Source organism: Sminthopsis crassicaudata, chromosome 4, assembly GCF_048593235.1.
Source record: "Sminthopsis crassicaudata isolate SCR6 chromosome 4, ASM4859323v1, whole genome shotgun sequence".
NCBI classification, from domain to species: domain Eukaryota; kingdom Metazoa; phylum Chordata; class Mammalia; order Dasyuromorphia; family Dasyuridae; genus Sminthopsis; species Sminthopsis crassicaudata.
In genome coordinates, this window is record NC_133620.1 from 377,005,939 (window position 1) to 377,066,565 (window position 60,627).

The 60,627-nt window shown below is 33.7% G+C and overlaps 1 protein-coding gene across 3 annotated transcripts; it reads right to left on the reverse strand.

The window, feature by feature from the left end:
• Positions 1–13,282: 13,282 nt before the first annotated feature.
• On the reverse strand, positions 13,283–56,328 carry APCS (amyloid P component, serum). 3 transcript variants are annotated; one of them, XR_012481303.1, is made up of 2 exons: positions 56,262–56,308; positions 13,283–13,524 (listed from the first exon to the last, which is right to left on the reverse strand). XR_012481303.1 is itself a non-coding variant. In XM_074262271.1 (2 exons), exons 1-2 carry the CDS (start codon positions 56,302–56,304, stop codon positions 22,582–22,584), a joined length of 651 nt encoding a protein of 216 aa, XP_074118372.1. In that variant the 5' UTR covers positions 56,305–56,328; the 3' UTR covers positions 22,463–22,581. The 3 variants fall into 3 exon arrangements, 2 of the variants coding, with proteins under 2 accessions (XP_074118372.1, XP_074118371.1); XM_074262271.1 differs by lacking the exon at positions 13,283–13,524 and adding an exon at positions 22,463–23,189 and having other exon boundaries at positions 56,262–56,328; XM_074262270.1 differs by lacking the exons at positions 13,283–13,524; positions 56,262–56,308 and adding exons at positions 22,463–23,189; positions 23,589–23,652.
• Positions 56,329–60,627: the final 4,299 nt, after the last annotated feature.

Sequence of the window (60,627 nt, forward strand, 5' to 3'; positions counted from 1 at the left end):
AAGGTCACATTCTCAATCAATGAGCATGAGCCAGAGAGGAGAGGGGGGTGTTAATATTGCTTTAGGGAACCTATCTATATATTGCCCCTTTTGTCCCTGCTCAGGGCATATAGTAAGAGTGACTGTCTGCTTTTCATGAGAACCGAATATTTCTCCTTGCACCTTCAGAGATCTCTGAGATTTATTGGGTGAGTTGCTTAACAAACACCCAATATAATATCAATTTTTTGAGATACAGATAATTTAATTTGCTGTATTTGTATCTCTGGGTTTAAAGTCTGTCATATCAGCGGGTACTTTATAAATTCTTGTTTCTAAATTTTAAAGAAGTATCAAACAAGTAACAAGTAGTTAGGTAGCATGAGCAATGACTAGATGAACAATGATGCTTTTTGTGTTATAATAGTACTCTTGCAATATTACAGAAGTCATTCAGAAATAAATTGTTTAAAAAAGAAGTCCTCCAGACATTTGTTGAACCCCTATAAAGGATTATAGTAGCAATTAACAATAATAATTGTAGAGAGTTCTAAGGTTTATGAAGCATTCTACATATGCCAACTCATCTGATTTTCATATAAACTCTATGAGGTAGGTCTTATTATTACCCGATTTGTAGATGAGGTAATAGATGCACAGAGAGTGATTTACTCAGAAATACCTAGCTAGCAAGTGTCTAAGACAGTACTCAAACTTAAATCTTCCTAATGTTTTATCTAACATTCTGTCTGTTACAACCCTTAACTGCCTTTTAGTCACAGAAATAAAAGAAATCTCAGAAATCAACTAGTCTAATCCATGTCTGATCAAAAATCCTCTCTAAAAGATACCTGCTATCTTCTAAATCCAACATTTTCTTGAAAATCTCTGGTAGGAGGAAAAGCAGTACCTCCTAGGGAAACCCAACTAGTCCTACTTAATTTTTGCCTGCTGTGTCATATTGTGGACTTATGCAAAGTTTATAGTATACTTGAGTCCACACATCTTTTTTTTTTCAAATTAACTGCTCTTTACTCATAATTCCTCATCTTATATTTGTGAAGTTAAATTTTCAAATCCAATATGTTCTTTCTCCTGTTTTCAGTATCAGAATAAATATTACTTTCAGAGTACAGATTACCAAATGTTCATGAATCTTCTAAAAAATTTAGCGTAATCTACATACTTGACCCAATCTAATCACCAGCAAGTAATTGGAATGCCTACTGGAAGACTTACTACATGTCTATTTCCTTGATTCAAGCTTTTGCCCCATTCTCACAAATTTTCTCAACTGCCTTGGTTTAAAAAAGTGTGCCTGCTCCCTGCATGTGATTTCTACTAGGAAATGTTGTATATTGGGGAACAATATTGATAATCTAGTAAATTTAGTAATGATAATTTAGTAAATTTAATTCTTGGAAGCTTCTGATTGGAATTGCTTCTCATTATAAAGGCTATAGAATGAGGTGCTTTATTATAGATAGCTATTTCCATATATAGACAATTAAACAGTTTAAGAGTCATGTCAAGACAATTATGTATTGAAAATAAACAAAATCATAGTTAGATCAGAGTGATGGTAGATAACAAACAGTAAAGCACAGGGCCATTCTCACAAAATGTGTCCAACTAAGCCAAATGAAGAGCCTTTCATTATTCCATTTATATTTGCAATCATTCACAGCAGGATATGAGAAGTCAATAAGTACAATTTGAAGATAAAATTCACATATATTTCTATCAAATGGGTAATGCAAAGTATCATACCTTAGCAATGGTCAAATGTCAGAATTGGATTTTCTTTTTGGATGACAGCAAATCAAACTTTGTTTTACCTTTGCTTCCATAGTTCTCCCTCTTCCCCTAAACCTTCATTTTCCAGTTGGCAGATAGCAAATTAAGGAGAAGGGTACAGTGAATTGAAAGCAGCAATCCCCAGAAGTCACTAAAAGCTCAGTTCTTCCTATCAAATTATGTGGTCCTTAGTTCAATCATAATAGAAAAATGAACCTGAGGATGGACTGAGAGTTTGGGAAATAATGTTCTTTTCAAATAATAGAATCAGTAAAGTTTGACTTTAATAATAAAGGTAGTCCACAAAAAGCAATGCTGAAGGGATTTAGTTTCAAAAAAGTTAATTAGTTAGAAACTAAAAGTTTTAAATATAAATGCCATGCTATGCTTTAAAAAAATTACTTTCGGTAGGGGAAGCATGAGGAGAAATGTGGAATTTTGGTCCCTTTTGGGCCAAATCTTCAGTGTATCTCACTCACTATAACCTCTGTTAGAGGATTATGGCCCAATGAGGTTTTAGCAAGAGCTGAAGGCCTATATGATGAAAGACAATGAAATATAAAGGGAAAAGATTTCAAATGTAAAATAGTCATTTCCCACCATGGAAAAGGTTGGATCCTTGAATAGCTCAATTGCTGATGAAAATGCCAGCAAGATTTAATAAATTTACTTCAATTACAAAGTGCATTCCTACATTTGTGCCTAACCATTCACAGACTTGAGATTCCCGAGGAGTATAGGAAATAAAACTTAATAAATTGAAACTGATCATGCTAAGGAAGCAGAAAGAGGTTTATTGAAGACAGGGTCTTGTGAGCCAAGAATAGGAGAAGCAAAATTTCTCCTATTTCTTGCTAAGAAGTAGCAAATAAGAATAGAAATTAAATGGAAGGAAATTCTGTCTGTCCTAAATCTTTTCATTGATCTAGCTGAAGAGAATTCCATGGAATTTAAAATGAACACACTACTGTTCCAAATGCACACAGAACAATACTACCCAGCCAAGACAGTGCTTGAGGTATGAGTGGAGCTGCCCACAGAAGAGCAAACTTGGGGATTACAAAGGATCCACCAATCTAACAGAGACACCAGACCCTAAAAAGAACCCAGAGAAAAGTTGTCAATCCAGCAACAATTGCCCAATAGCCACATACCCTTCCATAGTTGACTGAGCCTACCCAAGTGGGGATCAAGATGATAGATCACATGCCATCTCTTACAACAAGAAAACAACTTACCCAATGTCTGTGCTACATTCAATTGTGAACTTTGTCTAGTGAATTCTTTGAAGAAACCTCTTCAAGTTCTAAGTTCATTCTTTTGAAAAAAGGGAAAATAGTAAAAATGTCTGGGAGAACATTTTTATACTTTGGTTCTTCCTATGAATTTCTTCAGTAAATATTCCTTCATAAAAGTTAAGTGATATTAATTGGTTAAATTGTTAATTAATTAAATTAAATTAAATTTTAAAATGTTAATTAAATTGAGGAGATACTTGTACTGGATATTTGGAAGAACACTCTAGAATGGGGGACCTGTGCCCTTTAGAAGAACCCTATAATCCCCCGCTGGAATTTGCCCCTAAACTTTAATGAGGAGAAAGCTTTCTTCTGGAACCCAACTTAACGGAGAAAAAAAAATGTTATAAAGGCCCATGGGAATTCATTGCTTAACCAATAACAATTTATTAAACATTTATTATGTTGGGAGCACTGGGCTAGGCATATAAAATCAAAAGCAAAATAATCCTTTTCAACAAGGAACTTACATTCTAACAAGATAGTCAAAACTGTCTGTCTGTGTCTCTCAAATACACACACACACACACACACACACACACACACCCCTTGAGGACAAGGACTATCTTTTGCTTTTTATACAAAAAAAATGATATCTATCCATTTATTAAGCTTTTAGTAGCATAACACTGTGCTAAGTATTGGGGAAATAAAGGAGCAAAAACAGTCCTTATACTCAAGGAATAGATAGGTAAATGGGTGGATGGATAGATGGATGGATTGATGGACAGCTATAGCTTTCTATATAAAGTCTAATGTTCATGAAATTCTATGAAAATGATTTTTTTAAATCATAAAAATATATCATAATAAATTATTGAAAGGCTATTAAGATATTAACAAAGTGTTAAAGGCCTAATGTACTCAGAAGGTTTTGATAAATTGGGAAGATTAACAGAAAAACTGCTTCCGTAGAGGTGGGTGAATGACAAAGACAGGAAAGAGAGACTGTGAAACTGAAGCTTAGAGAGGTTGAATAACTCTCTCCAAATTATAAATGGAGTAAGCATCAGATGTAGGATTTAAACCCAAGCCTATAACTATAGAACCATTTCATATTCCATCATACCAGACTACCACTACCAAGCTCAATACCAAAGAGCATAGTGAAAATGTAGTAAAAATAGAAGTAGTCATGTAAAGAAATACTAAGGAGATGAAATCCAGAAATGAGTTAGCACTAAAGTCTATATGAAAACAATATGAAAATGTGCAAAATATGGCTAATGAATAAAATAAACTCTTGTTTAAAAACTAAATTGTATTTCACAGCAGCAAGATTTTACAATGATCAATTAGGATGGACATGGCTCTCTTCAACAAAGAAATGATTCGAACCAGTTCCAATTGTTCAGTGATGAAGAGAGCCATCTACACCCAGAGAGAGGATTGTGGGAACTGAGTGTGGTTCACAACATAGTATTTTCATTCTTTTTGTTGTTGTTTGCTTGCATTTTATTTTGCTTCTCTCTCTCTCTCTCTCTCTCTCTCTCTCTCTCTCTCTCTCTCTCTCTCTCTCTTTTACTGGTTTGAATTGATTTTTCTTGTGCCACATGATTATTATATAAATATGTATGCATATATTGAATTTAACATATTTCCACCATGTTTAACATTTGTCATTTACTACTTGTCATTTAGGGGAGGGTATGGGGGAAGGGGGGTATATTGGAACACAAGGTTTTGCAAGGCTAATGTTGTCTACGCGTATGTTTTGAAAAATAAAAAAGCTTTAATAAAGAAAAAAATAAAATGAATTGTATTTTATTTTTCTGATTACATATATAGAGTTTTCTTTTGTTTTGGGTTGTTTTGTTTTTTTTTTTGTGACACAATTGGGATTAAGTTACTTGCTCAGAATCACAAGGCTAATTAGTGTTAAGTGTCTGATGTCAGATTTGAACTGTTTCTCCTGACTTCTGGACCAGTATTCTATCCACTGCATCAGCTAGTTGTCTTTTAAAGATCATTTTCCATAGTCATTTTTGTAAGATTTTGAATTCCAAATTTTTTCTCCCTCCCCTCCAAGGCAGCAAGGTTTCTGATATATACTATATGTGTTCAATCATTTTAAATATATATCCATATTAGTTATGTTCTGAAAGAAAAAGCAGAACAAAAGGAGAAAAGCACAAGAGAAAACAAACAAAAGGTGGAAAAAAGCATTCTTCAAACCACATTCAGTCTCCATAGTTCTTTCTCTGGATATTGATGGCATTTTCCATTCCAAGTCTTTTAGAATTATCTTGGATCACTATATTGCTGAAAAGAACTAAGTCTATCATTCTTGATCATGACACAATCCTACTTATACTGTGAACAATTTCTCCTGGTTTTACTCACTTCACAGCATCAGTTTATGTAAGTCTTTCCAAGCTTTTCCGAAATCAGCCTGGTCATTCTTATAGAACAATAATATTCCATCCCATTCATATATAATAAATTTTTTAGCCATTCTCCAATTAATGGGCATACATTCCATTTCCATATCCTTGCCACCACAAAAAAAGAGCTGCTACAGACATTTTTGCACATGTGGGTCCTTTTCCGTCTTTTATGATTTCTTTGGGATACAAACCCAGTAATATCACTGCTGGATCAAAGGATATTCACAGAACAATAGCTCTTTAGGCATAATACCAAATGATCTCCAGAAAAGATCAGTTTACAACTCTACCAATAATGCATTAGTGTGACAATTTTCTTACATTCCCTCCAAAATGTATCATTGTCTTTCCTGTTATCTTAGAAAATCTGATAGGCATTCAATGGTACCTCAGAGTTGTTTTAATTCCTATTTCTTTAATCATTAGTGATTTTGAGCATTTTTAATATGATTATAGATGGCTTAAATTTCTTCATCTGAAAATTGCATGTTCATATCTTTTGACCATTTATCAACTGGGAAGTAACTTTAAAATAAGCTTTCTAACACAAGGACAAAAAAGTAGAATCATAGGGCCATCTAGTTGGTGCAGTGAATAGAGTACTAGCCCTGAAGTTAGGAGGACCTGAGTTCAAATCAAGCCTTAGACACTTAATGCTTCCTAGCTTTGTGAACCTGGGCAAGTCACTTAATCCTAATTGCCTCAAAAAAAAAAAAAAAAAAAAAGTGGAATCACAAATGGAGTTGAAATGAAAAACAGGTATGCTAATATACTGTTAGTGGAGCTGTGAAATGGTACAGCCATTCTGTAAAATATTTTGGACCCATACATTAAAAAATCATTAAACTGGGCATAGCTTTTAGCCCATGGTGCAACTTTTAGGTCTATACTCAAAAGACAGCAAAGAAAGAAAAAAGGGACCCATATTTACAAAAAAAAATTTCTATTATCTTTGTAGGTGGCAAATTGCAAATTATGAGCAAGATTACAGTTTGTAATGTAAATATTTAAATAAATGACATATAATGAATAAGAAAATATTACCATTCCATAAGAAATTATAAAAGGGTTGATTTCAGGAAAAATCTAGAAAGATGTGTAAATCAATGCAGAGTTAAGTAAACAAAAGAGAGAGCAATATGTAATAGAATTAGAACAATATTATAAAGAAAAATATTTATGTGCAAAGGCCTATAAAATCATGCATACCTTTTGACCTAACAGCACACTACTAGGCAAGCATCACAAGAGAGATTTCATTATTTCCAGTAGGTTTTTGGATGATTTTTAAGTATATCATCATACCATCTACAAAGAGTGATGGTTTTATTTCCTCATTGCCTACTGCAATTCCTTTAATTTCTTTTTCTTTTCTTATGGATAAAGCCAACATTTCTAGTACAATGTTGAAAAATAGTGGTGATAATTGGCATCCTTGTTTCACTCCTGATCTTACTGGCAATGTGCCCAGCTTCTCTCCATTACAAGTAATGCTTGCTCTTGGCTTTAGATAGATATTGCTAATTATTTTAAGGAAAATTCCCTTTATCTCTATGCTCTCTAGTGCTTTTTTAATAGGAATGGATCTTGTATTTTGCCAAAAGCTTTTCCTGCATCTATTGAGATTATCATATGATTTCTATTGGTGTTGTTATTGAGATGGTCAATTATGGTAATAGTTTTCCTGATATTGAACTATCCCTGCATTGCTGGTATAAATTCCACTTGGTCATAGTGTATTATCCTGCTGATAAGTTGCTGTAAGCTCTTTGCTAATATTTTATTTAAATTTATTCATCAATTTTCATTATGGAAATTGATCTGTGTTAGTTTCTTACTAAGTACTAAGTCAGTATTTAACAATTCTCTAGTTCACACCTTTGGTTCCTGCCTTTAAGGGGAGTTTACCCCTTTGAACTTCTGAGGAGGAGTTTACATATGAAAAAGGAGTTTACACAACTTTTAAAAGGAGCAAGTTCATTAGTTGAAGTAATTTTCCCACAAGCCCTTGAGTTCTCCCATGCCCATTCTCTGGGAGGATAAGAAAAGATGACATTGAGCAAGGAGTTAGTTGATTGAGTCTGGGCCAGAGTTGGGATGGCAGCCTGGAGGAGGAGTCTGGACTGGGGAAGGACAAGACTTCCTGAGAGAACTTCAAGGAAGTTTGAGGAGATTCAGAGCCAGGATTCAGGAAGAAGAGGATTTGAGATTCTACCTTCTTTCTGGCTGGAGGCTCCAGAAGCCTCCCAAGAAATCTACACACAGAGGAAAAGATTATACATAAAAGAGATCTCCTCCCAGAGAAGGATTACAATTGAGAGACAACAGGACCTTTACAGATCTGTAATTTTCTTTCTCTGTTTCATCTCTTCCTGGTTTAGATATCAATGCCATATTTGTGTCACAGAAGGAATTTGGCAGGACTCTTTTATCTATTTTTTCCAAATAGTTTAGATATTATTAGAATTAATTGTTCTTTAAATGTTTGGTAGAATTCATTTGTGAATCTATCTGGCCTTAGAGATATTTTATCTTAGGGAGTTCATTAACGGAACATTGGGAAATGAATGTGGACTACTTGCATTTTTGTTTTTCTACCCAGGTTACTTTTACCCTCTGAATCTGATTTTTCTTGTGCAACAAGAGAAATGTACAGATCTGCACCCATATATTGTATCTAAGATATACTTTAACATGTTTAACATGTATGAGACTGCCTACCATCTAGGGAAAGTGGTGGAGGGAGGAAAGGGAAAAGTCGGAACAAAAGTGAGTGCAAGGGAGAATGTTCAAAAATTAACATATGTATGTATGTTCTATCAATAAAAAGCTATAAAAAAGAATAAATTATTTAATTTCCAATTGGTTTTTAGTCTATCTTTTCCTGGCCCTTAGTTGAATATAGTTTTTATTGCTTTGTGGTCTGAAAAGGAAGAATTTACTATTTCTATTTTTCTGCATTTGATTCTAAGGTTTTTATGCCCTAATACATGGTCAGTTTTGGTGTAGGTGTGATATACTGCCAAGAAAAAGGTATATTCTTATCTGTCTCTATTTAATTTTCTCCAGAGGTCTATCATATCTAGATTTTTCTAAGATCTTATGGACCTCCCTAGTTTCTTGTTTATTTTGTGGTTAGATTTGTCTGATTTTGAGAGTGTCAGGTTGAAGTCCCCCACTAATATAGTTTGCTATTTCTTCCTGTAACTGGCTTAATATCTTCTCTAAGATTCTCTAAGAATTTGTATGCTGTATCTTTAATATCTTATTGCTTCATTGTTTATGAACTTGAACTGGAGAGTGATTCCATTCTGTCAGACATTGTTCAGAGTCCTGGTTTTTTGTGGTTTTGAGGGAAACTGGGAGAGCTTGAACAACTTCATGGTTTCGCTGGTTTCATTCTATCATATTGACTGCACCCACAAAAGAGATTTTAAAAGGAAGAAAAAAAAACCTATATGTACAATAATATTTATAAATGGTCTTTTCTCAAGGCAAAGAAGTGAAAAATGAAGGAATTTCCATCAATTGGAGAATGGCTGAATAAATAGTGGTATAAAAATGATGGAATAATATTGTGCTATAAGAAATGAGGATAGAATGCTCTCAAAAAACCTGGACAGACTTCCATGATTTCAAGCAAAGCAAAATGTACTGTGTACAAAGTACACAATGGCAATATTGTAAGATGATCAACTGTGAATTTGCTGTTCTCAACAATACAATGATCCACACCCAGAGAAAGAACTGATTGCGTCTAAATATAGATTGAAGCATACATTTTTTACTTTATTTTTCTTTTGGTATTTTTGGGGGGAGGGGAAACCTCTGTTTTCTTTCACAACATGACTTTAATGGAAATGTTTTGCATAACTTTACATGTGTCTTCTCAATATAGGGAGGAAGAAAGAAGAGGAGAGATAATGTAGAACTCAAAAGTTTGAAAACAAACATAAAAATTGTTTTACATGTGACTGAGGAAAAATAAAATAATGAAATAAAAGAAAAAACTATGTTGATAGACTTAAGAACTCTGATCATTGCAATAATCAGCCACAATTTAAGAGCAGTGATAATGAAATATATTGCTTGATCTCTGGATACTGAAGCAATGAATTTAAGATGCAAAATAAGACATACCTTTTCAGACACTCATTGTGGAAATTTGTTTGTGATGCACATTTGTTCCAAAGCTTTTTTTTTTCTTTTCTTTTCTTTTTCTTTTTTCTTTTTTTTTTTCTTTTTGCATTGGGGTGGAGGATTGGAGTCAAGGGAACAAAATATAGATCATAGGAAAAAAAGAAAAAGAAAGACAGAAGAGGAGTGATTGAGGTATCTGTTTTTAAAAGTGTATCAAAGTTGAACAAGTTATGGCATATGATTCTTTGAAATACTATTGTATTATAAGAAATGACAAGCAGAATGCTTTTAGAAAAACCCAGGAAGACTTATGTAAACTGAGGCAAAATGAAGTAAGCAGAACTAATAGAATATTGTGTAGTAACAGCTATATCGTACAATGATCAACTGTGAATGATTTAGCTTTTCTCAGAAATATAATGATAAAGGATAATTCCAATGAATTTTTGATGAAGAATGCTATCCACCTTCAGAGAAAGAATTGCAGGAGTCCAAATACATGGGTTAAAGCATGCACTTTTTTACCTTTTTTTTTTTTTTTTTTGCTCTGTCTTTTCTTTCGCACCATGGACAATATGAAAATGTGTTTTGTATGACCTTTACATATATGATCTATACAAATGTGCTTGCCTTTTGGGAAAAAAAGAGAATAAAAACTGAAATGTTGAAATTTTATTTTTACATGTAACTGACAAAAATAAATAAAAATATTTTTAAATGTTGAAATTTGTTAAAAATGCCAAAAAGAAAATAGAAAGAAAGCAGTACATGTGTTAGAAATCTATACTTTCTTGTATCACTCTCTTTTTTCTATTCTACAATATATATGTGGAAATATTAGTTTCATTTGATGTCCATTAAGTTCAGAATAATTTTAAGTTCAGAAAAATCAATGAAAGGAGAGATAAAAATGTCATTGTTACAAAAATGTGTTATAGACCATCTGGACAGAAAGCAGATATAAATAAGGAGCTCAGTAGACAAATCTCAAGTTGGCATAGATGCAGAATACACAGATTAAGAAGGACTTGAGTTACTCAGACATCTGCTAGAATTCTCAGAAAAATGAAAAGTAGCTAGAAACTTCTTGACTAGCCTTAATGATAATATCATTCATCAAAACATAGAGGATCCTTTGGGGGAAATTCTATTCTTTCTATATTAGATTCATTAACAGGGAGGAGCTATTTGCCAGAGTGTAGATGGCCATAATCATTGAAAGTAACCAGTCTTATTCATCTGGAAGAGCAAAAGGTCAAGAATTGCAAGGGAATTAATGAAACAAAGTGCAAATGAAGGTGCCCTAGGTATGTCAGACCTAAAACTATATTATAAAGCAGTGATCATCAAAATTATTTGGTACTGGCTAAGAAATAGAGAAGTTGATCAGTGGAATAGGTAGGTTCATAAGATGAATTAGCAAATGACTATAGTAATCTAACTTTGACAAACCTAAGGACCCCAGCTTTTGGCATAAGAACTCACTATTTGACAGAAACTGCTGGGAAAATTGAAAATTAGTATGGCAGAAACTAGGCATTGACCCATACCTAACACCATATAGCAAGATAAGATTGAAATGGTTTCATGATTTAGACATAAATTTATTATATGTAAATTAGAACAACAAAGGGTAGTTTATCTATCAGATAAGTGGAGAAGGAAGGAATTTTGTGGCCAAAGAAGAACTTGAGTACATTACTGAATGCAAAATGGATAATTTTGATTATATTAAGTTGAAAGTGTTTGTACAAACAAAACCAATGCAGACAAAATTAGAGGGGAAGCAATAACTGGGGAAAAAATTTTATATTCAATGGTTCTGAAGAAGGCTTCACTTCTAGAATATATAGAGAATTGACTCAAATTTATAAGAATTCAAGCCATTTTCCAATTGATAAATGGTCAAAGGATATGAGCAGGCAATTTTCAGATGAAGATATTGAAATGATTTCTAGTCATATGAAAAGATACTCTAAATCAGTATTGATTAGAGAAATGAAAATTAAGACAACTCTGATGTACCATTACACACCTCTCAGATTGGTTAAAATGACAGGAAAAGATAATGACAAATGTTGGAGGGCATTTAAGAAAACTGGGATACTAATGCTTTTTTGGTGGAGTTGTGAACTGATTCAACTGTTCCAGAGAGCAATTTGGAACTATGTCCAAAGGGCTATCAAACTGTACATAAACTTTGATCCAGCAATGTTTCTATTAGGATTGTATTCTAAAGAGATCATAAAGGAGGGAAAGGGACCCACATGTGCAAAAATGTTTGTGGCAGTCCTTTTTGTAGTGGCAAGAAACCAGAAACTGAATGGATAGTCATTAGAATGTCTATACCAGTTATAGTACATGAATGTTACAGAATATTATTGTTGTGTAAGAAATGACCACCAGGATGATTTCAGAGAGGCCTGGAGAAACTTACATGAACATTGTAAATGAAATGAGCTGAACCAGGAGATCATTATACACTGAAACAACAAAATTATATGATGATCAATTCTGATGGACATGACTCTTGTCAACAATGAGGTGATTCAGGCTAATTCTAATGATTTTGTGATAAAGAAAGCAATCTGTACCCAGAGAGAGAACAGTGGGAGCAGAATGTGGATCACAACATAGTATTTTTCACTTTTTGTTGTTTGCTTGCATTTGTTTTTTCTCTCTTTTTTTTTTCCTTTTTGATCTGATTTATCTGATTTTTCTTGTGCAATATGAGATTTGTGGAAATATGTATAGAGGAATTGCACATGTTTAACATTTATTGGATCAATTGCCTACTAGGGAGGGGGTAAGGGAGAAGGGAGGGAAAAAATTAAAACACGGGGTTTTATAGGGGTGAATGTTGAAAATTATTCATTTTTATTTTGAAAATAAAACATTTTAATTTTTAAAAAGAAGTAATCAATCTACAATTGGTATAAAATTAAAAAGTTAGGCATTATCTAACATGTATTCCAGAATTCAGAAAAACAGAGTCTGAGGTGTCTAAAGGAAGAAAATAGACAATTCTATGAACTAAATTCTGTAGAAGACATTCCAGAATAGAGAGGAATTTCTTTTTTTAAAGAGAGAAAGAAACCAGTTAGATAAGTAGAGGAATGTGGAACTGTCTTAAGAGGCAAATGTGAATGTAAATGGAACTAACAAACTAAATTAAATGCTTAAAAGATTTTTAAAAAAGACAAAATCAGGAACACATATCAAAGGATGAATATAAAGATGTGCCAAAGTCCTATAAGGATATGGCCAGAATCTGGATTTTATGATTGACACCTGACCAGATACAAAGGAGATTAAAGTTGGAAAATGTCTTAAACTCAAGAGTTCTGAATAGCCTATGCAGATTGAGTGGCTGCATTAAATTCAGAATATATATGGTAAATACTTGGGAGTAGAAGGAGGGGGCACCAGACTGCCAAAAGAGTACCTAACCATCTCAGATTGGAAAAGGAGCAGCTCAAAACTGTTAAAATGACCAGTAGTGGGACTGAGCCATGAGTCATCCTTGCACTGCCAGCCTAGGTGAGGTGAAGTGATTCAGTCTTTATTTTTATTTTTTAATTTTAATATTCTTTTGTTTTTAATTCTGAGTTCTAAATTTTCTCCCCTTCCCCATCCACTAAGAAGTCAAGCAACACAATACCAATTATATGTGTGGAATCATTTAAAATGTATTTCTATATTAGCCATATCACAAAAAAAGCCAAGAAAAATAAAGGAAGATAAATTTCCACTTGGAGTTCATCAGTTCTCTTTTTAGAAATGGATTGCATTTTTTATCCTGAGTCCATTAGAACTGTTTTAGATTGAGCTTCCCTCACTTAAATCCAATTCAGTTGTGTGTCATAGCATCACCTCCTTGATGTAATGGTCCTCTTCTAGAATGAAAGACAGACACCATTGTCCTGCAGGAAATATAGAAAGAAACCAAAAATAAATGATCCAAACATCAGGGAGCCACAATCAGGATCATACAAGATTAAGCGGCTACCACAAGGAGTAGAAAGCTTTGAATATGATATTCAGGAAGGCAAAGGAATAAGGATTAAAACCAATAATTAACCACCCAGAAAAACTGATTAATCTTTCTGGGATTATAATTGGACATTTAGTGAAATAGAGGACTTTTAAATATTACTGATGAAAAGATCAGAGCTGAATGAAAAATTTGACATTCAACCACAAGACTCAAGAGAGCTATAAAAAGGTAAACACGAAAGAGAAATCATAAGAGACTTAATAAAGTTAAGCTTCATATTTCTTTATGGGAAAATAATATATATAACTGTTAAAAACTTCATCCTTGTTGCTGGACTTGGAGTCTGCATAGAGAAAGAGTGTGGATGTGAATAAATTATGTTGGAATTATCTATTTTAAAAAATTAAAGAATGAGAAAGGGATTAACTGGAAGAAGGGAAGAAAGGAATAGCAAAAATTATATCACAGAGCTTTTATAGTATATAGAGGTGGGAAATGAAAAGTAATGAACAATACTGAAATCTCATTCTTAACTAAACTAGTTCTAAGAGAGAAAAATGCACACATACACACACTCACAGAGTTGGGTATAGAAATCTATCTTACTGAACAGAAAAGTTTGAGAGGAAGGGGATAAGAGAAGAGGGCAGAAATAAATAGCATTCATCTTTTTATGTTATGGGCCAGAACTCTGAACTTGAAACAAAGGATTCTAACAAAGTACTAAGTCAGTGGAATTGATAGATACAATAATTATCTAATTTAGCATGGTTCAGTATGATTGATTTAATCCTACAAGGAGATGTTATGGGCCAGAACTTGAAACAAGGTAGTAAGTGGAATTGAGGAGACAATGGTTAAATCTATTGTAGCATTGATTTAATCCTACAACAAATAATGGTTTCCTAGTGATATAATGATTGGTTTGTACTCAGTGTGGAGCATATAATCTAGAAGGCTCAGCCAGGGAGATTCAGAGACATTTGGAGAGAAGGCAAAGGACTGATGGCAGGAGCTGAAGCTCTCAGAACCAAGGAGAGAAATTCACTTCCATCTTCGATCTTCCTGGTGGCTGGCCTGGACTCCTGGACTTCCCTCACTAAGGCCAAAGCCAGACTGAAAGGCTCTCCAGAAAGCTGCCCAGCCCCAGGAAGGAGATAATAAAGGATCTGGACTATAAGAAAGCTAACAAAGCCCCAGGAAAGGAGACAAGACTTTGAAAGAGGTAATAAAGGATTTGTACCTTAACACCTGGCTGTAGTTGTGGTGATTACTGAACTGAAACAAAGGCTGCTTCCAGAGACCCCATGAAAACCTCAATAGAGCACATTACATTTTAGAGAGAGCACTACAATTTTAGATAAAGAAAATGTGAAAACAGACCTCATTAAAAGAGATAATCAGGGGAAATATATTTCACTAAAAGATATCATAGACAAAGAAATTATATCAATATTAAACAGCTATGCCACAAATGGTATAGTATCTATATTCTTAAAGGAAAAAGTGAGTTATAGGAAGAAATAGATGACAAATCTGTACTAGTGAAAGTTCTCAACTTATTCCTCTCAGAACCTGAGAGATTCCTTATTCCTCTCAGATAAATCTAATATATAAAATATATTTTATAAGTAAATAAATAAGAAAGAAATTAAGGAAGTGAATACAGTTTTTAAAAGTTAGATAAGCTAGACTTCTAGGGAAAAAATTAATGGCAATAGAAAGAAAACCTTTTTTCTCCATGGTACAAGGTAGCTTCACAAATTGATCATGTGTTAGGACATAATAACCTTGCAAACAAATGCATATAATTAAGTCTTTGAAACATAGATTAAAAATTAACTGGAATCTAAATAATCTAATAATGAATGAATGTGTAATAAATCAAATTATAGAAACAATAATTTCATTAAAGATAGTTACAACAATGAGACAACATATAAAAATGAGAGAAGCCAAAAGAGTACTTAGGGGAAATTTCTATCTTTAAGTATGTAAACCAATAAAAGAGAAAAAAAGTAATACTCTATATCAAGATAAAGTCAAAATGGTTTCATGATTTAGACATAAAAAATTATACTATAAGAAAATTAGGAGAACAAGGGATATGTTCTCAGATATGTAGAGAAGGAAGACATTTATGCCAGAGAAGAACTAGAGAACATTATGAAATGCAATATGGATAATTTTGATTATATTAAATTTAAAAGATTTTGTACAAACAAAACTAATGCAGCCAAGATTAGAAGGGAAGCAGAAAACTAGGGGAAATAATTTTTGCATCTAAGAGTTCTGATAAAGACCTCATTTCTAAAATATATAGAGAATTAACTCAAATTTATAGTATTGCAAGCTATTCTCCAAATAATAAATGGTCAAAAGATATGAAGAGACAATTTTCAGATGAAGAAATTAAAGTCATTTCTAATCATATGAAAAAGTGCTCTAAATCATTATTGTTTAAAGAAATGCAAATTAAGACAGTTCTGAGGTACCACTACACACCTCTCAGATTGACTAAGGTGACATGAAAAGTTAATGATAAATGTTAGAAGGGATGTGAGAAAACCAGGACACTGATACATCATTGGTGGAGTTGTGAATTGATCCAACCATTCTGGAGAGCAGTTAGGAACTATGCCCAAAGCACTATCAAAGTGTCCATGCCCTTTGATCCAAAAGTGTCTCTACTAGGTCTATATCCCAAGGAGATCATAAAAAAGAGAAAAGGATCCACATGTACAAAAATGTTTGCAGCAGCCCTTTTTGTAGTGGCAAGGAATTGAAAACTGTGGATTCTCATTAGTTGGGGAATGGCTGAAAAAGTTATAATATATGAAAGTTATGGAATATTATTATTCTATAAGAAATGATCAGCAGAATGATTTCAGAAAGATCTGTAGAGACTTACATAAACTGATGCCAAGTTAAGTGAGAACCAAGAAAACATTGTACACAGCAACAAGATTATGGGATTGATGGGGGTTGAGGTCCCTTTAAGATTACTTTCTGATTTCCAATCCCCCATGGCTGAAGAAGCTAGGATCTTTTGATTCACACATCCTGGTCAAAAGCACCCTTTTTAAATTCCAATGATATCTGGGCTTTCCCAGCCCCCACCAGATCTGATCTAGCTTTGGCTTTCCCAGTCCCCCCACTATCTGCTCAGGTTTCCCAACCCCCACAAACAGCTTCTTCCTTATCTAAAGACTCATTGAATTCTATTCAATGCTAACCGTGGTCCAAACCAGCCAGGAGCCTAGTACTCCACCCACCTTCAAGATTATAAAAAGGGAACTCTGGGGCCCAATCTCTTTGCAGGAGCCCCCCAAACATGATATCCTTCCAGCCATGAAAGCAACCACCTCTGGCGCTGGTATCTTTCTACCTTTACCCTTACTTCCAAACCCCAAATTAACCTTTTTTTTTTTTTAATCAATCTAAGTTTTGGGGCCTGTAAATTCCTTTATCGGGGACTCTGCGCCATCACTAGACTTGATTTAACTATGTATCCTTGTGCTGAACCAAAAGGGGTTCCCCCTTTCCTAACTCCCATCATGATGACCAACTCATATATATGAAAATATAAATTTATCCAATTAACAAAAGAGGAGATACTAACCTTATCTTACAAAAAAGATACTGAACAAATATAAATGATCTGTCCAAGAAAAATTCCCAAAGAACAGGTGGATTTACAAGTGAATTCTACCAAACATTTAGAGAATAATTTATTTCAATATTCGATTATTATTTGAAAAAAAGTATATTAAATAGGAGTCTTACTAAATTTCTTCTCCAACATAATGGTGCTGATACCTAAACTAAAGAGAACAAAAACAGAGAAAGAAAACTATAAAACAATTTCCCTAATGAATATTGTTGCACAAATTTTAAACAAAATTTTTGCATGAAAACTACAGGAATATATTACAAAGAGTATATACACTATTACAAGATGGGATTGATATTAGGAATGGAGAGCTGGTTCCCAATATTAGGAAAACTTTCAATATACTTGACCAAATCAATAATAAAATCCCCAAAAATCATATGATTGTATTACTAGTAGCAGAAAAGACTTTTGACAAATATAGCACCCATTCCTATTTTAAAAAACTAGAAAGTATAGAGTTTTGTTTTGTTTTGTTTTTTAATACTAAACATTGCTATCTAAAACCATCAGCAAACAGTTCTAGAATGGGAAAAATGTAGAAGCCTTCTCCATTATGACCACTATTATTCAATATTGTATTATAAATGCTAACTACATCAATCAGACAAGAAAAAGACACTAAAGGAATAAAAATAGACAAGAAACAAAACTATCAGTTCACAAATGATATGAAAATACACTTAGAGAACCCTAGAGAATCAATTATTAAACTAGGTGAAACAATGAACAACTTTAACAAAGTTATAAAATATAAAATAAACCCACAAAAAAAATTAGTATTAAAATCCAGCTCCAGTAGTGAAATAAGGGTGTGTTTATTCAGGAATCAGGCTAAGAGAATTCAATATGAATTCTTCAAATGTTATTGATCAAAGAGACAAATATCTATATACCTTCAATGCTTATAGGCTTGATACAAAATACACTCTTTAATATTCCTATATCCTTTCTAGCAAGCACAATTTACTGAGATGCAAATGATTAAGCCCAGATCTTGGCTACTGCCACAGAGATGTAAATAGTTGAAATTGACATCAGAGTAAAATTATCATACCAATGTCCTCAAGTACCTTTCTCTCAAATGCCTTTAGCTTGCATTGTGGGGTGCTTTCCCTGTCAAAGGTATGTCTTTGATCCATTATATAGCTGAGTTTGCATTTTGTTACAATTGTCAGGCTTCTTATCAATATATTTATAAGTCTGTTTCTGCTATTGTATATAGAAAAGAGAAGTTGATGAGCCAAGTTACTGTAAATATCAAAACCTGAAATGAATTCTTACCTCCTGGCCCTCTACACAGTAGTATTTCTACATATTACCAACAGCAGACAGAAATAGAGAAATTCCATATTGCCGACAATATAAAATATTTGGAAGTATAGCTGCCACGACAAACTATTGAGCTATTAGAATTAATGAAGGGTATGATTTCAGAAAAACCTGAGATTTATATGAACTGATACAAAGTGAAATGAGCAGAACCAGAACATTATATACAGTAATAATATTGTAATGATGATCAACTGTGATAGACTTACCTACTCTTATCAATAAAATGATGAAAGTCAATTCCAAAGGACTTATGAATAAAAATGCCATCTTCCTCCAAAAAGAGAACTGATAGACTCTGAGTACAGATTGAAGCATACTTTTTTCATTTTTTTGGTAACAAGACTAATGTGAAAATATGTTTTGCATGACTTTACATGTATAATGGATATAATATTGCTTTTTCAATGGAGAGTGAGAGCAGAGAGAAAAAAAATTTGAAACTCAAAAAAATTTAAATGAATGTTAGAAAGAAAGATTCTAAGTGTTGGAGGGAAGAGATGAGAAACAAAACTAGAAAAACATTTATGTAACAGAAAAAATCTTGAAGATTTTTGAAAGAACATAGACCAAAATAAGATGAAAACACAAGAACCTGTAAATAGAGTATCCTCACTGATGAGATCTCATGTCTACCATAACATTTAAATCACTGAAATGTAGATAGGGTTTGGGGTTGGGGTAGAGAGTTAAAGAAGGAAGGATACATGCTCTTGATGATAATTCAGTCTATTAGGATACACAAGTGGGAATTATACAAAATGGAATACAATGAGTATAAAATAGAGGTACAAATAAGGAACCAGGAGTGTCTGTAAGATGAAAAGACTACTCTGATAGTTAGTTTCAAAGACATCAAAAATTTTTCTAAGCAATAACTCTGAGAAAATTAAATTCATAACCACTAGGTAGATATAAATTTGGATAGGGGAAGATTTCATTATTCAAAGAATAATTAAGATACCAACATAGCTTTTAATATACAATAATGCAAATAAACATTTATTAAACACTCACTAGGCTAAGCATTGGTGATACAAAGACAAAAACTAAACAGTCCCCTTTACCCCCAACTTGGTTGTCAAATTGTTTCTAGGCTACTGGACTAGAGAATTTTTTTAAAATGTCATCTGAGGTCTTAAAGGGAAATTTTTTATCAAGAAGTGGAATCACAGACATTTTCCAGAGAAGATGGTATCTGATAGGGGCTTGAAAGGAAAGGTTCTTCACCATTTTTTGTTTTGGTTTGTTTTGTTTTATGATGAATCTCTCTGACAGCCTAATGAAGCCTACAGACCTGTTCTTGCAATAATATTTTCAATGCAAAAATAAATACATATCTAGGATTACAAATGAAAACAATTAATATACTTTTAAAAGTTTAAAAAAGATAATATCAAGGACTTTAGTTTGAGAACCCTTATTTTAAAAGTCTGATTCAGAATCAACAAATTAAAACAGGGAGAAAAAATGTCACAGGTCCAAGCAACAAACTGAATTTGGGTATAGAAATGTGAGAGCACAGAGAATGTTCATGGATAAAACATTTGTCTACTTAACTAAAATATGGAGAATATGGAAGAGTCCAGAAATCCTATAGAAATGAAAATGTAGGGTGCCAACCACATCATAGAAGTCATTGATTAATAAGCTTCCATGTTTGAGCATTTTTTAGGAGGTAATAGTGTCACTTGAGAAGAAATATGACCAAATTAATATCTAAGAAAGATAACTTTAAAATGTCATTAAAGATGAATTGAAGTAATGAAGGAATGGAGACCAGAAATACCCAAAAAAAGCTATTGAAATAATTCAAAAGAAGGGTAAAGAGGAATTATAGTAAGGTAATGGTAGTGGGAATAGATAGAACTTAGTTTATGTGATATTGTAATAAATGATTAGATATGGAGTTGAAGAAAAAGAAAATAATTTGGAACATCAAGGTTTATAAATGTGGGAGGGAGTTTTTATCAGACTGCCACAAATTATTAGTGTTATGAATAAATTCAGAATGAAGAATAAGTTTAGGTGGAAAGATAGCATCCTATGTTTTCTTGGATTTGAGCTACTTGTGCAATATACAGGTAAAGATGTCCTGAAGTCAGTTAGAGATACAGGTCAGGACCTCAGGAGAGATATAAAAAGTAGAAATATTGACTTGGAAATCATTGGCACGATTACTGATACAGTGTAAATAAAATTGTCAAGGGATAAGAGTATGAGAGAAGATAAATTATTCAAAGACAGACCATGAGTAAACATTTACATTAAGGTGTTGAGAGGAGAGAGAGAAACAAAAGAGGCAGAAAGTAAAATATTTGGGAACTATAATGAGATTCAGAATAATGTGGTATCTCTGACACTGAAGAATAAAAATAATACCTAGGTATACATAAATTTTAAGATTTGCAAAGCTCTTCTCATGAGTTTTCAATAGATTTTAGTAACAAAAACCCAGAAATCTAGAAAGAAGACTGAAAGACCATTAGGTTTGACATCTAAGAGAATATTGACCACCTTGGAGAGAGCAGGTTCATTGATGTATTTGCAGGAGAAACCTCTCTGCCATGGATAGACAGTAGGGACATCACTCTTTCCAAATAAGAAAGTAGCTCATCTGGAAAGAGAGCATTGTGCAACATAAAGTACACTAAGTTTAGAATATAAGTGTAGAGTGGAAAAAAATACTGGTTTTGAATTCATAGAGTGGATTCGGCCCCTTAATTCTGTTTTCTAAATACTCCGTGATACTATGATAATGGGTATGTTATTTAAACTTTTCTAAGTCTCAATTTCCTCACAAGTAAAATAAGAATTGAAATGGCTAATGCCTGAATTCCCTTTTATCTCTAGCTCAAATATTCCCATAAATCCCCAAGTCTACCATTTAACAGCTTTGTGATTTGAGCCACGCCACTTAACTTCTCTGTGCCTCAGCTTCTTCATCTGTAGAATAAGTTACCTCATAGGGGGTTTTGAGTGAAGATCAAATGAAAACACAGCATTTTGTAAAACTTGAAGCTCTATATGAATGGAACTTCTCTCAAGTTTGTTGCAATAATAAAACTAAATAGGACATAACAATACCTGATTGATCTGACTTGTTCTGTAAATTTTGACTACTGATATTATATAATATCATGGAACCCTGTCCCTTGAAGTCTTACCCTGATTTCTCATCTGGACAAAGAGATAACTCTGGTTTTCAAAAGCCAACAGAAAACAAGGAGAAGGAAAGTTTTCCACAATTCATTTGGGGATGGATTTTAGATCTATTTCTCCTTTGCCATTATATCTATCTAAGGCTCCCTGATTTACCATGTTTCCCATATAGATTTTGCTAAATTCAGAATGGCAGCACCTCATTGTTGGAAGGGACATTGGAGGTCAATTCAATCCACCCATTTCTGAAAATTGAACTCTTCCCCAACATACAGGGACAGAGGTTAATCAGCATGCATTTTGTGAGAGGAAACCCACTACCTCTACCATAGTGCATTCCACTTTGGAATTATGTACAACTTTTCTCCTCACATCAAATTTCTTCAAAGAGACATAACCTGGTTCAGTCAAATAGTAATTTGAGATGGCAAGAAGGATATAAAAGCTCTTAAAGATCATTTACTAACTTAGAGACAAGTTCTGATCAATATCAGTGAAATCAATGTCCACATTAAAAAAAAAAAAAAACTTATCCAAATTCTTATAAGTAATGTACATTAATGCAGCATGAATCCACGTTAATTTGAGGCATTTATGGATATCTGGTTTTTGAATAGACTCCAGGTGATTGAGGTTTCACATAAATGACTTATGAATAACTGGATTGCTACTATTATATCATAACATACAAATGAAGGGTATTTTAATTCTTTATTATTTAACAGGGTAGCACAAAGACTATCAGATCAAGGTATATAAAATCTAATCTCTTAGGGAAGAAATCATCTACTTGTTAATCATTTATGGCTCAGAGACTCAGGACCACAGCGGGGGTTTGATGACCACATAACCCTTTATCTCATAATTCAATGCTCCCCAATCTAAGATATTAGCACTGAAGGTCTCACCATTGTACAAAGAATGAATGTCTGATGGAGAAAGTACATAATCCCACAAGTTCACATCTCCAATTTCTCCCACAAAAGACTGTTTTTGGCTAAAATTTCCCCCAAAGGAATCTTGCTCTTGTCCCAGAATAATCTTTGCCTCTGCTTTCACCAAATATCCCTTCTTCAGGCCCTTTCTCACTAGGGGTTTATTATTTATCCACAGTTCAGCTATGCCAGAAGCTGACTCCCAGCTTGCACAAATATGGACTGGGGAAGAAAGGTCATCATTGACTTGGAAAGAAATCTTTTCATTTCCAATGAACAAATTATATTCCCCAGGATGGCCCTTATATAGGAGTAATTCATTGTCTTTGCTTCTGGTCGCATAGGAGAAAAGGCTGTAGGGACGTGAGAGGTCAGTGTAGGCACGCAGGCAAATAGTGAAATTTTCCAGTGACTTCTCAATCTGAGGGATTAGGAGGACATGGGCATCAGATGTTTCTTTAGGGAATATCAACACTTTAGATCTCATGTCTGTAACAGAGAAAGAAGATTAGAAATAGGACTTTTTTTTAACTTTCAGAATACAGAGTTTCACTTAACTCTATGACTCTAAATATTGGGAATGAAAACATCCCTGCTGGTGTATATTTCCTTCCATTCTTTCACCAACTCAATCCGCCCCCCCAGTTCCATGTTTTAGACTACAGACATCAAAAACATAGTCACTCTTGTACACCTGAACCAGAATAAAATGTCATTGGGAAATATTTAATAAAATAAAAATACAATAAACCATAGATAATACATTTTAAAACTATCAATATGCAGCCCACAGGGTACCATATATATCAATTTGTGACCCCTATTTTGTATTTAAGTTCAATGTCATTGCTCTAGACCCAGCCCCGGAACAATTCAAAGACTTCATACCTATCGGAGCAATAGCCCCTAAAAGACTGTAAAACACCAATGCCCCAGTCAAGATCCTTTCCATCTTCTCAGTTTAGAGGTTCCTGTGGCAGTAGCAATAGTTTGGGGAACAATGTTTATAAAATTATCAGAAATTGAGGCTTCACTATTCCCCACTTCACAGTGATGATTTTCTCATCTCTGGTCTCAGCACCTTCAGGGATTTTATGCACATGATGGGGGAGGGGAAGAAATATTGTGTAAGATTTTTCCCAGCTCTCCCACAGTCAGAGGTGATGATCTGATAAATTCTGATGGAATTGTGGTAGGAAATCGATGGAAGTTATTTATTAGAAATTCCACTGGCTGCCTGAGCTCCTATTTTGTGTGACACAGAGGATTAGAGGATCTAGAAAGACACCAGTTCAGAGAATCTAGGCGTATCAGAAGTGGATGACAGTTAGAGATAAGACATAACTAACAGGTTCTGATCCAATACTCCTTCCTGTTGAATTAGGGACCTTGTTCCCTTTCAAAGTTTCCATTTGATCAGCACTTTTATTTTATGACTACTTCAAAGTTCTCTTGATCCACACTATATCTTCTAAATGAATTCCAATAGCTCTTTCTGGAGTCATTCTATTTTTGTCTAAACATCTCCAGTGATGGAGACTTCCCCCAAAAGAGCAACTCACTCTTGGATACTAACATTATTAAGAAGTGGTCCCTTATGTGAGGTAAAATCATTCTTTTGTACTCCACTCATTGTTCCATGCTTTACTCTATAGACTTTTTCATCATTCAAAATTATTCTACCAAGTTTTGAACTTTGAAATTCTTCCTCTCAAATCCATGATTTCTATATTCTTTTCTCTTCCACCAACTCCCACCTCCAAAACTTGCAAATTGTCATCAGTGTAAACCCCTTTGCCTCAATCCTTCCCTATTCTTCTACTCCATTTACCAACTACTCTGGCTTTATTTTTATGCCTTCAAAATCCCCAAAAAAATCTCATTATCTTTTCCCAAAAATTAATTTTTCTTCCAAACTTTTACTGTTATCACTTTAAGGCTCTCAGTGACCAGATTTATTAATGTTCCACTCTCCCCAAAAATCTAATTCATTGCCATATTGTGTCCTTTCTATCTCCATAATATGTCTCATATTTCTCTCTTTTTTCCATTCACATAGCTACCTTCATCCCCTCTCATGCAGCCTATTTCAATAACTTTCAAGTGGTCTTCCTACTCTAAGTCTCTGCTTCCTCCACTCCATCCTCTACTCAACTATTGTGGTAATTTTCTAAAATATTGTTCTGACCTACCTTACACCTTACACACACACACACACACACACACACACACACACACACACACGTATACCCTGTGAACTCTCCTGGTTTTTATTACTTCCAGGATCAAATAGAAAGCTCTGTCTTTCACTCACAGTCCTTCATAACCTGGTCATTTCCTACCTCTCTGGTATACTGGACTATTTGATCACTTCTCATGTCTGCAATAAAGAAAGACAATTACATGTGGGACCTTTCTTTAACTTTACAGAATACATAATTTCACTTGCTCTCTGACTATTTTGTGGTATGCCCTCTTGGTATATTGGACTATTTGTTCTTCCTTTTACAAGACATCAATCTCCCAAATCTACTACTAGAATGTCTCCTCACCTCTGCCTCAAAAATTCCCTCGTTTCCTTTCAAATGCAATTAAAGTACCATATTCTATAGGAATTTTTCCTTTTCTTCCTCCTCTCCCCTAAAGTTTTCCTTTTGAGTTTATTTTATGCACACACATACATGTATACACTTACATATGTATACATACAAATATACACATACAAGATAAAGACAAGCATATATATAACCATGTGATCACATGCTTGTATGTATTTTTGCATGTGTGTATGTATGTATTTTACATGCATAGTTATTTGCATGTTGTCTCCCCCTTTAGAATTTAGACACTTGAGGGAAGGAGATGTGTTTTTCCCTTTATTTATATTTATCATTTATCAGGATTATGGTAAATGATTAATAAATGCTTGTTGACTGACTGTCCCTAAAACAAAACTAGTTCTACAAGGCTTTATCCTCTGCCTTGCATTTTTTGCCCTCTTGACTTTGAACCATTTATACTCTATTAATCCTCAATCCTTGGTCACAACTAACAGCTGTTTCCCATGCTCCAATTTATTCTTGTCACTGAAAGTTGCAGAAAAAAAGTCATGAAACTAAGTAGACTTTGTCCAGTACAAATTTATGTTATTTAATCTTACCTAGGACCTTATTGCTGCAAGGTCTATTCTTCAATTCTGATGGACTCTCTCTCATGCTTCAAATAATGACTACCATAAATCTTTTTCTCTTTCTTTAATTCCCATACCAATGCCCTGTATCCTATCTCAGAGTAAAGGAGAACCACCTTTTACTTTGCTGATACAGCCAAAGGCATCCATTGTGAGTCTTCTCATATCCCCCTATTTAATGCCTCAAAACTTCTCTAAATCTCCATGTTTCTCTTCTGCCTAGTTCCAGTTTCAGATAAAGTGATCCTTAATTTGACAATGCTAATTCTTCCACTTGTGGTTTTCCCCTTTTATTTCCTTTAGGACTTTCTTGAATTAACATGTACTTTCTCTCTCAACGGTTTCTCCAATTAACCAACTAAGTATAAACTTATTTTTTCCTATCCCTAAAACCTCTTCTTTGATTCTGTAACCCTCTATTATTTATCTTTTTTCCATTCACTGATAGAAGATTAGAAATAATATCTGTATGCATTGTTCATTTATACAGTACTCATTTGTTCCTCCATCTAATAGAATTCAACTTCTAATTATCCTAGTTCAATGAAACTGATTTCTCAAAGGTCAGCAATGCTTTTTAATAACTCTAATAGCCTTTTCTCGGTCACCATTTTCTTTAACCTTTCTGTAGCATTCAACATTATTGACTATCCCCTTCTCTAAGATATTCTCTCCTTCCTGACTTTCTATGATATTACTCTATTCTGTGTCTCTTCCCATCTAAGTACCTACCCACTCTGTGTGGCTGTCCATCATAACTCTAGCCTAGAATCTCTTCTTTCCTTTTCTCCCCTGTTAATCTATCTTCTTCAAGGAGTTCAGTGATTACCTCACAATTTACATATCCATTCCTAATCTCTCCATTAACCTATAGGACATCTCCACTTAGCTGTTTCACTGACATCTCAAATTCCACATGTCCAAAACAGAATTCATCCCCTAATCTAATTCCCTATTTCTTCTGGTAGTACCACCATATTCCCCGTCACTTAGATTGAAAACCCTTTTAATCATCTTTTATTCTTACATTTCTCTTTTAAATCTCCAGTCCATGACTATATGACTTAGGGCACCTAGGCAGTATAGTGAATAGAGTGTTGAATTAAGGAATAGCAGAAATCAAATCCTGCCTCAATTACTTGCTAGCCCATGCCTCTAGATAAGCCAATAAATTTCTCTTAACTTCAATTAACTTATACATAAAATGGGTATAATAATACTTGCTTGTCATGGTTTTGTAAGAATTGATAATTTATGTGAATACATCCAGCCATTATGGAGGGCAATTTGGAACTGCTCAAAAAGTTATCAAACTGTGCATACCCTTCGACCCAGCAGTGTTACTACTGGGCTTATATCCCAAAGAGATCTTAAAGAAGAGAGAGGGAACTGTATGTGTAAGAATGTTTGTGGCAACCCTCTTTGTAGTGGCCAGAAACTGGAAACTTAAGTGGATGCCCTTCAACTGGAAAAGGCTGAATAAATTGTGGTATATTAATATTATGGAATATTATTTTCTGTAAGAAATGACCAGCAAGATGATTTCAGAAAGGCCTGGAGAGACTTACACAAACTGATGCTGAGTGAAATGAGCAAGACCAAGAGAACATTATATACTTCAACAACAATACTACATGATGATCAATTCTGATGGACGAGGCCCTTTCCAACAATGAGAGGAACCAAATCAGTTCCAATAGAGAAGTAATGAACTGAACCAGCTACACCCAGGGAAAGAACTCTGGGAGATGACTATGAACCACTACATAGAATTCCTAATCTGTCTATTTTTGTCTGCCTTCATTTTTGATTTCCTTCACAGGCTAATTGTACACTTTTTCAAAGTCCGATTATTTTTGTACAGCAAAACAACTGTCTAGACATGTATACATATATTGTATTTAATTTATACTTTAACATATTTAACATGTATTGGTCAACCTGCCATCTTGGGGGGGAAGGAGGGGAAAATTGGAACAAAATGTTTGGTAATTGTCAATTCTGTAAAATTACCCATGCATATATCTGGTAAATAAAAACTATAATTAATAAAAAAAAAAGAATCGATAATTTAACATATATGTAAAGTACTCTGTACATATTAGTACAAAAATACTAGGTATTAGCCAATATAATACAAAGTTTGCTCTATTCTACTTACACAAAATATTTTATGTTTATCTTTATATTCTAACACACACCGCCATCACCCTATCTCAGATTTCATCACCTCTTGCCTGGATTATTTAAATAACCTTTTGACAGAATTTCCTGCTCTCATTCTCTCTCATTTCCAAAAAACCCTTTATATAACTACCAAAATAATCTTCCTAAGGCATAAATCTAATAATGTCATGTCATTGCTCAAAAATTATTGGTGACTTACTATAATTTTCAGGATAAGTAAAATGTCTGTAGTTTAACATTTAATGCTTCCTCCTTGGTATCTTTCTACTTTGAATTGGACTTGCAATTTTATCAATAAAAAAAAAAAATTCCAGTCAGGAAACTTCTTTAGCAGCACAGATTGCTATTGCCTCTGAAATGTACATTTACATAAATACACATATATTTAATTTCTTCTATTGGATTATAAATTCCTAGAGAGAAAATATTATTTTATCTTTTGTACTTCTATCCCCCCAAAACCTACTTTGAATAGTAGGTGCTTAATAAAAAAAACTTATTGATTAGAAAATTAATATATGATAAATACTTTCTTTGAAAAAAGATCTGAGAGGCACTAGACATGAGAAATAACACATTTTTAAAAATTAAATTTATTATATTTTACCAGATAGGTATAACACCCATATTGTATCCCCCCCAACTCTATCTATGGGCTGACTCTTTAATTCTAATCTAATACATAAAGAATGGCTGCCAATACACAGCTATGACTCAAACTATTTCAGGAATCTAGAGCAAACTTCTTGGGAACAAAAGAATAAACTAAAAATTCCCACTAAAACTCCTCAACCCCAACAATTTTGCTTTTCATTTATACAAAATTATTCAGTCATATTGATAAGAGAGAGACAGACAAAGAGATAATGACAGAGAAAGTGAAAATGAAAAAGAAGAAAGAGATAAAGAAAGGAAAGGGACCTCTATGTGCAAGAATGTTTGTGGCAGATCCTCTTTATAATGACCAGAAACTGGAAACTAAGTGAATGCTCATCAGTTGGAGAATGGCTGAATAAATTATGGTATATGAATATGATTCAATATTAAGAAATGACTAACAGGATGATTTTAGAAAGTCCTGGAGAGACTTACATGAACTGATGCTGAGTGAAATAAGCAGGACCAGGATTATACACTTCAACAACAATACTATATAATGATCAATTCTGATGGATGTGGCCATCTTTAACAATGAGATGAACCAAATTAGTTCCAATAGAGCAGTAATGAATTGAACCAGCTACACCCAGTGAAAGAACTCTGGGAGATGACTATGAACCTACATAGAATTCCCAATCCCTCTATTTTTGTCTGCCTGCATTTTTGATTTCCTTCCCAAGCTAATTGTACATTATTTCAAAGTCCAATTCTTTTTGTACAGAAAAACAACTGTCTGGACATGTATACATATATTGTATTTAATTTATACTTTAACATATTTAACATGTATTGGTCAACCTGCCATGCATATATCTGGTAAATAAAAACTATTAAAAAAATAAAAATAAAATATTTCTTTGAAAAAAAATAAGAAAGGGAGAAAGAGAGAGGAGGAAGGGAAGAAGAGAGGGAGGAAATAAGAAAGGGGGAAGGGAGATAATAAGTAAATATCATACAAAGAGAGATTTTTCTCATCTTTAATGTAGAAATAACTGCTAGCCTCTTTCCAATCTTTCTTCCTCTCTAGAAACATATCCCTGAAGAGAGCCTAGAAATAAATGTATCCTCTTTTAAAGTCAGAAGTCACAAAACAAAACAATTCTTCTTTCCCAAGCTCTTCACCAATTTTGTCTTCATTGGCACAGAGCACTGAGTAATCATTCTGTTCATTAATAAGGAAAAATTAATAATAATAACTATCATTTATATTGCACTTCAAGGTCTGCAAAATGCTTTATAAATGTGTCTTTTTATCATCATAACAACCATGGGAGATAAGTATTATTGTTATCATTATTTCATCAGTAAGGAAATTGAAGCAGAGGTTAATTCTTGTTTCAGCAAGAATTTAAACTCAGGTCTCCCTGACTTCAGTCCAGTATTCTGTGAACTTTATCACCTAGATGATATTTATACAAATATTTAGATTTCAAGGAGAAGAATCCCAGACAAATACCAGTTACATAGTTGTATTCTTTTTCTACAAATTGTAAAACTCCTTCCTACTGAGAATGGGTGTTTTGTGTATATTTATGTATCTTCAGAATCTAGCACAGTAATTGGCATATAAAGGAACTTTAAAATGCTCAATAATTAAATATTTATCCTCATCATATTATCAGTTTCAGAGGTCTGAATTCTCTTCTGCTACTACTTTCCTATGATACTCAGTCCTTGTGCTAGATATAGAAACCATAGGCATCCCAACCTCACTATCTCTAAGTCTTAAAAGTTAATTGCCCAAAAGATTTTCCCCTTTCATCTCACACCATTATAACTCTAACCATTCATTGTTGTGATTGGTACCCTTCTTGCCATCTTCTTTATTAAGAGCCTTCCTCTAAATAGATTCCCATCATTTGGGGAATGGCTGAATAAGTTATGGTAAATGAATAATGGAAATATTATTGTCCTATAAGAATGTCTCTGATTTCAAACATGCCTGTAGAGACTCACATGAACTGATACTAAGTAAAATGAGAAGAACCAAGAGAACATTGTACACAGAAACAAGATTATATGATGCTCAATTGTGATGGACTTGGATCTTTTCAACAATGAGATGATTCAAGGCAATTCCAGTAGATGTAATGGAGAGAGCCACCTGCATTCAGAGAAAACTATGGGAAGTGAATATGGATCACAATATAATATTTTCACCTCTTTTTTTGTTGTTGGTTGCTTGCTTGTGTTTTTCTTCCTCATTTTTTCCTTTTGATCTGATTTCTATTTTATAGCATAATAAATTTGGAAATAGGTTTAGAAGAATTGCACATGTTTAACCTATATTGGATTACTTGCTGTTGGGAGTGGGAGGAGTGGGGAAATGGGGAGGGAGGGAGAAAATATTGGAACACAAGGATTTACAAGGGTAAATGTTGAAAACTATTTTTGCATATATTTAGAAAAATTAAAAAGCTGTTATTATTTTTAAAAAAGAACCTTCTTTTTCTCCTTTTGCTTTTCTTCCACATTCAGCAGTAGTAGTTTACAACCTCATTTTTGATTTAGGTCTGTAAAGGGACTTTAGCTGATCTAGTCTTACTGCATTCGTTTTCTAGATAAGGAAATCAAGACCCAGAGAGGCTCATTGATTTCCTCAAAGCCACAAGGATAGCAAAGCCAGACTCAAAGCCAGATTCACTAACTCCAAATCGAATGCTCTTTCTATACCACAATATTTTATTTAGCCTAAATCTATTTATGAAACTTATTTCCTTCTTGTTCTAACTTTAGTGGAAAGAGAGAATTTCTGGTCACCATGCTCTATGGGATATCCTTTATTACCACATTTTCACTTCCCTTTATTTGTTTCTATATATGTTTTAGGGCAGCAAAGATAGGAGAAAGAGATTATTCAGTAATCTGAAAACCTACAGTTGTGGAAGTGTAATTATTAAATTGTGGCAGCCAGTATGGTTATAAAAACTTAGCAAAGCAGAATTTCAAAGGAAATTAATAACTATAGTCAATTAGGAGAATTGAAATTCTGGGTAAGTTTTAGGGACTATTTAACCTATTCATAACTGGCTCACACTTGTATCAAAGAGAATTTTCACAAGTTAGTTTTATTTCTATAGGAAACAGAAAATACAAATTCTTTTTGGGTAGCAAAAAAAAGTTACCCCAAAAAAAGTAGTCCATCTCATCTGTAACCTTTCCTCAATTTATTTTGTGAGAATACAAGCATGAGGAAAACCACTTCATATATACCATTGTCACAAACTAATAATGGCATTGCATATTTTCTGTTGCGAAAATGTCTGTCATCAATTCCAAAGGACTCATGTTGAAAAATGCTGTTCACCTCAAAGACAGAACTGATAAATTCTAAATGAAAATTGAAGCAAGTTTTTTTCACTTTCTTTGTTTTCTTATTTTTGTATGTTTTCATGACTAATACAGAAATATGTTTTGCAAACCTTCACATGTACAGTTTCTATTGAAATATCTTAGTTTCCCTGCATTAGGTTTCCAAAATTATAATATCTCAGTTTCCCTGAGTTAGTATGCTATGTCCCCCCCCCCCCTTTCTGGACATTAGGCCTGAGTAATTAGGGCTTCAGAGCTCTATCCACTCTGACATTCCAAAGAGTCAAAAAAACTTCAGATGGCTTATTCCAAATACCTAGATGGCACCCTTCATCTTTCTTGGCCCAAACTTTCTATTTTCTGCTTGACCACCTTCTTCACCCCCAACTTATTAGAATTTATGTTCCTTTCTGAAATTATGATTTACTAGATGTTTCTCCCCCCATTGCCTTTGTTTTCCTGATAGTTGGAGCTCTATAAAACTCTCTGGAATTAATTGCTAGATGTTAGGTGCTTTGAGACAAGAGTCTCATCCAGCCTATTAGTCAAAGCGCTATATTAATAAAATATTAAAAACCCTAATCTCTGTCTTGCCTCAGTTTCTCTGACATTGCACTATCATATCACTTACCTTTTCAAGGTGTAAGGGAGGGATAAGAAGGGAAAGACTCTGAAACTCAAAAATTTTAAAATTAATATTAAAAATGTAAAATGTAATTGGAAAACATTTGATTAAATAAAATGAGTTAAAAATTTAAAAAAATTGTATGTTGTAGTCAGTGAAAGCCCAATTAAGTAGAGGTGAGCAGAGAAGGGGAGTTCTTTTTTGGCCTTATGTTAAGGCAATCATATAGATTCAATTGGTCACTGAAGGCATAAACTGTGTGAAGTCTTCTGGGTTTGTTGGCAAAGAGGCCATGGAAAGAAGTCACAACCTAGAGATAGAAGACAGGGTTGGTGCCATTTTGAAGCCATGCAGAATTTTTGCAGAATCAAGCACTTAGTGTTTTTTTGTTTTTGGTTTTGGTTTTTGATTTTGGAGGTTTTTGTTTTTTTTTGTTTTTGTTTTTTACTGTTGTTCTTGTTCAAAGACTCTGAAAAAGCATCTGTTGCTAGCATAACAATTGTTCCAGTTAACAGTGCAGGGGAAAGAATTATTACTATGAATGAATACTAGGTTTAGGATGCCAGGTTGAATGAGATGACCCTATTGCCCCTACAGATGATTTCTTTCTCTCCTGGTTCTGAGCTAGAGAGAAATGGCAGCTGCCATTAATTGCAACATTCCTCTGGAGTTTGTATCTTGCTTCTTTTCTGATTAGTCTCCCTGCCTTATATCTCTCCCCACCCAGATCTATCCCCCACTTAGCTGTCAAAATTATTTTCCTAAAGCACTTCTGACCATATCACTCCATCACCATATACACACATCATATTCAAGTGATTTCCTATCCTCTCATGAAACACATAGAAAATCCTTCATTTGGCATTTAAAACTCTTTATAGGGACAACTAGATGGAGCAGTGAATACAGCACCAGTCCTGGAGTCAGGAGGAACTGAATTCACATATGATCTCAGACATTGAACACTTACTTACTAGAAGTGTGATTCTAGGCAAATTATTTAACCCCTATTGCCCCTCAAAAAGAAAGAAAAAAAAAACTTTATAATCTGATTTCTTCCTACTTTTCCAGTCTTCTCACACATCATATCCTTCTACTTTGTAACAGAGAAATATTGGTTTTCTTGATGTTCCTTACATACAATACCCCATCTCTAAATTCTATGCATTTCCATTAGTCAATTCTTCATCCTTGGAATGTTCTCCCTCTTTACTTTATCCTCCTGATTCTCTGAGCTTCCCTCAAGACTCAAATAAAATCCCAGTTTTTTCAAGGGATTTTCCCCCTCCTATCCCTTTATTATTGATATTTTCCCTTACAGAATACCTTCCATTTGTTCTGTATATATCTTGCATATGCATGGTTGTTTACATGTTGTGTTTCGCATGGGAATGAGAACCTCTTTCTTCATCTGAAATATGAGAATAATAATAATATTTACCATAAAAGTCCTAAATGAGAGAATATACTTCTCCCTGCACTAAAGTCATGAGAGGAAGAAATTGTCTTTAAAGAAATCAGGAGTTATCTCAGCTAACCTGGCTCAGCCCTCACCAGTCACAGTCATTCTTCCTCCACTTCAACTGCACAACTGACCCAGTAACTGCTTCAGTGCTAACAGCCATTTCTTTCAATGTTTTTGAAGAGGAAATTAGGTAAGTATAAATTTAATGTTTAGTTCTTCTCCTCTTCTTCCTCATCCTTTTCCTTCTCCTTATTCTCCTTATTCTTATCTAAATAACCTCAATACCCAATGGCATCCCAGCAAAGAATTTGAATTTCTATTTTTACTTTAATACAGAGCTAGATTTTAGTGCAGGATTAAGTGAGAAATCAAAAATCATATGATGTAAATGTATAAAATTTCCAGGAATTTTACATAAAATATTTAATATAGCACCTAAATATTGTGCCCCCCCCAAATAATTACTTTGGAGCACTTGTTATAGATGATGATGGTTTGCTCTTATTTGAATTGTGTAAAAAAGAAAAAAGAAAAAAAAAACTTATTTCATACCCAGCATTGATGGGAAAAGTTCACAAGGAAATATGTGATTCAATAGGATAACTCAAAAGCTATTCAAGTTAAGTCTTTCTCCATCTTTTCTCATTCTATGCCATTACATAAGGCATTGGTGTTTGAGTGTTGGTTCATTGGTACTGCCACAAATGCTAAAATCCAATCAAGGGTCTAAATTTATTCATAATGTTATATCTGTGAGTTGTCTTATCCTCAAGGAACTCTTAAGCTAAGCTACATTTATAAGGTGCTACCAAACATTCAGTAAGTTGCAATACCCCATCTGGCCACAACACAAAGTTCCCCCATACTCAAAAAGCCAAGCTATTCCTAAAATTGAAGCAGGTTTGTTTTTCTTTTGCTTAATCTTAGAGGGAGCCTCACACCTTTACAACAGTACTAGTTTCCCCAAATCCTAGTGTAGGAGATTAAACATTAACTTTTAAAAATAAAAATTGCAGCAATCTTCTAGCTCTGGTCCCAAACCAAAGGGAGAACTTATTCTCAGTTCTCTTCCCTCTCTACCCATCAATTTGGACATAATATATAAATCATTACAAATGTTATATATGTAAGATTAAATTGATTGGTAAAAGAAATAACAGCTAGTATTTATATGGAGCTTTAAGATTTGCAAAAAAAAATGCAAACATTTTACAATGTTTTACAATGATACTAAGAAGTAGGTACTATTATTATGCTCATTTTTCCTTTTCCCTGAATGGTTTTTTTGAGCATGTTGTTTAGAATTATCTAACAGTTCACAAGAGAAGATAGCAGACAGATAGACTTCACACCTGTTAGAAGTGTCCCAAGTGGGGCAGCTAGGTGGTGCAGTGGATAGAGCACCAGCCCTGAATTCAGGAGGACCCAAGTTCAAATCTGGTTTCAGATACTTAACACTTCCTAGCTGTGTGACCCTGGGGAAGTCACTTAACCCCAGCCTCAGGGAAAAAAAAAAGTGTCCCAAGTGTCCCAAGTGACCCTTCTCCAGCCCTTTTGTAGATTGGGGCCCTGGAATATGAATAGCCTTTGAAGTCAACCTTGGAACAAAAGAGAGTTATTGAAAGAAGAGTAGATCTCGGAATACTAGATCTGGAAAGAATGGCTTTTCCAAGTCTGAAAAAATATCTATCTCATTAATCATCCTTCACACACATACACACACAACTTTACTCTGTGAGGACTGAGATTTTATAAATCTAAAAGTCTGAAAACTGAGAATAAGTTCAGGAGCTTATTCACTACTGGATCTATGAAAAGAAATGACTGATATTTATTGTAAAGACACCAAGGCAGGGACAAAAAGATAGAATTAAAACAAAGGAAAAGATGAAGAAGACAATTTATAATAGATAACTGAAATGCTTTTCAATATTGAGTCTCAAAAAATAGAATGCAAAATTCAGAAAAGGAAGGAAAATCAATGAAACAAAATCAAAAGGCAAGAAGATTATAAGAGCATATGAGAACATTCTCTTAAAAAACAATATGGTGTATAGAGAAAAATATAAAGATTTTTAGAAAAAAAATTATTAAAAAGAACTCTTTCCCTTCTGTGTCCCCCTTACAACATGAGAACTAATAGAGTGATACAGAAATGGGAAGTATATGCTTATGAACTGAGAAGATAGTTCAAGGGCATCAAACCCTACTATTCTATGTAGAAGACAGAGAATTTTTCATGATTCAAAAATCTAGGTCACAAAGAAAGGAGTTTTTTGAGGAATATCAAGTCTGGAGGTTTCTTATAGATAGCAAAAAAAATTACTGTATCCTGTGCTATGTCCTAGAAGACTAAAGTTAAGAAGTTTCTCAGGCAGTATAGACCTGATGAGACAGAATTTATTTGCTCTATAAGCTCCAAATAATTTTTATCTTTCAGGGACTATAAACTATAAAGCCATAATATAAGTCCTGGGAGGTTTGTAAAGAATTCTACATAGTGACTGTGATGGGGTATAATATTTTTTTTGTTCCTAGAGTGAAAGGCAAGTATGAAACATATTTCAGGACTAGAAATAGCTCTCTCAAATGTCAGAACATGCTCGGGCATCATTTCAACAAATTCCACCCAAAAAATAAAGCAGGATCATACCTTCATCCAGTTCTATTAGTAGCATACATACAATTAAATTTCTGAACATGTGGCCATTTTGAACATAAATATGCTATATTTTGCTGAAGCTCTACATGTCCATGAGGCATCAAAATTTTAATATACATAGGATTAAAATTGTTAGCAAAAGTTCATCTTCTTCATTAAATCAACTGACGCAGTCTGGTCAGGATAGAGCTTCGTCCAAAGAAGGAAGTTAGGGCAGGAAATGGGAGAATGGGGCAGAGAAAGAAGTCCCTATTCCCAGTAGACAGAAATAGCTTGCGTAACTAATGAACACAAATTACTGAACACTAAAGGAATTTTACCAACACTCTTTCATTTACTAGATTTGGAGCTATGCTGCACTGCTGTGGTTCTCAATTTTTTGGTCTTAAAACCATTATAAACTCTTTAACATTCATTTTCAATATTTTCAGTTACAAATTCTCTAGCTCCCCAATACAAATAATCATTAATCATAGTTTTAAATAGGTCCCACTTAGAATTTTAAGGAAAACTCCATTTGTTCCTGTGCTTTTTGGTGTTTTTAATAAGAATGAGTGTTGTATTTTGTCAAAAGATTTTTCTATTATCTATTGAGATAATCACATGATTTTTGTTATTTTCATTATTTCATGGTTCTTGCATTCTTGGTATAAATCTCACTTGATCAAAATATATGATCTTTTTGATATACTGTCATTATCTCCTTGATAATATTTTATTTACATTTTTTTTTTGCATTGACATTCATTGGAGAAATTGGCCAATGGTTTTCTTTCTCCATTCTTGCTCTTCCTGGTTTAGGCATCAACATGATATTTGTGTTGCAAAAGGAATTTGGTAGGACTCCTACTTTACCTATTTTTCCATATAGTTTACATAGCATTGGAATTAATTGTTCTTTAAATGTTTGGTAGAATTCGCTTGTGAATCTATCTGATCATTGGGATTTTTTCTTAGAGAGTTTATTAATAGCATCTTCAATTTGTATTTTTAAAATAGATTTGTTTAAGTATGCTATTTCCTATTCTGATAATTTGGACAATTTATATTGTTTGTAAATATTCATCCATTATCCTTAGATTTTCAGATTTTTTTGTCATATAATTGGGTAAATAGCTCCTACTTGCTTTTATTTCATTTCAGTGGTAGTAAATTTACCCTTTTCATTTCTGAAACTGGAAATTTGGCTTGTCTCTTTCTTGTTTTAATAAATTCAACTAGTGATTTATCTATTTTAAAATATCTTTAATAAAACCAGCTCCTGGGTTTATTTATTAGTTCAATTTTTTTAACTTTTCATTTTATTAATCTATTATTTGATTTTCAGGATTTCCAGTTTCATATTTAATTAATGATTTTAATTTTTTCTCTTTTGTTTTTACTGTATTCCCAAGTCATTAATCTATTCTTTCTTTATTTTATTGAGTAAGTATTTTAAAATATAAATTTTCCTTTAAGTATTGTTTTGCCTGCTTGGTATTTTGTTTCATTGTTATCATTCTATTTAAAGAAATTATTGAGTATTTCTGTTTGTTATTTGACCCATTCACTCTTTAGGAGATTATTTGGTTTCAAATTAGTTTTAATTCACATTTCATGTCCCTTTTTAAAATCTAATTTTTTTTTTTTTTTTTTGCATTATGGTCTGAAATGTAAATATTTAATATTTCTTTCTTTCTGAATTTGCTTTTGAGATTTTGAAATCCCTTGATAATGGTCAGTTTTTTTGACTTGGAAAGGCCATGTACAACTGAGAAAAAGGGATATTCTTTTATATTCCCATTCAATTTTCTGTTTACACTGTTAAAAAATCTCTTTACACTGTTAAAAACCAATGAAGACCTGCCCCCATAAACTTTTGTTTTGTGGATTATATCTATTGAATAAAAATATGAATTATTAAATTTAAACCACTTTATTTAAATTTACTTTTTAAATAATAATAAATGAACTATTACAATGTTAACATAAATAGCATTTTATTTTAAATATATATTTTCCCAAAATAGTGAGACCGATGGCACTGTTACAGATTATTTTAAATCTCTTTAATGTCAGAAAGTCAATAAGCATTTTTAAGTACCTTCTTAATGCTGGGAGTAGAAAAAGAGGCAAAAGATAGTCTCTGCCTTCAAAGATTTAATCTAATTAAATCTAAAGAAACAAATAGGTATAAATGAACTATAAATTATATATGTATGTGTTTATATGTACACACACATATCTATGTATATGTACATATACAAAAATATATGTATACATACACAATAAAGAAAAACAATTAAGATAAGTACTAGAATTGAGAAATTCAAAATGGCTTTCATTAGAAGAGAGATTTTAGGTTTTGCTTGAAAGAAACCAGGAAATCAAGGAAAGTAAACAGAGATAATGAGGGAAAAGAGCATTCCACTTATGGGAGACAACCAAATAGGTAGAAATAAGAGATAGGGTATTTTGCTTGTGAAATACCGGGGAGAGGAGTGTCAATGGATGAAAAGGTACATGATAGAGAGTAACTGTAATAAGACTGGAAAGGTTTGAAGAGATGAGGTAATGAAGGGCTTTAAATGCCAAACATAGTATTAATGAAAAGGTACATGATAGAGAGTAACTGTAATAAGACTGGAAAGGTTTGAAGAGATGAGGTAATGAAGGGCTTTAAATGCCAAACATAGTATTATTATGGTAATCTTTGGGTTTATCAAACACTATATTACTGTAATCATTGACTATTTGTGCCTTACAAATCTAACCTTTTCCACTGATCTACTACTCTCTTAGCCAGTACAAAATGGTTTTGATGACCACTGCTTTATAATATAGTTTTAGGTCTGGTACAGCAAAGTCAGCTTCATTGTATTTTTTTTTTCATTAATACCCTTGAAATTCTTGACCTTTTCTTTTTCCAGATGAATTTTGTTATTATTTTTCCTACCTCTAAAAAGGTAATTTCTTAACAGTTTGGTTAGTATGGCACTGAATAAGTAGATTTATTTCAATAGAATTTTCATTTTTATTACATTAGCTTGGCCTATCCATGAACACTTGATATTCTTCCAATTGTTTAGATCTATCTTAATTTGAGTGGAAAGTATTTGGACATAAACTTTCTAATCTATTATTTGGATACTGCTTCCAACCTGACAGATGGTTGTAAATAGCTTTAGGAAATCAAGACATGATGATACACACCTGCTGCTAGAGGATTGTAAGGCTATTGGATAAATTTAATAGGGGCTAAAGCTGATCAAATGTCTTCAGTAAATCCATTATCAATATGGCATGCTCATGAGAGCAAGGATCAAATTATCTAAGGAGGAGTGAAAAAAACCTAGGTAAGAAGCTTAATCGGTCAAGGTTTCCATGAAGATCAGAGGTGGGTTTAAACATAATAAAGTGAATGTCAGAGATAGGAATATCAAGCAGGTCTTTTTGTCTCTAAGATCTTACCACAATACCTAAAATGAATTAACATGGGAAACTGATGTGAAGAAATAATATAACTTTGATCTCAAAGCCAGCAAGATCAGAGTTCAAATTCTGTTTCTGGCACACACTGGTTGTGCAAATCACTTATCCTTTCATTACCCATAAGCATTCCTTTCAACTATAGATAGAGTCAGCAATTTTGAAGAGCAATCTGTAACTATGCTCAAAGAATTATGAAACTGCCTATATTCTTTGACTCAGTAATACCATTACTAGGTCAATTTCCAAAGATGATAAGGGGAAAAGGAAAGGAATTTATATGTTCTAAAAATGTTCATAGAAGCTCTCTTTGTGGTATGAAAATTGTAAATTACAGTAATGTCCATTAATTGGGGAATGCTTGAACAGGTTGTGATATATGATTATGATGGAATACTACTATACTATAAGAAATTACAAGTTCATGGATCATAGAAAAACATGAAATGATTTTCCCAAATTAATGAAAAACAAAATCAGCAGAACCAAGAGATCATTGTATGTACTTACAATAATATTGTATTAAGAACAACTTTGAGTAAATAAGTCATTTTGACTATTACAAATACCAAGATTAACTGTAAAGAACATATGAAAATATGTTGGATTGATTGCTTTCTAGGGGAAGGGGTTGGAGGGGAGGGAAGGAAGGAGGGAAACTTGGAACATAGTAAATGTTGAAAACTATTTTTGTATGTACTTTGAAAATTAAAAGCTACTATTTAGAAAATTAATTTAATTTTAAAAAGAACATATGAAGAAAGAGTCTCTCTATATCCAGAGAAAGAATTGATAAATAGAAGTGTGTATAGAATAATTTTACATACACATACCTACTTTTGTCTAATAATAGCCATTTCTAGGGAAGAAGAGGAAAAAAATTAGAGGAAAGAATTTACATGATAACTTTATTATATATTTAAAAGAAATAGCAAATTGTACCTAATAGATTTTCAGTTTCATGCACAGTTATCTTTATTATAATATGATATGGAAATGCTTGCTTTATTCCATAAATTTAAAATTAAAATTTTGAAATAGATCTATATATACATACATATATATGTATATGTGCATGTATATGAATATACATATATATACATATATATACACATATTTAACATGAAAAGAGCTAGATGAATATATAGAGAAGAAAATGGCAAACTACTCCAGTATCATTACCAAGAAAATCATGAAGAGTCAGATATGACTGAGAAAACTGAATAGCAATAATGAATATATATTTCTGTGCTCATCCATTTTTTATCATTATCTTTGCTCACCGAAGCTGAATATAAAAACAACACAACTATGGAAGAATCTAAGATTCATGGACATTTAACCTAATGTCCTAAAAAAAATCATTCAACTATTGGTGCTTTGGTATGTCCAGCATCAAAGTTATGGGTAAAGTACATCCAAAGTTGGGACTTAGAGATTACAAAACCATTCTCAGAGTCTTTCAGAAGAGGATATTAGAAATCAGAATGTCACATCTGCGAACAATGTGTAATTCTTTAAGTGAAGAAACAAAATCCTATATTCACAAAACCTCAATTTCTCCCAAAAGATTACTTCTTACTAAAATCCCCCCCCAACCTTATCAAGGAATTTTGCTCTTGCCTTAGAACAGTCTTCCCCTCTGCTCTCACATAGTATCTGTGAACATATTGTTTTCCTTAGTAAAGTTATGAAGAGCAGAATCTGTTTCATTCTCATCTTTGTATCTCTTTGTATTTCACTTATTACTGCTTATTATATGCCAGGCATTGTGCTAAGTGCTGAGGATATAAATTCAAACAAGAAAACATTCTCCCTTCAAGGAACTTATACTCTAAAAGGGGAAGACAATAAACAGATCCAGGAGAGAAAATGAATATTGCCTTGCTTGGCCCCTTGGACAAATTGAAAGTTCAAGGAAGAACTCACTAATTAACAGGAAAAGGTGGCCTATATGTGAGAAGGCAACTAACTGAGTCATGATTATATAAGTCCAGAGACTAGGAAACATGGTGGAGAGAGGACAACTTATAAAAGCTCCTAATTGTTGGAGGCAGCTCCTAATGTCCTGGCACATTTTATGTGCTTTATTAATATTTGTTGACTGATCGAGTTAATTCTATATATTTCTCTACATCTGGATCTGGTATGACCTACCATTGGGATAGTTTGGCAATAAAATTGACACAATGGAGGACAATAGGATATGTAAATTGTAGTAATTCATATTATCCTAATCCTTTACCTGAGAGGCAGTGCTCATTTAAGATATAACCAATGTTTCATTTCATGTTTCATGTAAGACCAGCATTGCAGATTTAATAAAGCACCATGAACAAAAACTTATGGGTTTAGCTGCCTCTTTGTCTGGAAAGCAAACCCTACTTCTTGACAGAGAGCTCAAATCAGAAAATCAAGATTACTTAAAAGTTCCCTGAGGTTTGAATCTTATCTGTACTGAGGTCCCCAGTATTTGATTCTGACTCCTTTGGGCTTCTAGCAAATTTCAGATGGACCCAGGAGACAAAGTTTAGACAAGCCACACTTCCAGCTTTCAGAATATAAAAGGTAGATTTCTTTTTAAGGGCAGATATGCTAGAAGGCTTCTACTTAGAAGCTTAAGGTAAATCTGACACTGTGTTTGAGCCATTGCTACCTGGTAAGTGAACCTCAAAAATAATAATATTAATAATTAATACTGAGATGTGAAAGGCTTAAGACTTGTTATTTTATAGCTATAGGTGTCTTAGGGTTCTCTCAACTGACAGGATTCCATAGAAAAGCCACAAGCACCTTTGTATCCAAGTTACATTTAATGGGGGCTAAAAAGAGTAGGGGGGCAGGTGTATTACTGCTGACTTCCATCTCTCCTGGCTGCTGGCCCAGCCTTTGTTAAGAGGTGGTGGGAAACCTGGGGCATAAAAGCAACACAAATTCCTTTAGCACTTTGAAAACTTTCAAAACCTACTGCTTTACAGATTCTTTTTTACTAGGCAGGGTTATGACTTTCCTTTAACCAACTTTTTTTTTCGCTTTTCTTGCCTTCTCAAATATTTCAGCAAATCATACATTCCTCATGAGGTCATCCTATTCATCCTGATCATAAGAAATGGTTTTATTTTTTAAAAATAATCCAAGAATATGCCCCAGGTTAAGCATTTTAGATGTGCATATAACTGAAGTATCTGTTATTTATCAGTGTGAGGAAAGAGCAACAGATTAAAACCTCTCCATGCTGAGAAGATCAATTTTAGGAAGCTTTCTGAGGTAGGTAAAGTTTAAAGAGCTGCCCACAGTCACATAGCTAGTACACATCATATGCAATATTTTTAATAGAATTCTTCTCAGCTGAAAGGCACAGTGGGTAAAATAGGTAAGCCTGGATTCAGGAAGACTAATTTTTCTGTGTACAAATTTTACCTCAGATATTTACTAGCTGTATGATCCTGGGCAAGTCACTTAATCCTGTTTGCTTCATTTTCCTCAACTGAAGAAGGAAATGGCAAACTACTTCAATATCTTTGACACAAAAACCCCAAAGTGGGGTCAAGAAGATACAACTGAAACAACTCTACAATAATCTGATAATAATTTGAACAATTCAATCATATTCTTGAATAACTAATAATGATCAATGGCTCTACCTTATTTATCAATTAACCACTTACTAAGGAGGAATAATTCTAGTATATGCAAAAAAGGGGGGGGGTCATTTTCTGGTTGGGGCAGCTAGGTGGCACTATAATGCACAGACCCTGGGGTCAGGAAGAACCAAAGTTTTAATTTGGTCTCAGATACTTACCATGTATTCTGTGATATGTAATTTAATCTGTCTTCCTCTTTTTCCTAGACTGAGATGGGGATAATGACATCTACTTCCCAGGAATGTTGTAAAGATCAACTGAGATATGTAAATCACTCAGTATAGTGCCTGGAATATAATCAGTGCTATATAATGTTTATTCCTTTTCCTTTTCCCCTGGTTCAGATATTACTCAACTATCAGAGATCTTTATAAATATGAGACAAATATTTAAGCTTTCAAAGGTGCTCAGTACTGTGAAGCCTTCATATTTTAGATAGTATTTCTTACCTGGTATTTATTATTATTATTATTAATTTTATAATTATAACTTTTTTTGACAGTACATATGCATAGGTAATTTTTTTTTACAACATTATCCCTTGTACTCCCTCCTGTTCTGAATTTTTCCCCTCCTTCCCTCCACCCCCTCCCCTAGATGGCAGGCATTCCCATACATATTAAATATCTTATAGTATATGCTTGGTACAATATATATGTGCAGAACCAAATTTTGTTGTTGTTGTTGCAAAGGAAGAATTGTATTCAGATCTCACCTAGTATTGTTAATATATTTTTATTATTTTTCTTATCTCTTTCACTATCCATTGATCTCATTTGTTAAATCATTCCATGAGTAGATTCTTACATGTTTAATATATATTTTCCTGTTCTGTTTCATATTTATGACCTATATCACCTCTTTCTACTGTGTACATTTTAGAGACTTTGTAAAAAAAATAGTAATAGCTAACATTTATATCACACTATTTACCATTTTATAATAGTAGAATATATATTATTATATAATAGTAGAATGATATGTATTTCTATAAATATAGCAATAAAAATAGGAAGTACATATAATTCTTTGAGATTTGCAAAACTTTTTTTAAAATTAGAATAGCTAGTGTTTATATAATATTTCAAAGTTTACAAAACACTTTGCATATCTTAGGTCATTTGATCCTTACAACAACCTTAAAGGTAGCCTCTATTATTACAGCCATTTTACAGATAAGGAAATGAAGTTTTGAAAAGTTAAAAATGATCTAACTGGAATCACACAGCTAGTAGTAAAAAGTGAGATTTAAACAGAACTCTTACTGACTCTTAAGTCCAGCATTTTATCCACTATACCATCTAGCTAAAATTAATACATGGCAATTTGATGGAAAAACACACTATCAGCTAGGAAAGTAGGAAAGATAGGAGATGGCATTTGAATTTATAAAGAAACTGTTCTGGCTTTAAAGAGACAAAGGGGAGAATAGCATGCATTCCATATATGGGGACAGCCTTTGCAAACAGAAATGGAAGGTGGAATGTCCTTTGCTAGGATCAATAAGGTGAACTTTTTTTTTTTTTTTGAACTGTACATGAGTACATAAAGGAAAGTAATATACAGCAATGGTGGAAATATACATTGGAGCCAAACTGTGAAGGATTTTAAACTGCAAATAAAAGGATTTGTATTTGATTGTAAAAGTAAGAAAGAACTACTGAAATGTATTAAGCAGGTGAGTGACATGGTGAGTCCCATGCTTTGGGAATATAATTTTTTTCAGCTATGTGAAAGAGAAAGAGACAGGTAGAGCATTTAGGAAAACCATGTAACCTCACCACAGAAAATGCAAAAAGAAGAAAGCATTCACAGGAATCACATAAACTGATATTTAAAAATACATAAAGAATTCCCAACAATTTAAAAGCTTCTCTCAGAAAGAAACAGAACTTTGGGCTGTGAAATGGGCAATACATTAAAGTAAGATTCTTCCCATAGAGTTCTACGTAGTTCTTAAAAGAACTGCCACATTGTGATTTAGACTAGGACTTCTTAATTTTTTTCCACCTGTGACACCTCTTTACCCAGATATTTGAATATATAAAAATAGGTGTACAAATCAAACACATAGGTTAAGAAGCTTTGATTTTGTCCTCCTTCCCACTTCAAAAGAGTAAACATGCTTTGGAGCTTCTAAAAAAGTGAAGCTCTTATACAATAACCAAATTATGGTAAACCAAGGAGAATCATGATACCAATTTCCTGACATCTCATATCTTGGCTTTAGTTTTTTATCTGCAGGAATCATATAGGCAATACTCTTCTTTCAGTTTCATGAATATATATATATCCATTTGCAAACCTAACTGTGCTCTTTCAAAGTCAACTATTATAATGCTATTACATTGTTAGACATTCTCACTCTTGGTGCTACTTGTTAAACAACTTCTAGACCAGTGCCGCTAAAGAAATTTTTTTCCTCTGACTAGATATACAGATTCTAGTATTACACTTCCTTAGAAATAGCATCTTTCCTCTTCTACAATAGAGGTTGGAGTTATGACTGTTGTTCATGAACCCCCCTCTCAGGCAACGTGGGAAAGCCCATCTAGCTTATTGCTAAAGTCAAGATTTCTAGTATAATAGTGATAATGGGCATCCTTGTTTCATTCTTAGTCTTATTGTGAATGTGCCCCGCTTCTCCCTATTGCAAATAATGCTAGCTGGTTTTAGATAGATGCTGCCTATCATTATTTTGTTACAAGCTTTTCTGGCATCTATAAATATTATCATATGATTTTCTGTTAATTTTGTTATTGATGTGGCTAATTATGGCGATAGTTTTCCTGATATTGAATTAGCTTTGGTAAGAGTGTATTTTCTTGCTGTTAAATTGTTGTAATCTCTGTTAAAATTTTTGCATCAATATTATTTAGGGAGATTGGTCTGTAATTTTCTTTCTCTGTGTTGGCTTTTCCTTATTTAAATATCAGTACCATATTTGTGTCATAAAAGGAATGTGACAGGATTTCTTTTTTACCTATTTTTTCCAAATAGTTTACATAGTATTAGAACTGATTGTTCTTTTAATATTTGGTAGAATTCATTTGTAAATCCATGTGGCCCTGGAGATTTTTTTCGTAGGGAGTTCATTGATGGATTATTCATTTTTTTCTAAGTAATTTATTTCCTCTTCTGTTAATATGGGCAATTTGTATTTTTGTAAATATTCATCTATTTCTATTAGGTAGTCAGATTTTTTTTTTGACATACAGCTGGGCAAAATAGTACCTAATTATTACTTTAGTTTCTTCCTCCTTGATGGTAGATTCACCTTTTTTATTTTTGATGCTGATGATTTATTTTTTTTCTTTCCTTTTTCTAATCAGATTAACCAAAGGTTTATTTATTTTGCTGGTTTGATTTTTTTAAATAAAACTAGCTCTTAGTTTTATTAATTAGTTCAATAGTTTTCTTAGATTCAATTTTATTAATCTGTCCTTTGAATTTCAGAATTTCAAATGTGGTCATTAATTCAGGGATTTTAACTTATTTTCTAGTTTCTTTAGATGTGTATCCAATTTATTGTTCTCCTCTTTATTTTATTCACATAACTATTTAAAGTTATAAAAATTTTTCCTAAGAACTGATTTGGCTGGATTCCACAGATTTTGGTATGTTATCTCATTATTGTGATTCTCTTGGATGAAATTATTGTTTCCATTGTTGATTGTTGGTTGTTGATCCACTCATTTCTAAGAATTAAATTATTTAATTTCCTGACTTCCGGCTAAGATGGCGGCGTGGAGGCAGACAGCTGCTTGAGCTCCTCGCTTTCTCTCAGAACTTACTTCATGACAAGCCTCTGACTTAATGCTTGACCCAGAAAGAAATCCACAAATTATCACCAAGAGAAGACATCCTTGAAAGTCGCCAGAAAAGGTCTGTGTTTGTTCGGGGGAGGGTCAATCAGACTGGGCGCAGACTGAGGGCAGACAGCCAGAGCAAGACAGGCAGCTCACACAGCTCAGACCGGAGGGGGAGGGGTGTGATCTCTGCAGTTTCTGCGAAAGGGCTTTTGCCCCAGTGTGGATGCTCCGTCTTGGCAGCAAGCCAGGAGCAGCAGAGAGGGTGTAAACACCGGAGGTGAAGATTAAAACCCCAGAAAGCCAGCGTCTCTCAGAGCCCGGCCACCCCCAACCCCCACCTGGACTGACTCGGTGCGTTCTCAGAGCCTCAGAGCGCAGACTCAGTACAGTCATTGCTGTTCTGTTAGTGGCTCTCTGCTGCCCTATCCCCAGTTTGTAGAGGAAGCCCATTAATAACATCCAGCCCTATCCCCCGCAAAACAGACCAATTGCTTCTCTTGTCAGTTTGTTTTCTTTGATTCTGACAAAATGAATAAAAAATTCAAAAGGGCTCTAACCATTGACAGCTTTTGTGTGGAGAGGGAGCAGACTTCAAATGCTGAGGAGACTAGGAACAGAATGTCCCCAGATGTATCCCCTGGGAGGGATATAAGCTGCTCCTCAATACAAAAGAACCTCATAGAGGAAATAAAAAAGGCTCTCACAAGAGAGCTGGAAGAGAAATGGGAAAAGGAAAGGGAAGCTTGGCAAGAGAGCCTGGAGAAGTCATCCCATGCATTCAAAGACAGAATGGATAAAGAAATCAAATCATTGAGAAACAAGATTAGTGAGCTGGAAAAGGTAAACAACTCCAAGGAAAACAGGATTAGTGAGCTGGAAAAAGAAATCAGCTCTCTAAAAAATAAAATGGATAAAATGGAAAAAAATTCCATAGAAGATAAAAACTCAATTGGACAATTACAAAGAGATATAAAAAAAGTGAGTGAAGAAAATACATCATTGAAAATTAGACTGGAACAAGTAGAAATGAATGACTCAAGGAGAAACCAAGAGGGAGTCAAGCAAAACCAGAGAAATGAGACAATTGAAAAGACTGTCAAGTACCTTACCAGAAAGACAACAGACCTGGAAAACAGATCCAGGAGAGACAATTTGAGAATAATCGGACTCCCTGAAAAATGGGAGGAAAAAAAGAGCTTGGACACCATTTTCGAGGAAATTATCAAAGAGAACTGCCCAGACGTTTTGGAAACAGAGGGTAAAATAGACATTGAGAAAATTCATCGATCACCTACTGAAAGGGACCCTAAAATCAAAACGCCAAGAAATATAGTGGCCAAGTTCAAGAACCATCAGACAAAGGAAAAGATATTGGAAGCTGCTAGAAAAAAACAATTCAGATATGGAGGATCCACAATAAGGATAACACAGGATCTAGCAGCGTCCACATTAAAAGAACGCAGGGCCTGGAACATGATATTCCGAAAGGCTAAGGAACTTGGTATGCAGCCAAGAATAACTTACCCAGCAAGAATGAGCATCGTTTTCCAGGGAAGAAGATGGACATTTAACGAAATAAATGAATTCCATCTATTTTTGATGAAAAAACCAGACCTACATAAGAGGTTTGATCTTCAAATACAGAACTCAAGAGACTTCTAAAAAAGGTAAAAAGAAATCTTGAGAACTATACTTCTGTCAAAAAAATATGTAAAGAACATATGTACAATTTGTCTTAGAAAATAGAGGTGGAAAGGAATTTATATCATAAAAAAGTACAAAGTGGTGGTACTACATCTCATGAAGAGGCAAAGGTAACCTATTATATCTGAGAGAAAGAAAGGAGGGAGATGAACATAGCGTGTATCAATAGACATATTCGATTTATGGTGAAACTTCTTCCACTTCATTGAAAAGTGAAAGGGAAGGAGTAAGCTAAGGGGAAGGGAATACAGTAATTTCGAGGAAAAGGGGTAAAATAAGGGGAGGATCTTTAAGGTGGGGGAGGGATCCTAAAAAGGGAGGGCTGTGAAAAGCAAGTGGTGTTTACCAGTTTAATACTGGATAGGAGGGTAAAAGGGAAGGAAAGGGGAAAAGCATAAGCAGGGGTTAATAGGATGGCAAGCAATATAGAATTAGTCCTTCTAACCATAAATGTGAATGGGGCAAACTGCCTCATAAAGAGGAAGCAGTTAGCAGACTGGATTAAAAGTCAGAATCCTACTATATGTTGTTTACAGGAAACACACCTGAAACAGGATGAGACATTCAAACTAAAAGTAAAAGGGTGGAGCAGAATCTATTATGCTTCAGGCAAAACCAAAAAAGCAGGAGTAGCCATCCTCATCTCAGATCAAGCAAAAACAAAAATTGATCTAATTAAAAGAGATAAGGAAGGGCATTATATCCTGCTAAAGGGAAGCATCAATAGTGAAGCAGTATCAATATTAAACATGTATGCACCAAGTGGTGCAGCATCTAAATTCTTAAAAGAGAAATTAAGAGAGCTGCAAGAGGAAATAGATAGCAAAACTATAATAGCGGGAGATCTCAACCTTGCACTATCACAATTAGATAAATCAAACCACAAAATAAATAAGAAAGAAGTCAAAGAGGTAAATAGAATACTAGAAAAGTTTGATATGATAGATCTTTGGCGAAAGCTAAATGGAGACAGAAAGGAATATACTTTCTTCTCAGCAGTTCATGGAACCTATACAAAAATTGATCATATACTAGGGCATAAAAACCTCAAAATCAAATGCAGTAAGGCAGAAATAGTAAATGCATCCTTTTCAGACCATAATGCAATCAAAATAACATTTAATAAAAAGCCAGGGGAAAATAGACCAAAAAATAATCGGAAACTAAATAATCTTATACTAAAGAATGATTGGGTAAAACAGCAAATCATAGACATAATTAATAACTTCACCCAAGAAAATGACAATAATGAGACATCATACCAAAATGTGTGGGATACAGCCAAAGCAGTAATTAGGGGAAGTTTTATATCTCTACAGGCCTACCTGCATAAAATAGAGAAAGAGAGGGCCAACGAATTGGGTTTACAACTAAAATTGCTAGAAAAGGAACAAATTCAAAACCCCCAGACAAACACAAAACTTGAAATTCAAAAAATAAAAGGTGAGATTAATAAAATTGAAAGTAAAAAAACTATTGAATTAATTAATAAAACTAAGAGTTGGTTTTATGAAAAAACCAACAAAATAGACAAACCCTTAGTAAACCTGATTAAAAAAAGGAAAGAGAAAAAGCAAATTGATAGTCTTGAAAATGAAAAGGGTGAACTCACCACTAATGAAGAGGAAATTAGAACAATAGTTAGGAGCTACTTTGCTCAACTTTATGCCGATAAATTCGATAACTTAAATGAAATGGAAGAATACCTTCAAAAATATAGCTTGCCCAGATTAACAGAGGAAGAAGTAAGTAGTTTAAATAGTCCCATCTCAGAAAAAGAAATAGACCAAGCTATTAACCAACTTCCTAAGAAAAAGTCCCCAGGACCAGATGGATTTACAGGTGAATTCTACCAAACATTTAAAGAACAACTAACTCCAATGCTATGTAAACTATTTGAAAAAATAGGGATTGAAGGAGTCCTACCAAATTCCTTCTATGACACAGACATGGTACTGATACCTAAACCAGGTAGATCGAAAACTGAGAAAGAAAACTATAGACCAATTTCCTTAATGAATATTGATGCTAAAATCTTAAATAAGATATTAGCAAATAGACTTCAGAAAATCATCCCCAGGATAATACACTATGACCAAGTGGGATTTATACCAGGAATGCAGGGCTGGTTTAATATTAGGAAAACTATTAGTATAATTGACCATATTAATAATCAAATTAATAAAAACCATATGATCATCTCAATAGATGCAGAAAAGGCATTTGATAAAATCCAACATCCATTCCTACTAAAAACGCTTGAGAGTATAGGAATAAATGGACTATTCCTTAAAATAATAAGGAGCATATATTTAAAACCTTCAGTAAACATCATATGTAATGGTGATAAACTAGAACCTTTCCCTGTAAGATCAGGAGTGAAACAAGGTTGCCCACTATCACCATTACTATTCAATATAGTACTAGAAACTCTAGCCTTGGCAATAAGAGCCGAGAAAGAGATCCAAGGAATTAGAGTAGGAAATGAAGAAATCAAATTGTCACTTTTCGCAGATGACATGATGGTATACTTAGAGAACCCCAAAGACTCTGCTAAAAAGCTATTAGAAATAATTCAGAATTTTAGCAAAGTCGCAGGATACAAAATAAATCCACATAAATCCTCAGGATTTTTATACATTACCAACACAATCCAACAGCAAGAGATACAAAGAGAAATTCCATTCAAAATAACAGTCGATAGTATCAAATATTTGGGAATATATCTACCAAAGGAGAGTCAGGAATTATATGAGCAAAATTACAAAACACTTGCCACAAAAATAAAGTCAGATTTAAATAATTGGAAAGACATTCAATGTTCTTGGATAGGCCGAGCGAATATAATAAAGATGACAATACTCCCCAAACTAATCTATTTATTTAGTGCTATACCAATCAGACTCCCAAGAAACTATTTTAATGACCTAGAAAAAATAACAACAAAATTCATATGGAAGAATAAAAGGTCGAGAATTGCAAGGGAACTAATGAAAAAAAAGTCAGAGGAAGGTGGTCTAAGTGTACCTGATTTAAAGCTATATTATAAAGCAACAGTCACCAAAACCATTTGGTATTGGCTAAGAAATAGACTAGTTGATCAGTGGCATAGGTTAGGTTCACAGGACAAGATAGTGAATAAAAATAGCAATCTAATCTTTGACAAACCCAAAGATCCCAAATTTTGGGATAAGAATTCATTATTTAACAAAAACTGCTGGGAAAACTGGAAATTAGTATGGCAGAAACTAGGCATGGACCCACATTTAACACCACATACTAAGATTAGATCAAAATGGGTCCAAGATTTAGGCATAAAGAACGAAATCATAAATAAATTGGAGGAACATGGGATGGTTTACCTCTCAGACTTGTGGAGGAGGAAGGAGTTTGTGTCCAAGGGAGAACTAGAGACCATTATTGATCACAAAATAGAACATTTTGATTACACCAAATTAAAAAGTTTCTGCACAAACAAAACTAATGCAAACAAGATTAGAAGGGAAGTAACAAATTGGGAAAAAATTTTTACAGTTAAAGGTTCTGATAAAGGCCTCATCTCCAAAATATACAGAGAATTGACTTTAATTTATAAGAAATCAAGCCATTCTCCAATTGATAAATGGTCAAAGGATATGAACAGACAATTTTCAGATGATGAAATTAAAACTATTTCCACTCATATGAAAGAGTGTTCCAAATCACTATTGATCAGAGAAATGCAAATTAAGACAACTCTGAGGTATCATTACACACCTGTCAGATTGGCTAAAATGACAGGAACAAATAACGATGAATGTTGGAGGGGCTGTGGGAAAACTGGGACACTGATGCATTGTTGGTGGAGTTGTGAAAGAATCCAACCATTCTGGAGAGCAATCTGGAATTATGCCCAAAAAGTTATCAAAATGTGCATACCCTTTGACCCAGCCATACTACTACTGGGCTTATACCCCAAGGAACTACTAGAGAAGGGAAAGGGTCCTGTATGTGCCAAAATGTTTGTGGCAGCCCTTTTCATAGTGGCTAGAAGCTGGAAGATGAATGGATGTCCATCAATTGGAGAATGGTTGGGTAAACTATGGTATATGAATGTTATGGAATATTACTGTTCTATAAGAAATGACCAACAGGAGAAATACAGAGAGGCTTGGAGAGACTTACATCAACTGATGCTGAGTGAAACGAGCAGAACCAGAAGATCATTATACACTTCAACAATGATACTGTACGAGGATGTATGCTGATGGAAGTGGATTTCTTCAACATAGAGAAGAGCTAATCCAATTCCAATTGATTAATGATGGACAGAACCAGCTACATCCAGAAAAGGACTGGGAAATGAATGTAAACTGTTATTTTTACCTTCTGAATCCAATTCTTCCTGTGCAACAAAAAATTCGGTTCTACACACATATATTGTATCTAAATTATACTGTAATATATTTAATATATATAAGACTGCTTGCCATCAGGGGGAGGGGGTTGGGGGAGGAAGGGAAAAAATCTGAATAGAAGTAAGTGCAAGGGATAATGTTGTAAAAAATACCCATGCATATGTACTGTCAAAAAATGTTATAATTATAAAATAAAATAAAAAATTAAAAAAAAAAAAATTATTTAATTTCCTCTATCATTCCTTGATCATTTATTGAATGCAATTTTATTGCATTATGATCTGAAAAGGAAGCCTTTCTGCATTTGTTTATGAGATTTTTATGCTCTTATAGTCAATTTTTGTGTAGATATCATGTACTGCTAAAAAGAGGGATATTATTTTCTGTCCCTATTCAATTTTCTTCATTGGTCTATCATATTTGAGCTTTCTAAGATTATATTAGCTTTCATAGTTTCTTGTTTATTTTGAGGTTAAATTGTTTTACCTAATTCTGAGAAGGAAAAGTTGAGGTCTCCCAATAGTATAGTTTTGCTCTCTATTTCTTCCTATAACTGATTTAATTTCTCTAAGACTTTGGATGCTGTACCATTTAGTGCATATACATTTAGTACTGACAATACTCTATTGTCTAACCTTTAACAAGATATATTTTTCTTCCCTATATCTTGTAATTACACCTATTTTTACTTTTCCTTTCTCTGAGATAAGAATTGTTATCCCTGGAATGTGGCTGAGTAGGTTGGTAAATTTCAAGTTCTTCCAATTTCCCCCACAAATAGAACAAATTTGCTTCTCAAGGCAAACATAGACTGGTGAAAAACCAAGAAGACTTGGGGCAGGACAGGGATCCTATTGATAAGACATGGCAAGATCTGAAGAAAAGACCACAGGCTGAGATTAACCTGTCTGAAGTGCAGACACGTCACAGTAGATCTGCAGAAACATCAAGTGAGGACCCCTGAGGCTAGCTGTTTGTGGCTGGAGCCTTTTTTGGTCAAGTGTGGGGTTGAGTCCCAGAAGACAGAGTAAACCTTGGCTGACTGGGAATGTTGACCCAACTCTGATGCTGAGACAGGGCCCTGGGCAAAAAAGAACTAGCACATGGCGAGCACAGAAGCTGCAGGGCAGGGAGCAATACTAGCTATGGTCACTTGCATGAGGGTGGAGCTCTTGGTTTGAGGTTCCTGCTCAAAGTGGAGAGCTGAAGACAAGTTTGAGTGCTATCCCCTCACCATACAATTAGAGTTATTTACATTAATACCTCTTATTTAAAAAAAAGGAACCATCAAAGAAGAAAGAACCCCACCATTGAAACATATTATGGGAACAGGGAAAAGTTGAATCCATTGTCAAAGGAGAATATTTTAGTAAAAAAGAAAGCTTCTACCCCAAAAGAGTAATGGTAAATGTCTCCCTTCCCAGAGAGAATTTATAGAAGAATTCAAAAAAATTCAAAAATCAACTAGATACGTGGAAAAACTAAAGAAAAAATTAAAACCAACTAAGAAGATTATGGGAAAAAACTTAACCAATTGAGGTTCAGAGTTTCAAAGATGAAAATAACACTTTGAAAATTAAAATTAGATGAGGAAGCCAGTGAAGCCAGGAAATGACAAAACATATTACAAAGAAAGAGAAAATAGAAGAGAACATGAAATAACTCATAAAATAAACAAAAGATCTGGAGAAGAGATCAAGAAGAGAAAATGTAAGAATAATTGGATTGCCATAAAGTTGTAAGCAAAAAGAGAACTTTGACACAATAATGCAGGAAAAATCCTAGAAAAATTGCCCTGGAGTGAAAGATCATGAGGGGAAAATAGAAATAGAAAAAATCCAACCATCACCATGTCAAAGAGATGTGACGTGGAAAACAGAAATATTATTGCCAAATTTTGACACTCCCAGATCAAAAAGAAAATTTTGCAAGAAACAAGAAAGAAAATTCAAAGATGCTAGGGATACAATTAGAATTGTATAAGACTAGCAGCAGCTGCAGGAAAAGACTACAGGTCTTGGAATCATGTCTATAGACAAGCGCAAAAACTAGGCCTGTGGTCAAAAATATCATATCCAGTAAAAGTATCTTTAATTTTTAATGAGAAAAAATGGACATTCAATGAATTTGCAGATTTTCAGGACTTTCTATCAACCAAACTCAAATTTAACAGAAAATTTTACATATAAGAGCCAATGTCAAAGAGCAGTTTTAAGGAACATAGACAAACTGTATAAACATGGAGAAATTAGGTTATTTCTACATGGGAAATGTGTACTTTATGTTTAAAATTTATATCAATAGGGTAAGCTCAAAGATTGGCAGAATAAAGGTAAAAATAGTAATCATGTTATACAAATGGGATGCAAAGGAAGAATAGACCCAGAGATATTAAGAAGGGGAAAGAGGACTCATAGTTCTGAAAACCTACTCACATTGGGAATGTATTCCATAGGCAGCAAACCATATATATACCATAAAGAGTAGGACTCTTCAAAATCTATAAAAAAAAAAAAAATAAGGGAGATGAGATAGATGGATGGGGAAACAAAAAGTGAGGAAGAAGAGGAAGGAGGTATTTCTGGGTGGAGGGAGGTTAAGTGATAGTAAGTCAAATTATGGAGCAGAATTTAATGGAAGAGTCAGCAGGGATAAGAAACATGTGTGTATGTGGGTATTTGTGTGTGCATGAGTCTATGCATGTATGAATCTACATATCTTTTCTTAACTATAGCTTGCGAGTTGATGGGGGGAAGAAAGGGAGATATGTATGTGTCTATGTGGGTGTATGTATGTGTATGTATATATCTACATATGGATATATAAATATATCCTTTCTTAACTCCTTGAGGGGGATGAAAGGATGGAAAAAGAATAAAGTAAATAAGGTGCACAGGAGAGAACAAAAGAACAATTTACAAGGAAGCAAAGATGGACACTCATGAATATAATTTCTTCAACTAATATATATACTTTTTTTAAAATTGGTATTTATTGTTATATATTTTGAATCCCCCTGATGTTCTGCAGATGATATTTTCTTTTTTGTTTAATTTTGTTTTGTATTACTTTTCTGTTTTTCTTTTTGCTTATTCTGTTTCTTCAAATAAAATCAATTTTGGGGAAAACAATTAAACAACAAAAATAGATAAAGAATTGCTATCACTGCTTTTTTTTTTTTTTACTTTGTCAGAAGCATAATAAATTCTGCTCTAGCCTTTTATCTTTACTCGCTATATATGTTTTTTTCAGATGTGTTTATTGTAAACAAAATATTGTAGGATTCTGTTTTTTTAAACCATTCTACTATTCACTTCTGCTTTATGGGAGAATTCAACCCATTAATGTTCATAGTTATGATTATCAAAATTTTCAAGAGTTATAGATATTTTCCCATCTAGGGATATAAAAAGTTCAACCTTTAAATTATGTGTGTGTTTATATACATATATATCTATAAATAGATGTATATGGATATATATATTTCCCTATTCATCTTTCTAAGATTCTCTTGAGCCCTGTGTTTGAAGATTAAATTTTCTATTTAGCTCTGTTTTTCTGTTTTCTGTTTAGCAACCAATAAAAATGGTTGAAAGTCTCTCACTTCACTGAAGATCCATCTCCTTCCCCGAAAGATGATGCTCAGTTTCACTGGGTAGTTGATTCTTGGTTGTATTCCCAGGTCCTTTGCCTTCCAGAATATGATGTTCTAGGCCCTTCTCTCCTTTATTGTAGAAGTTGCCAGATACTGGATAATCCTGAATGTTGTTCCTCCATATTTGAACTGAGTTTTTTTGTTTGTTTGTTTTGTTTTGTTTTGTTTGTTTTTGTTTTTGTTTTGTTTTTTTTTATCCTGGCAGTTTGCAGTATTTTTTCCTTGAGTATATTATAGTCCTGGGATTTTGCAACAATGTTCCTTGAAGTTTTCCTTGTGGAATCTCTTTTCAGAGATAGTCAATGGATTCTTTTGAAGAGTATTTCCCTTGATCTCTTAAAGAATGCTATGCAGGATCTTTTTTCTTTTATCATGGCCTTCAAGTAGACCAACAATTTTTAAATAGTCTCTCTGGGATCTATTTTCCAGTTGACTGTTTTTCCAATGAGATATTTTACATTTGCTTCTATTTTTTCATTCTTTTTAGTTTGTTTGACTGATTCTTGATGTCTCATAGAGTCATTAGATGCCATTCACCCAGTCCTAGTTTTTAATGTGTGATTTATATGTCATTTTCTATTTAATTGATTATACTTTTCAAGATGTTATCTTCAGTATTTCTTTTTTAATTTGGACAATTGTATTTTTCAAGGAATTTATTTCTTTGCTGAATTTTTTTTTTCATTTGGCCACTTTTATTTTAAGGAATTGTTTTCTTCAGTCATTTGTGTCCTTCTTTTTCCAAGTTGTTAACTCCCCCTTGCCTACCTCTCATTTCTTTTCCCAATTTTTCTTCTAACTCTCTTATTTGCCTTTTTAAATCTTTTATGAATGGCAGAAACTAGGCATGGACTCACATTTAACACCACATACTAAGATATGATAAAAATGGGTCCAAGATTTAGGCCTAAAGAACGAAATCATAAATAAATTAGAGGAACATAGGATAATTTACCTCTCAGACTTGTGGAGGAGGAAGGAATTTGTGTCCAGAGGAGAACTAGAGACCATTATTGATCACAAAATAGAACATTTTGATTACATCAAATTAAAAAGTTTCTGCACAAACAAAACTAATGCAAACAAGATTAGAAAGGAAGTAACAAATTGGGAAAACATGTTTACAGTTAAAGGTTCTGATAAAGGCCTCATCTCCAAAATATACTGAGAATTTACTTTAATTGATAAGAAATCAAGCCATTCTCCAATTGATAAATGGTCAAAGGATATGAACAGACAATTTTCAGATGATGAAATTAAAACTATTTCCACTCATATGAAAGAGTGTTCCAAATCACTATTGATCAGAGAAATGCAAATTAAGACAACTCTGAGATATCATTACACACCTGTCAGATTGGCTAAGATGACAGGAACAAATAACGATGAATGTTGGAGGGGCTGTGGGAAAACTGGGACACTGATGCATTGTTGGTGGAGTTGTGAAAGAATCCAACCATTTTGGAGAGCAATCTGGAATTATGCCCAAAAAGTTATCAAAATGTGCATACGCTTTGACCCAGCCATACTACTACTGGGCTTATATCCCAAGGAAATACTAAAGAAGGGAAAGGGACCTGTATATGCCAAAATGTTTGTGGCAGCCCTTTTTATAGTGGCTAGAAACTGGAAAATGAATGGAAACCAATTGGAAAATGGTTGGGTAAATTATGGTATATGAATGCTATGGAATATTATTGTTCTGTAAGAAATAACCAACAGGAGGAATACAGAGAGTCTTGGAGAGACTTACATCAACTGATACTGAGTGAAATGAGCAGAACTAAGAGATCATTATACACTTCAACAATGATACTATATGAGGATGTATTCTGATGGAAGTGGATATCTTCAACATAGAGAAGAGCTAATCCAATTCCAATTGATCAATGATGGATAGAATCAGCTACATCCAGAAAAGGAACACTGGGAAATGAGTGTAAACTGTGATCTTTTTGTTTTTGTTTTTGTTTTTCTTCCCAGATTACCTTCCGAATACAATTCTTCCTTTGCAACAACAACAACAACAACAAAATTTGATTCTGCACATATATATTGTACCTAGGATATACTATAAAATATTTAATATGTATGGGAATGCCTGCCATCTAGGGGAGGGGTTGGAGGGAAGGAGGGGGAAATTTTGGAACAGAAGGGAGTACAAGGGATGATGTTGTAAAAAAAAATTATCTATGCATATGTACTGTCAAAAAATGTTATAATTATAAAAATTAATAATAAAAAAAGAAAAAAAAATCTTTTATGAGTACTTCCAAGAAAATTCTTTGGGCTGAAGACCAATTCGTGTCATTCTTTGAGGTTTATACTGTGGGCATTTTATCCTCATCTGAGTTGCTGCTTTCTCCAGGAAACAGTTTTGTTTTCTGGTGAGCAATTTACTTTCTGTGATAGAACTGGAGGCTATTCCACTGGTCTGCTCTGCTACTGGCCCAGGATCAAGGGTCTCAAATGCAGAGAGGGCCATAGATAGTGAGAGAACTCTAGGTAATGTATAAGACTCTATGGAAACCCACTGATAATATCTGGTTTGGCTCCCCATTTCCCTTTGGTGTTCTCACCTCCCTTTCTGAGAAGTCAAGGAGAGTGTGACCACTCGTATTCTACTTGAAGCAAGGGATACTTATAGCAGGGTATTTATAGTTAGCACATACTCAGTGTGATTGATGAGATAATGGTTCTCTAGTTCGAACATACTTAATGTGCTGTAAGATGTAATCGTACTGAGGTATTTAAGGCATGAGAGGACTGGAAATGACACGCTTGATCTTTGATTATCCTGGTGGCTTTCCTGCTTCCTTCATTCTTCCACTAAAGACCAAGGCTGGTCCAGAGAGCTAGTCCAGACACTACATTTTGGCACCCAAACAAAGACATCCACAAGGACACTACATGCTGTAATTAATACTTTCTCACTAGCTTTCCTGGATATTGTTTGGGATACCCCAATGAGACTGACCTTTCCTGAAGTCCTTCCAATTTATCTTGTTCTGGAGAGTAGTTTCATTCCATCAGATTCTGATTAGAGACTTGGTCTCATGTGATTTTCTATTTTTAATATATTAAAAGTGAATATATGCTATCACTATAACCACCAATATCTCTAAGAAGTGAATTTCATTATTTTT

Excerpts from the sequence above, each read along its gene's own strand:
- APCS (XM_074262270.1), bottom strand. The coding sequence starts at position 23,652 with ATGGAAAGGATCTTGACTGGGGCATTGGTGTTTTACAGTCTTTTAGGG. Across the intron at positions 23,190-23,588 it reads AGGGGCTATTGCTCCGATAG|ACATGAGATCTAAAGTGTTG; the intron begins GTATGAAGTCTT and ends TCTCTGTTACAG.